The sequence below is a fragment of the Hyperoodon ampullatus genome (assembly GCF_949752795.1).
Source record: "Hyperoodon ampullatus genome assembly, chromosome: 19".
Classification (NCBI taxonomy): domain Eukaryota; kingdom Metazoa; phylum Chordata; class Mammalia; order Artiodactyla; family Ziphiidae; genus Hyperoodon; species Hyperoodon ampullatus.
The window spans coordinates 26,093,383-26,163,617 of record NC_136932.1 but is presented as its reverse complement, the minus strand read 5'-3'; the positions used below and the strand labels follow the sequence as shown (position 1 = coordinate 26,163,617).

General features: G+C 47.0%; 3 protein-coding genes, 1 long non-coding RNA gene and 2 pseudogenes across 7 annotated transcripts in view; 5 read left to right on the top strand and 1 right to left on the bottom strand.

The window, feature by feature from the left end:
- LOC307067895 (RAD52 motif-containing protein 1-like) overlaps positions 1-3,801 on the top strand; it is a gene marked incomplete at both ends in the record, with an annotated part of 10,583 nt that extends 6,782 nt beyond the window's left edge. The window contains 3 exons of the mRNA XM_079725524.1: positions 408-506; positions 2,174-2,244; positions 3,700-3,801. Coding sequence (XP_079581650.1) covers positions 408-506; positions 2,174-2,244; positions 3,700-3,801 — 272 coding nt within the window. The remainder of the gene's footprint in view (positions 1-407; positions 507-2,173; positions 2,245-3,699) is intronic.
- An 8,765-nt stretch (positions 3,802-12,566) lies between these two features.
- Positions 12,567-22,641, top strand: LOC307068019. Its single transcript, XR_013811428.1, has 4 exons — positions 12,567-12,640; positions 15,683-15,779; positions 20,323-20,432; positions 22,457-22,641. It is a non-coding gene; the product is annotated as an uncharacterized lncRNA (long non-coding RNA).
- Positions 22,642-35,611: 12,970 nt separating this feature from the next.
- On the bottom strand, positions 35,612-39,213 carry LOC307067894 (uncharacterized protein SPEM3-like; annotated as a pseudogene). Its single transcript has 5 exons — positions 39,210-39,213; positions 38,873-38,929; positions 38,445-38,754; positions 36,951-38,009; positions 35,612-36,734 (listed from the first exon to the last, which is right to left on the bottom strand). The product of its transcript is annotated as an uncharacterized protein SPEM3-like (transcript).
- Positions 39,214-40,417: 1,204 nt separating this feature from the next.
- LOC307068407 (acetylcholine receptor subunit beta-like) lies at positions 40,418-48,374 on the top strand (the record flags this gene model as incomplete). 2 transcript variants are annotated; one of them, XM_079726248.1, is made up of 11 exons in its annotated part: positions 40,418-40,475; positions 40,561-40,679; positions 41,265-41,309; positions 41,844-41,953; positions 42,058-42,166; positions 42,532-42,679; positions 43,138-43,347; positions 46,561-46,784; positions 47,273-47,454; positions 47,809-47,956; positions 48,261-48,374. In XM_079726248.1, the coding sequence occupies 11 exons, from the start codon at positions 40,418-40,420 to the stop codon at positions 48,372-48,374; spliced, it is 1,467 nt and encodes a 488-aa protein (XP_079582374.1). The 2 variants fall into 2 exon arrangements, with proteins under 2 accessions (XP_079582374.1, XP_079582375.1); XM_079726249.1 differs by lacking the exon at positions 41,265-41,309.
- Positions 48,375-49,565: 1,191 nt separating this feature from the next.
- Positions 49,566-52,953, top strand: LOC307067893 (uncharacterized protein SPEM2-like; annotated as a pseudogene). The gene is made up of 5 exons: positions 49,566-49,583; positions 49,658-49,819; positions 49,982-50,039; positions 50,173-51,437; positions 52,589-52,953. The product of its transcript is annotated as an uncharacterized protein SPEM2-like (transcript).
- Positions 52,954-53,390: 437 nt separating this feature from the next.
- On the top strand, positions 53,391-55,700 carry LOC307067892 (uncharacterized protein; the record flags this gene model as incomplete). The annotated part of the gene is given in 4 exon segments (XM_079725523.1): positions 53,391-53,675; positions 53,679-54,236; positions 54,240-55,126; positions 55,382-55,700. Coding segments are annotated over 4 exon segments (2,049 nt in total), but the record flags the coding sequence as incomplete, so codon positions are not given.
- Between the last annotated feature and the right edge of the window lie 14,535 nt (positions 55,701-70,235).

Below are 70,235 nucleotides of genomic sequence, written 5' to 3'. Positions count from 1 at the left end.
TGAGTGGGTGATGGTTGAGGAGCGGCCAGATCATCTGCACTACCACCAAATCTATCTCAGTGTATGAATCCAGCCCTTTACGCACAGGAGAGCAGGGTCTGTAGCAGTGCAGCCTCAGCTTGTCCATTTGAAATCTGTGAGTAGTATGAGATTTGTGCCACGTTCTTGGTTTGCATTTCCCATCGAGTATTTTAGGAACTTCCAGAATAGATCTGAGCAGTAAAAATGTGCCATGCCAGGGTATACCTACAACAGAGACATTCACCCGTACCCCAGTGTTGTGCCTGCCCTTAATCACTAAGATAATGATCTAAGAATCACAGATGCATTTTTAGTTTTACACACATAACCTAGAAATCAGTTATTCAGACAGGCATTTTAAATTCATCTGTTTTGGTTGGATTTAGGGTCATTATCATTCCTTATGGAAAGGAAGGTAACCCAGAAGCTTGCTATTCAGAAGGCTATGACAGATGCATTCCAGAAACTGCTGATTGTGGCTTTAGGTAAGACCTTTTTGATTGTCCTTGAAGTACTTCAGTTTCAGTGAGCAAATAAAGTTACTTGAAAAGTTAATTGGATGAAAATAATGGTTATCTAAAGCATTACATATTCTTTCATTCACCAGATGCTTTCACAGCAGCAGTCTTAAATTTGTTCTTTGTGGCATTTATGAGAAAAATGACAGCAAATATTATTGTCCCCAGTGTTTAGATGTAGAGTGACTTGCCACAGTTCATACAGAAAGTGTTTGATCCAGTTCTTCCCCAATTGCTTGCTTATCTTACGGAATAGTGTAGTGATTATAAGCCTTGGACACCTGTGTTTGAGTCCTAACTTTGTCTCTTAGATTTTGTTGTTGTTGTTGTTGTTGTTGCAATTTTAGGTTTTTCTAGCCAGAGACATTTGAAGGTATTTAATATCTCTAAGCTGCAATTTCTTTATCTGCAAATAGGATTAGTAATACAGCTTATCACCTAATGGAGGATATTGTAAGAGGAAATGAGATGATGAATGTAAAAAGCTTAGAACTATGCCTGAAACATAGTAAGCAGAGAAAATATATTGACTATTATTATTATCGTTTTTTCTTGTTGAAGAGTTTATTAGATTATGTTTTTGAAATCAGTTTAATTTCAGTTTTCATTTCTGATATATTGGGTGAATATGATTCTTATATAATAATTGGCTACGTTTTTGTGAGCCTTGAAAGTGGTCATGCTATTGAATAGTGTTGATTGTGTTCCCTATCGAGTTATACAGCAGTGAGAATGTCACAGGCTGTGCCCAAAGGAAACTTTATGATCAGTAGATTCCCGGAACAGAATTGCTCCCCTGCCTCACAGCCCTGCAGGCTTAGAGAAAATCCGAGCTAAGTTGTCAGAGACCTTATTTGCTTGTAAGAGTTGACCCTGGATTGGTCTTGGCCTTCCAGCCTGGGCAGTCCTTCCAGTGAAGTTTGACTTCCCTGGTCATCAGGCAGAATCTCCATCAGCTGTCAACTCTGGGTAACAACCTTTAAGAACCAAACTAAATGTCTGGGTTGTTTGTCCCTAATATGCCAAGGTATTCCTTATATGTACTCCAAACTCCTTAGACCAAAAAGCCTGGTGGCTCTAGCTTGCCTTGAGGAAAGCTGTATTGTCCAAAAGGTACATGGGCTAGTTTCTGCCAGTAGAGTGTTCAAATGCTGTCTCTCTCTGTCTCTGTCTCCAAAGCTTTGTTCATTGTATCTGGTAGAATTTTGGTCCCAAGGAGTAGGCACTTGCCTTGCTTCTAATATGAAGTATCTATTATAGTCCAGTGGTATCTCTCCAGGTTTGAACTCATTTTGACCCCCACCTAATGCCTTCCTATTTCATTGTATTGTGATTGAACATTTTTGTTTCCACAGCTTTTAATTTCTATGTCATTATTCCTTAGTTCTTATTTCTAAGATCATAAAGGTTTTTGGACCAAAGTTGATACTTCGTATATCTTTTTTCACAAATAATTATGATAAAAACTGGAGTGTCAGATGAGGGAACTTCTAGGAAAATGCTCTTATTGTCTGCTTTTAGAAATCAAAAGAATGTCTAATTACTGGGTGCTACCATTGTATTCAGGGAGTTTTAGAACAAGAAAACTTCTGAATTGATCCTTGTTAAGTTTATTTCATAAATTGGTAAAACAGCCGTGGCATATAGACTCTGTGAAGAGGTCACAGATGCTAGAACCAAAGAGGAACTACAGGATTTAATTCAAGTATGTGGAGATACAAACTCAAGGGGTACACAGCCAGTGTAGCCATAATTCAAAACAAGCAGCAGGATTTGGAAGACTTTGGCATGTCTACTCAGCTCTGTCTTCCTTAGGAAAATGTGCAACTCTGAAACTGCTTTTGAGGCAGGGAATTTCTAGGACTTTTTCAAGTCCCGAGCCTTGTCTCTGACCCATTATTTGAAGTTTGGAGAGCAGGATTGAGGGCCATCAGTGTACATCTACAGTTGTGGACACAGGAGAAGACACAGGCCCTTTAGAACTCCCCTCAAATAGAATTGCAGGGATTTGGGAACAAAGTAACTATGGCCTTAAGTGTGATTATGCTACAGTGTTTTAAAACTGTTCATGCCTTTCAAGTAAGGTATATTACCCAGATCTCAGCATCTCATATATATCTTGTGTTAAATATTTTGCCAAAGAACCTTTCTGTAAACCAATTATATGGATGCCTCGAATTAGGGATTAAGTTGTCAACGTAATTTCTAAAAGAAAACATTAATGTACTGTATATAGGATTTTTATTAAAAAGGAGCAAAAAATGTGTTTCATGTCATTGAGAGCTTATTTTGGGGCTAGTTTTCTGATTATTTAACTCACCCCAACGTTGCAAAGTTTGTTTTGAAGGGAAGAAAGTAGAGAAAGAAAAGGTGGTTATGTTCTGAAAAATGTAAAAATTTTGAAAGTTTTTCCTGTACAAAATAATTATTTTAATTCAATTGAAATCAGTCAAGGAAACTTCAGACGTATCCATGTTTGGACATTAAGAAGTCCAGCTTCCTGTGAAATGTGAGAGGAAAGGACTCCGTATTGATAGTAAAGATTTCGGAAAACTGATTATAACAACAGATCCATTCCTAAATGAGGCCAATCTTGGAATCAGTTCCATTGAGAAACCATTATGTGCCAGGCACTGGAAATAAGATGAAGCTCCTTCTCTCTTGGAGTTTAGGTGTTACAGGTGTACCAGACAATTAAAAAGGACTAAAATTAAATAGATTATAAAAAGGACTGTGAAGAAAGTAAACTGGGTGCTAGTTACAGTATTTGGAGAAAACTACTTAACATGCTGACTTTAACATGCTAAGTGTCTTCTCCATGTCTGCACACAGGGTAGACCTCTGAAAAGTGACACAGTAGTTTTTTGTAGATTAATGGTTCTGTTGAGACAAGGTGGGATGGGGGAAGTTTTCCCATGCTAATATAAAGGGCCATTCACTTGGTTTTAGACACTCTTTCCCAGGATGAATTGCTCACCTGCCCCAAACCCCTCCTACAGAAGTTCTGGAGTCATCACTGATTCAGTGGTAACCTCTGATGACAGAGTGGTGAATTGATAATGAGACGTGAATACTGAGAGTTTGGAGGAAATGGCAACATTTTAGAATAATTGTAAGGTGTGTTCCCCTCCCGCCACCCTGACTGGTGCTCATTTTGCAGGTCAGCTACTTTTCTTGTCAGCCCTGTAGCCAAAGGGAGGAAGAATGTCTCTCAGACTTCAGCTTCGAGGAGGAAGAGTTCAGATTGCCAGAACTGGACTAGCACTTTTGAATTTCCCAGAATGCCACATTCTGTGGTTTCCTCGGGAAGCTCTGCATCCTTCCCAACCCCCTCCACCCCTGGGCTGCTGGAGTTTGGGGCCACTGGGGTCTGCAGCCCAAATCCCGCCTCATTGTTTGGGGCCTGGGAGGGCAGGGCGGGGTTGGGAAGGGGGCCCGGCAGGAGGTAATTGTCGCCTTTGGAAGGGGAAGGGTGGCTTGTGCCCTGGGGACTCTGGGAAAAAGGCTCACTCTGGTGGCGTGCTTTGGATCTCCGCAGGAGCCTAATAAAGGTGGAGTAACTACAGATGTCATAAATAACGGGTGGGACGTTAGGTGGGGGAGGGACACGTGGTTGCTAACGGTGAGCCCTCGCGTTGCAGCGCTGGCATAACGGTTCAGTTCGGCTCTGAAGAAGGATGTGGCTCTGGCTTCTCGCTGGCCTGGGTCACTGTGCCTGGGAGCCGCCACATGTTATGTCCTGGCTGTGCCTCTGTGTCGCTGCTGCGCCCCACGGCTCCTCCTCACATGGCAACGACTGTGGCTTCTAGTCCAGGCAGTTCAGCCTCCGGAGTGGGCCCTGGGCCCCATCCAGGTGACCCCCTAACCCCCGCGGCTGACCGAGACTTGGTCTTCATACACCTCAGACAGCCCTCCCAAATTGCCCCATGCCCTTACACCCCTGGCAGAAGCTGGGGGCTTTAATTACTTGACGTCCTCATCTGCAGTCCAGATGTTGGCCCTGCCTCATCAGGAGTTGACTGAGACTGAGGCTCCATACCCGGACACGGATTCCGTTGTAGAGCTGCCTACAGGGCCAGATCAGTTTGCTGTTCCACATCAGTATCTGAATAACGAGCAAATCCAACATTAAAAGCTCCCAGACGTGGTTCCAGTGCTAGAGTGGGATCAGAATCAGCCCTTGGTTCTGCCTCCTCGACACAAAAGTAAGACTAAACACATAGGTCTAGATCAGGTTGAAGGTCACCAATCATTTGAAATACTTGTTCCACCTCTAGGTAGTAAGAGCTCAAAACCAATGAGCTTTATTGTTTCACCCCCAAACCTGAAGAAAGATCTAGTTCAGCATAGACGGCTTGCCAAAGTTGTTGTTGGAACTACAGGCCAATTTGAAAAAAAACACTCAGGGTCTAGAACAACAGTTGCAGGGTGATTATTTACATCCCAGTATGGATGCCTTTTATCCTGAGGAGAGCATACCTAGGGATTTTCTGGGGAGCCCAGATGAACCTCCAGAGCCCCCTGAGGAAGCTGAAATGTCTGCATCCCAGCAGGAGGCCCAAACTCGTCATCCAGAGCTCACTGAGGAGGCTGAATCTTTACCCAGCAGGAGGGCCCTGCTCAGCATCCACAGACCCCTGAGGACGTTGAATCTTTTTCACCCCAGGCAGAGGCCCAGGCTCAGCATGCAGAGCCCACTGAAGAGGTAGAACCACCTCCACTTCTGCAGGAGGCTCCATCTCAGCCTTCAGAGGCCCCTGAGGAACTAGAAACTTCAAGTCCTCAGGAGGCCCTCGCCCGGCCTTTGGAGACACTTAAGGAGGTTGTAGTTTGACCATGTGTTCATCATGGGGTAAATGCAGCTCAGCAGTCACACTTGTACAATGTCACTGTTAAATCTCTGGCTCTGGCACTTCCCATAAATCCACAGGTCACTAAAGAGGTTGAACCTTCTCCAGTCCAGCAGAAGACCCCATCTCAGCCTCCAGAGCTCATTAAGGAAGTTGTAGCTCAGTCTCCATTGTATCCCGAGGTGACAGTTCCAGCACAGAGCAGGATCATGCTGAGCATCCAACATCACCCAGTATCAACAGCAGTGGCTCTCAACCAGGGTGATTTTGCACACAGGTGACATTTGGTAGTGTCTGGAGACAGTTTTGCTTGTCAGAACTGTATATGCTACTGGCATCTAGTGGACAGAGACCAGAGATGGTACTAAACATCCAACAGTGTACAGGAGAGCCTCCCACAGCAAAGAATTATCCAGCCCAAACTGTCAATAGTGCTGCCTAGCTAGAGAAATAAAGATCACTTAACACAAGTATTTAATGAGCATTTAGTATTTTGTATCTAATGCACCACATATATAATCATGAAAGTATAAATCATAATATCTCCCACAGTGAGATTTCTTAAGTGTATGGAGGGAGTAGCGATGTTTTGTTTCATCAGATATAAATTAGAATTATTGCCAAAGGATAAATGTTCTGAAAGAATATCTATTTTTCTAATTCTTTTGCTCGTGTCTTTTTTTGTAGAAATCTTGGTTGCAATTTACTCACAGAACTGAGCTTTGGAACGTTTCAGGCCTGGCATGGAATGCAGTTTTTACACAAGTTGTAAGTGAAATAGAAGATGAATACATGTAAACAACTGTGTGTAAAAACAATCATGCAGTTATTGGTTAGCTGGGTGTAAGTAAGCCCAGTATGAATTCTGGAGAGTATGTCTTGAGAGCCATTTATTTTTTTTTCAAATGAGGAAACGAAGGTACAAAGAGGCCAAGAGACTTGTTTAACTCATATATATGAAAGGCTCTGCTTTCCATAGTACTGATCTTTGGCATGGTCAATTAAAGCCACCAAACAAAAACACTCAGATTAGCATTGTCATGGAATCCCACTGATGCCTCTCCAATGTGCGAATGGTCCAGGAACTTCCACTTTTGAATTTCACTTTGATTCCTTTTCATGTGCAAAGTTCCTAACTGCTTAAAATGTATGCAACACAGAGCTGCAGAAAACTAAGTTTAGCAGGGTGTGGTTCAGTGGGTGTGGGTACTTCCCCAACCATCATTAGCTCTTTTAAATGGTAAAGCAGAAAGAATTCCTGAACACCCACCACAGGGCTCTCCCCAGCCACCCAGAACATTATTTTTCAAAAAAGCATATATTGCTGAAGTGAATTATCTGTGGCCAATAGGAACCTTTGAGGTATGGAAAAAGACGTTGTTTGTGTTCAGCTGTAGTGTGAAAAATATAAAGAAAATACTTTGCTGTGGCCTAATTCAATATATTTTCTTTGCTGACTGCTCTTCAATAAGAAGTGTGGGTTTTACACCCCTTCAGCTCAAAACTTCTCTGATTTCTCATGACACAAGGAAATGATAGTGGGTACGTTCAATGGCCCGAAGGCGATTTTAGACTCAAGGTAAAGAGCTCTTCTACACCTGGCTTTGGAAAAGACTCTCTTACCTGCCTTGTGGTTCAGAAATCCAGTTTCACGCAGTTCACACATTGTGGGTTAATGAAGGTGTTGAGGCTGTGTCTGGAGCTGGATTAACAATTCCTGCAGATGCCTATCTTTAGCGGCCTCCTTCTTTTCCCTTGTTAGTTTGCTGACGCCTACCTTGGGGAGAGAGCACCAAGGGTCGGTTTTTCTTTTGTTAGCACACCGGAGAGCAGGCTCGTGAGGTCCCTTCACCAGGAGGTTTTAGTAGCGTCAGTACAACGTCTTAAACTCACCACTTTCCTAAACATCCTATAACACCAAGAGTTCCTTATAAGAATCAGAGTTTCACTATAGTTATGTAGGCAACACAGGAAAATACATTGTGGAAATAAATAAATAAAACACAGTTTAAAAATTAATGAATTTATTCCAAAACATTCACTGAGTGCCTTGCCCACTGTCTGTGAACACTGTACTAAGTGCTGGGGATACAAAGACGCATAGGGCAGGGACTTTGTCCCCAAGAAGCTTTCATACTGGAAGGAGAAATATGGATGTTGATGGGAAAACATATATGAGAGCCATTCTAGCATCTATGCAGCAGGGTAACAAGGTGAGGGAGGGGGGTGATGAAGTAGAAAATGGGTGGTAGGTTAGAAAAGATTTGTAATGGAAGAGGCACCAACTTGTTCCTTTGGAATTTGTGTTCCTCTTAAATGACAGGAAAAGGTAGTGAAAGAATCAGAACTATCTGGTGTTGTAAATAAATTAGTACTGTACTCCGAAAACTCATTCACAGTTACTTTCAAAAGATTGTCACAGTATAGTAAGTCTTTGTTTTGGACTAAGTCTTTCTAATAGACAAAGCTAATTTGCTTCAGGATACATTTGCCATGGTGAGATATAAACTTTATTGCATCTCTTACCAAAGGCAAGCCACCAAGGGAAGATGCCACCCTCGAGTTAAATCATTTTACTACCTCTAATGACATATTACTGGGGTGTTTATAAGTTGCTTGCATTAAATAAGTTTGGAAAAGGGCCCCAGCTGAGGTGGATTTATCATGAATTCAATGAACCTTAGGCTTCAGGGCTCCTCACTTGCATAGGTCCCTTCCAAGGTCTTGAGAGGGGTTCTAGCGATTTTTCTATTTATAACTTTTCATGTTTTTATTAGATAAGATTTCCCAAAGTAGATGAGGTTCAGGCCCCACAAAACCTTGATTCATCACCGGGTGTCAGTTAATTATAATTCTTTAGGTTTCTTGATTGAAGCCTCTATGTTATTGAGAAATATCAGGTGAAGCAGTTAGCAGAGTGGTAGTCTATTTTAAATCCGAAATCTACCTCACAGATGAACCAAGAGCTTATTAATTAATAAAGTACCACTTTTTGAATGGTGGTAGTAATCATATCTCTTTCAGATAAAATCAGGAATGAAATATACTATGGAAAACCGGCAGTGGTTGATAATCCTAAACGTTAAGTATGCTTTTTTTTTCTGACTGTAAAGTGTTTCTCCTTCATTCACCTATGCACGTCCAGACTGATGGCTTATTTTTAAAAATTCTTTTAGTCACTTCATTGGATCTAACAATACAAGCTCCATGATTTTAGAAACTGAAGGACTCTACAATGTAGAAAGGCTATATAACTTAACCAGGCAGAGCACATTCACATGCTGGCTTGTCCGTGGTCCATCAATATTGTACCAAGAACATAAGCACGAAGAGAGAATAAGAGGAAAATCAAAGCCTTATCCCTATTGAATTATTTACCCCATTGTTGAGAATATCAGTGCGGGAGGTGTGGCCACACTATGAAGGCAAATTGAGCTGCGGTCACAGAGCCGCCCTAATGCTCCCCCAGTCAGCTAGCATTGGTTTCCTTTACATAGCTATGTACACGCAAAAGCTTACCCACTTCAGGGTGTTGTCCTCACTTTTTGCTATGTACTAGAATCCTGGCAGCTTCTCAGATTTAGAAAGGCATAAACACTAAAAGCAAAAATAACTTGGGTCTGCCCTTTGGGGTGATTCAGGGTGGCTGTTTTATTTGTAATAGTTCAAAATTTTGAGATTGTCACACCTAGCAACTACTATACTTTTCTTCTCCCAACTGCATCGTATTCTTCCCACCTGTAGTATTTTCTCCCATTCTATATGTTTATTCACTTTCTTGATAGTGTCCTTTGAAGCACAAACTTTTTAGCTTTTATAAAATCCAATTCATCTATTTTTCCTTTGGTTGTTTGTGCTTCTGGTATCATATCTAAGAAACTGTTGTCTAAAGCAAGGTCATAAAGATTTACTCCTGTGTTTTCTTCTAAGAGTTTTATAGCCTTAGCTCTGACATTTGGATATTTGATCCATTTGGAGTTAATTTTCATATACGGTGTGAAGTGTAGGAGTCCAGCTTCACTATTTTGTGTGTGGATGTACAGTTGTCCCAGCATCATTTGAAAAGACTCTTCTTTCCACATTGAATTGTTTTGGCACCCTTGTTGAAAGTCAATAGACCATAAATATGAGGGTTTATTTCTGTATTGTCAATTCTGTTCCATTGATTTACATGTCTGTTCTTCTTCCAGTACCACACTGTGATTGCAGTAGCTTTGAACTGAGTTTGGAAACCAGGATGTGTGAGTCCTCCCACTTTGTTCTTTACCAACATTGTTTTGGTTATTCTGTTTCCTTGAATTGCCATAGGAATCTTAGAAACAGCTTGGCAATTTCTGGAAAGAAGTCAGCTGGGATTTTGATAGGAATTGCAATGGAACCATAGGTCGATTTGGGAAGTAGTGAAATTTTAATAAGATTATCTTCCAGTCCATGAATCCAGCATGTCTTTATATTTATTTAGATCTTCTTCAATTTCTTTCAACAGTTTTGTACTTTTCAGTGTGAATCTTGCAGTTACTTGGTAAAATTTTCCCCTAAGTATTATATTTGTTTTGATGCTGTTACACATGGAATTGTTTCCTTAATTTCATTTTTCGATTACTCATTGCTGGTGTGTAGAAATAATATTGATCTTATATCCTACAACCTTGCTGAATTCATTTATTCATGCTAACATTTATTTTCCTAGATGCCCAGGAATATGTCTTGTGGTCTTCCAGTTTCCCAGGAATACATTGGAATATTTCAAAGTCTCTGTGGACATCTCATTCCTCAGCTTTTCTTTGAAAGCTTTGCAGTTGGGTTGTTTTTTGCCCCAAACTGTTATCCATTGCCTCATGCCACCGCCATGTTAAAATATTTGCTTGAAAATGTTTTCCAGAAATGCCACCTGAGCAGAGGCTTTTCTCACTAGACAGCCCTCAGTCAGGTCAAAGGCAAGCCTTTCAAGTGTGAGGTCTTCCAGGGGACCCCCAGACATGTAAAACAATGACAGTTCTTTGGGAATGAGGCTTTGAAGGACCTCCCAGTCCATGCTGCTCGTTCTGGTACCAGGGATGTGGGCTGTTTTTCAAGGCTACCACTGGCATGGAGACCAAAGGTCGAGGGCAAGTTAAAGCAACACAGATCTCATTGTTCTTACAGAAATTAATTTGTTTTCCTTGAATAAATTGCTCCCCCATTTACTGCCAGCATGTTGGTTAAAATTCCAGAGTTCAGAAGAAGTTGATTCTGACCATTTTTGCCAGTTTTGTTGTTGTTGTTATTGTTGCTTCTATGCAGGGATGAATTTTCAGATGTCCTTCCTCCATCATTTTTACTGATTTTCCTGCAATTTTTTTTTTTTTTTTTTTTTTTTTTTTTGCGGTACGCGGGCCTCTCACTGTTGTGGCCTCTCCCGTTGCGGAGCACAGGCTCCGGACGCGCAGGCCCAGCGGCCATGGCTCACGGGCCCAGCCGCTCCGCGGCATATGGGATCCTCCCGGACCGGGGCACGAACCCGTATCCCCTGCATCGGCAGGCGGACTCTCAACCACTGCGCCACCAGGGAGGCCCCCTGCAATTTTTTAAAAAAATCTATAAAGTCTCAATGGCCATAGGCTAATTAAATATTTATCACGAGAGATGATTAAGGAAAAAATAAATAAAAAGAGCAATAAATAAAGAAAGAAAGAAAAAGAGAAAATATAATTCTCATAGAGGCTTTCCCAGATGGGTAGATGAAGTTTGAAAAGGTATTTCTATATTTAGTGCTGTCAAAATTAAGGTTAAAGTAACAGATGTTTTTTTAAAAAAAAACCCTTTTTTTTCATTCAGGTTAAACACAGGCTTTAGAGTCAGAACTGGGTTCAAATTCCAGCTCTGCTTCTTACGAGCTTGATGACTTAAGACAAGTCATGTAACTTCTCTGTGCCTCAGTTTCCTCATTTGTACAATTGTGTAATATATATATCACATAAGGTTACTGTGAGGATGAAATGTTAAATGCTGATCACATATGCATGGCAACCCAAAAGATATTAGTTTTTTTTTAATCTATCTATCTATCTATCTATCTATTTATTTATTTATTTATTTTTGGTAAGAAAGCGCTATATCGTAGTTTAATTGGCAACATTTTTTTATTAGTTTCTGCTTTATAACAAAGTGAATCAGTCATACATATACATCTGTTCCCACATCCCTTCCCTCATGCATCTCCCTCCCTCCCACCCTCCCCAAAGATATTAGTTTTGATAGTTATCTTTATAATATTCTGCAAAAGTACACTAATAATTCTTGAGTAGAGTTAACCTAAAGTCAGATATTCTCTTCTTTCTTCCTGTTTCTTTTCTGGTTTTTTTTCCCCCTTATTTGTTTTAAAGAACTAAGGGGGAAAAAAAGAAAGAAAGAAAGAACTATGAAGAAAATCTATTCCAACATTTTGGAATAAAATTTTGTTCCCCAAAATTAATTTGTTTATTTTATTGATATATAAACAAAATGTTATTTATTTATTCAGCAAACATTTATTAAATGCCTAGTAAATATTAGGCACTATGTCAGGCACAGGAATAATAATGACAATAAAGTGTGGTCCCTGCTCTCAAGTTGCTGACAATCTAGGAGAGTGACAAGTAAACAGTTGATTACATACACAGTAACAAAGGCTATGGCACAAGAATACACACGGGACTATGTGATGGGAGTATGGCTTTCACCAGTTCCTCTTGGATTTATCTCTTCTTTGGCTCCAGAACCAAGGAATTAGCCTTATTTTTGTCTTTAGCTGGGTAGTTTAAATCATGAAATTTTTCAAAATTTGTAGAGATGAAAGAAAAACACCTTGAATTATGGAGGACACTAGAAATAGTACTTTTTTACAGAGCAAGGGCTTCCTACCAGCATAGTCACTTCGAGGGTTTTTAACGTGAAAAGTACTTTGGCATATGTTTTCTTTGCTAGCCACTTTTTTTCTATTTTATTGTTTGTTTGTTTGTTTCTCTTCTCCACTTTATCATCTAGAGACCTGGGTAGTTCCCAGTGAAAGAGTGTTTTACAGATTCTAAGGGTGATTTATAGGTAAAGACAGAAAATGATTTTTTTTAACCTTCAAGTTCCATACCAAAAAAAATGAACATAAACTTTCATGGAAGTAATTGAAAATGCAGACAATTTTAATTCCATTCCATTTTTCAGAGTTCTCAATCGTAATCCTTTGCCAACAGTTGAAGATTCTTGTCTTTTTAAAGTGCCAGCATTAAACTATTTGTAAGTATTGTAACAGTTTCATGGCTCATGAGATAATTTCTGCTCCTTTTTACTTTCGTCAAAAATTGAGTACTTTGGCTAAACAGTCATAGTTTAGGTTTTAACTGGGTTATTGAAGATAAGAGTTATTGGCAAAGAAAAGGATTAAGAAAGAATATATATGGGTAAGAGAGCCAGCAGAGGATGAGAACAGTGTTGAAGAACACATATAGATATGGAACATGAAGATGCATATAGGAATAGTATTTATGCAAGAAAGCAAAAAGGAATAAGGGGTACATTATTTTTTTAAAAAAGAGTGATCAAAAGAGGTAGATGCAATTGAAAATGAGAAGTGAGGATAATAGAAAATGATTGTACTGTTCAGCACCAAGGTCATTAGTTTGATGATGCAAATTTAAATTTCTTCAAAAAGAGCTCTTTGGAATGATCATCTATGGCAAGTAAGAAGCCAAAGTGGAAGTATAATCACATGTTAAGTATCTTTTTCAGTTTAGAAATTTTGTCTTTGGGTTTTATATCATGCATGTTTGGGCTTCTCCTTCAGAGACATGGGAACAGCACAAGTGTCACTTACAGCAATTGAAAGCATCCTCATGATGACCCTTGAATTGGAAACACTGTCAGTTGATTTTTCTTACATTGATTTTCACTCAATTGTATTTTTAGGTTTGTTTGATTATCTTCTTAAGTCAGGTTTATTTATGTATAATTTTCATTTAACAAAATTCAGTCTTTTTATATATACAGTGTGATGTGTTTTGACAAACGTATAGTTCTGTAGCCACCACCACATTTGAGGTAAAGAAAACTTCTGCACTACCAAAAGACCCCTCATGTCCCTCTGTAGTCAATCCATCCTCCTGTCACTACCAGCCCCTGACAACCACCAATCTGATTTTTTGTCCGTATAATGTTGCCTTTTCCAGAATATTTGATAAGTGAAATCATGTGGTATGTAGCTTTTTGTTTTTGGCTTCTTTCACTTAGCCAGTCTCTTTGGAGATTCATCTGTTTTGTTGCACCTGTCAGTAGCTCATTCCTTTTGAGCGCTGAGCAGTATTCTAGTTGTGTGGATACACAGTTTGTTTACGCATTCATCGTTTGATGAACATTTGAGTTTCTTCTAGTTTTTTGGCTATTATGAACAAAGCCTCTGAAAACCCTCACATGTGTGTGTGAACATATGTCTTGTGTGAGCATATGTTTTCATTTCTTTGGGGTAAAATACCTCAGGGTGGGATTGCTTCATCATATGCTAAGTGCCTAGTGAACTTTTTAAGAAACTGCTGAACTGTTTTCTAAAGTGCCTGTGCCATGTTGCTTTCCCACAAGCAGTCTATGAGAGTTGCAGATGCTCTACATCTTCACCTGATCCTTATATTTGTTTTTAAAAAAATTTTAGCCTTTCTAGTAGGTGTGTAGTTGAATCTCGTGGTTTTTGCCACATTTTGCATTTCTGTAATATCTGAGGATGTTGAGTGTCTATTCATGTGCCAATATCTTTTTAAATGAAGTGTCTGTTCAAATCCATTTTTTAATTGGATATTTATATTGAGAATTAAGAGTGCTTTATATAAAAAGCAATGGAAAAAGTCCTTGCTCTCAGATATGTGTTTAGTAAATACCTTCTCCCAGATTGTGACTTATCTTCATTATATTAAAGTGTCTCTGAAAACTAGAAGTTTTAAATTTTTTTTCATGAACTCTAATTTAGCAATTTTTCTTAATTTTTCATATTTATTTAATTTATTTATTTGGTTGTGCTGGGTCTTAGTTGTGGCACATGGGCCCCTTAGTTGCGGCTCATGGGCTTCTTAGATCTGGCATGCGAACTCATAGTTGAGGCATGCATGTGGGACCCAGTTCCCTGACCAGGGATCGAACCCGGGCCCCCAGCATTGGGAACTCGGAGTCTTAACCACCAGGGAAGTCCCTTAGCAATTTTTCTTAGATGGTTTCTGCTTTTTTGTGTCTTAATCTAAGAAATCTTTCTCTGAGACCCCACTGTCTAACCCGAAATCACAAAGATTTTCTCCTACGTTTTCTTCCAGACGTTGTATAGCTACATTTAGGTCTATGATTCATTTTGAGTTAATTTTCATATATGTTGTGAGGGAAGGGTCAAGTTTTATTTTTTTGCAGTATAAAAAACTATTTCTGTAGGACCCTATTGTGACAGTTTATTACACAACTTACTGCACCTTAAATTGTGCCATCCCCCCTCCAATATGGCAAGCTATTAGAAACTGTCTGTTACGCCAAGGCTGGTTGAGGGGATTGCGTGAGATTAGTATGCGGAAACGGCCCTGCATTTAGCAGTCTGTTCCAACCATCTTTGTCAAGTCACCTGACAAATGACTGTCTTCAACGTGCCGTCACGCATTGGTCACTGCTCTAGCCTCATCTTCCTCAGCGTCCCACAGCATCTGCCACAATTGCGATCCCTCTCTTGTCAGGTAGATGCCCTCCTCTCTGGATATTAAAAATTATTTCCCTGTGTAATGACGATACTGTTAATACACAGTATTGAAGAAATTAAATTCCTACACAATAATATTACCTAATAAAGTGTTGCTATTCAAATTTCCCCCATTGTCTCTCTTATATAATATCATTTCTTTTAACAGCTTTTTGAGATATTATTGACATGCAATAATCTGTGTTCACACACACACATACATACACACCATGAAGACATCACGAAAATCAAAATGTCCATCACCTCAGAAAGTTTCTTAATGTCTCTTTGTAATTCTTCCTTCCCATCGTTCCTTGCACTTCCCAATCGCCATGCAACCATTGACCTGCTTTCTGTTTGCATTTTCTAGAATTTTATATAAATGGAATCATACAGTGTATACTTTTTTCTAACTGGCTTCTAACTCAGCATGATTATTTTAATCTTCATCCGTATTGTTGTATATATCAGTAATTCATTTCTGTTTATTGATGAATAGCATTCCTTTATATGGATGTACCACCATTTATCTATTGACCATTGATGGACATTTGAGTTGTTTCAGTCTTTGTCTATTACAGATAAAGTTGCTATGAATATTTGTGTACAAGTCTTGTATGGATGTTTACTTCCATTTCTCCTGGGTAAATGCCTGCCTGTAGAATGGCTGCATCATTGGTAAGTGTATGTTTAAGTTTTAAAAAAATACCTATTTTCCATAGTGGTTTGATCATTTTACATCTCTACCAGCAGTGTATGAGAGCTGCATTTTCTTCACGTTGTGGCCAACATTTGCTATGCTCAGTATTTTTAATTTTAGATAGTTTAATAGGTGTGTAGTTGTATCTCACTGTAGCATCCCTAATGATTAATCATGTCAAACATCTTTTCATATGCTTATTTTCCATCTGTATATCTTTGAATCTTTTATCTATATTTTTCTGGAGTTTTGAGAGTTCTTTATATATTCTGGAAATTAGTCCTTTATCCAATAGGTAAGTTGCTAGGTATTTTCTCCCATTCTGTGACTCATCTTTTCGTTCTCTCAGGAGTGTCTTTTGCAGGGCAGAAATTCTTAATTTCGATGGTGTCTAATTTATCTAATTTTTTCTTTTATGCATTATGCTTTTGGTGTTGTATCTAAGAAATCTTGCCAAACTCAAGGTCATAAAATTTTTCACCTGTTTTGTTCTAGACGTTTTATAGTTTTATGTTTTACATTTAGATCTTTGAACCAATTTGAGTTCATTTCTGTATATGGTTTAGATGGAAGTTCATTTTTTTTTCTTTTTGCACCTGGATATTCAGTTGTTCCAGCATCATTTGTTGAAAAGACTATCATTTCTCCACTGAAATGCCTTTGAACCTGAAAGTCAGTTCTCCACATCTCTCTACTTCAGAATTTTGTATTCTGTTCCTTTGGTCTTTTTGTCTATCTTTACACTACTATCACAATGTCTTGAAGGTGTAGCTTCATAATCCTTGAAATCAGTTACTGTTAGTTCTTCAACTTTGTTCTTTCTCAAAGTTGTTTTAGTTATTCTAAATTTTATTTCCATATGAATGTTAGAATTAGCTTGTCAATGTCTATAGAAAAGCCTACTGGGGTTTTGATGTATAAATCGATTTGGGGAGAATTGATGTCTCAACAATATTGAATCTTCTGATCCATGAATACTTTATATCTCTCCATTTATTTAGATCTTTCTTAATTTCCGCCGGCAATATTTTACAGTTTTCAGTGTGCAAGTCTTTTGTCAGATTTATTCTAAGTATTTTATATGTTTGATTCTTTTATAAGTAGCATTTTAAAACTTTGATCTCTGATTGTTTGTTGAGACAAATTCATCTTTTTGTATGTTGATCTTGTACCCTGCAAACTTGATAAACTCATTTATTAGTTCCAGTAGCATTTTCGTAGCTTCTATCAGGTTTTCTACATAATCATGTTATCTGCAAATAAAGATAGTTTTACTTCTTCCTTTCCATTCTGAATATCTCTTTTCTTTTTGTTGCCCTATTGCACTGGCTAGAACCTTCAGTGCAATGTCAAATAGAAGCAATGAGAGCAGATATCCTTGCCTTGTTCCTGATCCTGGTGAGAAAGTACTTTGTCCTTCACCATTAAGTATGATGTTAGGTTTTTTGCAGAAGTCATTTATCAAGTTGAGGAAGTCTCCTTCCATTCCTAGTCCACTGAGGGCTGTTTTTTTCTTTAATCAGGAATGTGTGTTAGACGTTTTCATTCTTTTCCTGCATCTATTGCAATGATTATATGATTTTTCCCTTCTTTTCTTAATTTGTTTATTTATTTTTGGTTGAATTGGGTCTTCATTGTTGTATGTATCCAGTATTCTTAATCTTTTATGTAGATCCATATTCCAATCTGGTGTCATTTTCCTTCTGCTTAAAAATACTTATTTTAACATTTCTTATTGTGAAAGTCTACTAGCAATGAATTCTTTCCGCTTCTGTATGTCTGAGATAGTCTTTATTTTGCTTTTGTTTTGACAGATCTGGGTATAAAATTCTAGCTTGATAGAATTCAATTCCCTACTTTAAAGATGTTATTCCACTGAGTTCTCGTTTACGATTTTTCAAGCAAGAATTCTGCTGTCATTGTTATCTTTGTTCCTCTGTATGTAGTGTATAATTTTTTCCTCTGGCTCCTTTTAAATTCTTTTATTTATTGCTGGTTTTGTGCAATTCGATTTTTTTTTGTGCCTTGGTGTAGTTTTGTCCACGTTTCTTCTGCTTAAAGTTCATTGATCTTCTTGACTTTGTGGGTTTATAGTGTTTATCAATTTGGAAAAATTTTGGCTATTATTTCTTCAAATTTTTATATTTCTCCTCTCCTTCATGGACTCTAAGTACACATGTATTAGGCCACTTGAAGTTGTTGCACAAGTCACTGAGACTCTATTCATTTTGTTGTTGTTTTGTTACTCCTTTTGTTTCATTTTGGATAGTTTCTGTTGCTATGCCTTAATGTTCACTGACCTTCTGCCGTGTCTAATTAGCCTTTAACCTCCTGCAATATCTTTTTCATTTAGACATTGTTTTTAATCTCTAGGCGCTCAATTTAGGTCTGTTTTACATTTTCCATTCCTGTACTTAACATTTTCAGTGTTTAGTCTGGGTTTTTTAAGATATGAAATACAGTTATAATAACTTTTCTTCATGTATAATAACTTTTTAAAAGTTCTTTTCTGCCAATTCTAACATCTGTATAGATTATGAGTTATTGTTGATTGATTGCCTTTTCTCCTCAATATGGGTCATATTTTCCTACTTCTTTGCATGCTTGCATGCAATTTTTCATATGATCCCAGATATTGTGAGTTTTAGTTTATTGTATGCTATGTATATTTATATTCCTGTAAAATGCCTGGGCTTTGTTTTGGGTGAAATTAGGTTACTCAAAACAATTTTATTCTTTTAGGTCTAGCTTTTAAGGTTCGTTGGGTAGGAGTCCAAGTAGCCTTTAGTCCGGAGCTCATTATTGGCAACTACTGAGACAAGTCCTTTCTGAGTATCATGAGGTTTTCCAGTCTGACTTGTAGGAACAGGTACTATTCCTACAACCCTGTGTGATATCCAGTTGTTCTTCTTATTAATCCTTTCATGTGGTTCTTTTCCTGGCATCAAGTTATTCCTCACACAAATGTACTGACCAATACTTTGTTGAATTCTCAAGAGATCCCTCTGCATATCTCCAGAGTTCTTTGTCTGTGCACTTCTTTTCTCTCTGATACTCTGCTTTGTGAACTCTAGTTACCTTGGTTTTCCCAGACTCTTATCTCCATTTCGTCTGTCAGGGAGCCCACTAGTCTCTGTCTGGACTTCTCTTCCCTGTACCATGATGTGGATACTCTCTCAGAGAAGTAAGGGCAATTATAGGGATCACTTCATTTATTTCCCATCTCCTCGGGAATCACTGAAATTTATTGCCTGAGGTTCAGTTTCTTGAAAACTGTTGTTTTATATGTTCCATCTGATTTTTTCCTTGTTTCAGGTGGGAGGTTAAGTTGGCCCTTGTACTTCATCTTGGCCAGAAGCCAATAACATTCTTTAAGTCTGTTTTGTTTTGATACAGGATCCAATTAAAGATTAGGCATTGCATGTCATGTCTGTGTTTCCGTTAACCTAGAATTTTTCCCTACTATCTTTTTTTGGTCTTTTATGACATTGGCTTTTTTGAAGAGTCTAAGCCAGTTGTCTTGTAAATTGCCCCACAATCTGTATTTGTCTGTTTCCTCATTAGATTCGAAGTAAACATTTTGGGGAAGAATACTATATAGGTGATGTATTCTTCATACTTCATCACTTCAGGTGGCCCAGTGCTAAGTTTGATCACTTGATTAAGGTGGTCTATTCCATATCTCTGCATTGTAAAGTTATTTTTCCCCTTGGTAATTGATAAATAATATGTGGGGTGATCCTTGGGATCAGTGAAGATCCTACTTTCAAACAACTCTTCACCCAACTGTGCATCAATGATAATCCTTGTCTGAATCGATTATTACATTGATAGTTGCAAAATAACACTTTCCTAATTCTATCCTTCCTTTTGCATTTATTAGCTGACATTATTCTATAAAGAAGAGCTCCCCCAATTTTCATTTGGAGTATCATTATGAACTCATGTGCTTTTTTTTCAATTAACTATATTATACCTTATTATAATGATAATGTTATTCTTTGGAATGTTCCTTTTGTCCAGATTTGGTCAATGCGATCTCTGTTATTGTTTAGCCACATGATGCTTTTTTATTACTAGAATAATTTCTAATATATTACTACTCACAAATAGGAACTGAGAAAGTGACTCCAGAATGTGCAGTCTTATTCATACTCTTCTTAGAAGTCTGCCTTCTTCCTGTGTACTCTCAACCCAAAGTGAGGCTTTCGGGTTGGAAGCAGATACTTCTGGATTAAACTACAGATCAATGTCACCCAATTCTAATCCCTATTCCCTTTTTTCTAGGCATATCATACCTACTGCCATCCTAATCCTTCTGTTGGGCACCTCTCTCCTCCTCTATATTTATTTACAACAGTCAAGGGCAGCAATTGGCCAACCGGCCCCTATCCAGTTCTATAGTCCATATGCCCCAAGAACTCCTTTTTGCACTGGTCTGTGGTGGCCTTGGCCTACCTCTTCTACCTACTCAGGTAACTCTTTTACCACGAATTTAATTACCTGTGTTTCCATTTATAGGATCTTACCCAGCCGTATGGCCTGCTGCCTCTGCCAATTTATTGAGGTTGTCTGTGAGACAGTCAAGCTGCGTTGTGACAGTGAACGCCTGAGGGACGTCACACGTTGTGGTGAGTCTCAATTGCGGGATAATACATTTTTAATTTTTAACTTAATTTTTTATTTTTAATCAAGGATGATACATTTTAAAACTAATGATGTAATTACATTATTTTAATACATTCATTCAGAGCTCCAGCTCCCTAAATTTCTAAGAATTACCCCCTTGCTAAAAATCAGATTCTTGGTTACATTATTAAGCTAAGAAGAGCTCAGTTACATTATTAGCTTCATAATGTAACTGATCTGCATATATAAAGGAACAAGAGAAAGGAATGGAAGGGGGAAGGGAATTCACATTAATGGCCACATAGCCTATGCTGCCCTCTCTGCAAATGAGAACTTATTCACATAGTACATCACAGTTTGTAAACTGATTTTATATACATTAGGTCTCAAGTACCCTTTGTCTTATAAGACAGGTGTAAATATATTTTTGTTTATTTTGTTTGTTTCTGCAATTTTATAAAGAGTACAAGTGATGCTGTTTTATGTCCTATCTGGAGCCTGAGAGTTTCTGGTTCCATAACCAGAAGCTGCTACCAAGCCCTTCTAATGCATGGGAGAGCTAGTTATTTCTTTGACTGTCCAGCTCTGAACTTGCTCTGAATCGCAAGTCTTTCTATCCACAAAACACTCAGGGGCTTTCAACTATTTTTCTATATATTAGATTTATGGGCACTAACTTGATGACTTCCAAAATGTGCTTTCATGCCCAGGTAGCTTGAATACAGGTCTCTTTGAGTGATCTAGAGCACATCATAAATAATAACACTTTGCCACTTATATAAAGACAATATTGCTGATTTTTCAACACAGTTTTTTTCTTTTTTCCCTTTGGCCACAAAGCTGGTGGGATCTTAGTTCCCCCACCAGGGATTGAACCCGGGCCACAGCAGGGAAAGTGCCGGGTCCTAACCAGTAGACCACCTGGGAACTCCCCCAAACATTTTTTTTACTAATTATATTACTCCCTTCTCCCCCAGAAGTGGGCAGAAAAGGCATTTTTAATCTCCTTTTACAGGTGAGGAGAAACAAGATCAGAGGTGGTAAGTGCTATGACCCTAGGGCCCCGATCTCCTGTCCCCAGTTTGGGGCTCTCTGCTAGCCTCTGCTCCTCCTTTCTCATGACCCTTCCCTCCTCCTTTGACCCTCACCAAAAATACTTTTAATCCTTTTGGGAGACAAGCCCAGCTACACAATGGTACACATTACCTTCACACAGTCAGAAGATTTGGATGGTTCCCCAAGTAGAGCTGGAAATATTAGAAGTAAAATGAATTGAAAGCAAAGTAGCCATCTGACAGAAGTTGCTTTTTCCCGTCTACATTTTAGGGCCTCAAGTAGTATTCCGTTGATTTGTTGAACATTCCACATGGGCATACAATCTGGCAAATCTCTTAACTTATACCCAAGATCCCTGCCCAAATTTGAGCAAAGAGCCAGGGCGGACATAGTGTTTTTTTCTGTATAGAGCCTTCTGTTATGGGGACTGGGATATATAGAAGCAGGGACTAAGCAAAGGACTCAGTGGGTAGTTGGAGAAGGACATGTCCAGATGACGACCTGTTAGCGGCGGTTGTTGTCGTGGAGATCTGTGATAGCAGCAAGAACACAAGCACACCGAAGAGGTGGAGAGAGGAAGCCTCACACTCCTGTGCCTCTGAGGCAGGACAGGATGGTGTATATGAATGTGAGGAGTCACAGTAGATCTGCAGGGAGTCCAGCTGATTAGGGGAATATTTGTCTTCCAGCCTTGGCTTTTCTTGAGTACTGGCCCCTGGGAACCAGTGGAGTAATCCTGAATATAGTTACTATATTTCACGCTACAGAATTTTCTGAGTAGATAGCCCCTTTTTCAAGAGAGATCCTTTTCACATTTTGTTGTTGCCAGTCATAGGCTTAAGTGTGGGTTTCTTTTTCTCCTAAGTGGCACTCAAACTTTGACTGATTCCTAATTTCTTTGGCTGTGGACTGGCAAAAGGCTGTCCAATCAGTCTTCAATGATCAAAGACAGTCCCTTCTCTTTTGACAGATGAAGAAACATCTATAGAGAATGCAGGAGGATCGTTGATGAGGGTGTTACAAGCCCAGAAGAAGAACAAGAGCACCGAGCTGACTATTGAGTCAGAGAGGATGTCCTCACCTAACAGTGCTGTCAGCTTGTCAGGCTTCATGAATGAGCAGCTGGACTTTAGTAATACAAGTGATATTATCAGTACACTAAATTATATACTGCCTTATATCTCAGAGGGAAATCTAGGAGATGTGGAATCAACATTATTACCATTCATTCAACTTCTTTTTTCAAATACACAAGATGGAGATATGCCACTGGGCCTTTTGAAAAACAATACAAGGAGCCCTTCTGTTAAACCTGTACCCAACAATTCAACTAATAAAAACAAATTGAGGGAACTCCATTTTGTGGAAAATTTGTTAGATGCAGAAACTCAAGAAAAAATTGATGAGGTTAAAAAGGAAGAAAAACCTGCCACGCGTACGCGTTCCAACCTTTTAAGTGCCATGTTTACACGCTACATCTTTCAAAAGAAATTAGAAACTGCCCAACCACAGAAAGACAGCCTAGCAAAGATTGAGAGTACAGAGGAAAAGCTGCTGAGAGTGGACAAGGTCCTCAAGGGGCATACAGAAAATGCACCTCAAAGCAGTGGGAGATGAGAGCGTCAGGAGGAAACAGAATGCCCAGCCATCTGTGGCGAACACTGCCAAAGAATGAAAGCTCAGGAGGCCATCCCCAAGAAAGCTGAAACAGCTTCTCGTGGTGCAGAGGCCCAGGAAGCTGGTGGGAAAGTCCTCCAATGCAGAGTCTTCATTCATAAAGGAACACAAGGCCGCAGGCTCCTCTTCCCTCAAACCGTACTTCAAGGGCAGGCCTTGTACCTCCATCCCGCCAAAATCCCCATCTGAGGTTAAAAGCAAATCAAAAGACTTATCCAACGCTATTCATGTTTTCGAAGATGCAAAGGCAAGAGTTAGAAATATTAAGGACTTTGAATTAATCTCACATTCTGGAAAAAAAATACATCTTCCATAAAATTAGGTCTCATCGGGTCCACAGAAAACCCAAAGTTAAAAGGAGTCGAGGGGCTTCCCTGGTGGCACAGTGGTTGGGAGTCCGCCTGCCGATGCAAGAGACACGGCTTCATGTCCTGGTCCGGGAAGAGCCCACATGCCGTGGAGCGGCTGGGCCCGTGAGCCATGGCCGCTGAGCCTGCGCGTCCGGAGCCTGTGCTCCGCAACGGGAGAGGCCACAACAGCGAGAGGCCTGTGTACCGCAAAAAAAAAAAATAAAATATAATAAAAAGGGAGTCGAAAGTTCAGAAAGAAAACTTCACTTGATAGAATGATGCTTGCAAGCCCTCCGTTCTCTGTCGTTAGGAGTCTCATAAATTCCCCTCCATGAGAGGCTGTTTCATCTTCAGGAGAAGTGACTTCTCAGGAAAATCCTTTTCCAGAATTATTTTCTCTTTCAGACCCTTCTGCAGAAAACACTACTTCAGAAAACAATACTGCACAAAATGTTTCTGAAGCAATTATTTCTACAGGAAACGCTACTCTGCCAGGAGGAACCGGCCCTGGAAACACTACCCATAGGAACGTCTCCACTGCACATTCTACTGTTGCTGCAGACAACAGTATGCCAGCTGTTCAACACACCAACAAAACACAATGGGAGCACCACAACATGGTCACTGAATTATCCTCTAAGCCCACAGTCTTCACTTTCCCAGGGCTCACATCCCCGGGTGATCAAGTTGAAACTCAGCTAAACCAGCAGCTCTGGTCCCTCATCCCCAACAATGACGTGCAAAGGCTCATTTCTCATGTTATCCAGACTTTGAAAATAGACTGCTCGGACACCCACGTGCAGCTGGCCTGTGCTAACCTCATCTCTAGAACAGGCCTCCTGATGAAGCTTCTCAGCAAGCAGCAAGAAGTAAAAGTGTCCAAAGCGGAATGGGATATGGACCAGTGGGAAGCTGACAACTATATCAGTGACAGCGCAGAAGCCCAGAGTGAGCAGAAAGAGCAGGAGTCAAGTGAGGTGAGGATAACCCCTGACACATGGGATTTGGACTTTTACTCAGTTTAGGACATGCCATTAACGTGCCCAAGCGGGAATACCACGGGCTCCTAGTCAGTATCTTATCTTCAGCCATGAAACGGGCTAAGACAGTGATCTCCAACTTTGCTCATTGAGAGAGTGTGTCACTATTCCTAGGGTAGACGCAAAAAGGACATAACACAAGATAAATAAATTGTAGATAAATTGTAGAAGAAAATGCTAATGATAAGACTAATAACATTAAATTTGGCTTGTTCTTATACAAGCTACTCACCTGAAAGGATTGGGGTTCATAGTAGTTTAAGAATAGTTAGCTATCATTTAGAATAGGATTAAGAATCATAAGTTTTCATCCCTTCTATCTCCTTGTTTTTAAAAATTGTTATATATATTTTTAGCTCCCAAAAGAAGTTCCATATTATGACTATAGCAACAAACTCATCTTGGCAGTATCTGTACCTGCAGTAGTGACGGTTTGTGTTACAATTCTCTGTCTCATTGAGGTAAGGACAATAATTAATTCAGATTCAGAACCCAGAAACTGAGAAACAAATCCACCTTTCCACCTGCTACTACTTGATTCTTCCCTTTAGCCATGAGGACTGACATACACTTTGTTCTTTTAATGAAAAGTATATTCCCAGGATGTTTTTTTGTGTGTTTTTTTTTTTTTTTTTTGGCTGCGTTGGGTCTTCATTGCGGTGCATGGGCTTCTTACTGAGGTGGCGTCTCTTGTTGTGGAGTACGGGCTGTAGATGCACGGGCTCAGGAGTTGTGGCACACTGACTTAGTTGCTCCGCAGCATGTGGGACCTCCCCAGACCAGGGATCGAACCTGTGTGCCCTGTGCTGGCAGGCGGATCCTTAACCATTGCACCACCAGGGAAGTCCCCACAGGATTTTTAAAAGCAACTTCACTCCCAGGAGATCTCTATGGAATTGGATCCATGATAACAAGCTATTGGACTATTTTGACAAGTGAAGTTTATAAGAAGGCCAGAGTTGACATGATAGTAAATTTTCTTCAACTCAAAAAAGTATGCTGCTTTGATGTACTCACCAGTCACTCTCATTCTACTGTTGATTTCTTTCCTTCTTGGCTGAAGTGATGAGAGATATAGGATCTCCATAGTCAAGGAGCTATCAAGTCACCCTGGAAGGGCTAAAAGGACATGCCTAAAAGACAAAAGTGTGATCTCGTCAATTCCTCAGGTTTACTTAGCAGTTTTCTTCTCCGGTGTATTAGGAATTGTGTAGATAGGTTCCATTAAAACACTGCAAGTAAAATCTTGCAGCAGGCTACCCTAAAATATTTATAGTAGCCTATTCCTGGAGCTAGCCTGTTTACCTTTTGTTCAGTTACATAGTGGTTTATTCCTTTTCCCAGCAGGCAGTTGCTAACATGAAAAGAGTGATTTTAATAGGCTGACAGTCTTGATTCTACCCTACCACTCCACATTACTTTAGTTATCTTTTCTCCTGTAATGGCAGCCCTCCATTCCAGCCAAAGCAGCTCCTCACTATACGCTAGTTAGACCATACCCATTCCTACTTTTGTCTGTGCCTTTGTCCATCTAAAATTCCTTTATTTTGCTTTGCCTGTGGAACTCCTATGAATCTCTGAAAAGCCAACTCAAGTTCAGATATCTTTCTCTGTAAAGCCTTCCCTGAATACTCCAGCCCTCCTGATCCTAGTCCTGTGAGGTTTGTCACCATTTCTTAGGGGCCATAGCAAAGCACTCCCCTCCCCTCAGAACTCACGAAAGTGGTAAGCAGTTTTTTGAAAGGCAGCCCCCCAAGAGAGAACCACCAAGGTTAGCACATCATGGAGCTGAGCGGAGTTGTGTAAGGACCAATGGCTTCCTGGCCTATCACACTTGAATAAAACCTGACATGATGTACTAACTTTTAAAGAGAAATGTGTCTATCTGCAGGAGGGTTGGTCACTAGTGAAAGCATAGAAAAGGTGAGGAGAGACCAGCATGGGCAGTGCCCATCCTCACATTGCCCAAGAGTAGAGATGGCACCTTAGGCAGCATAACTGAAGAGTCAGGCCCACTAGCCAGGCTGCCTGTTGAGGAGATGGATGGATCCAGTTACCTCAGGCCTTCCCATTAAATTCTGGATTCAGCTGATTCCTTTTCTAATTCTGTTCTCACCAAGTAGCCTTCGATTCTGTGATTGTGCTTTAGTGTGCCACGGAGGCCTGTCCCCACAGAAGGTAATTCTCTGATTGTGTAGACACAGATGCCCTGTGTGTAGAACAGATGTATTTCTCATTGTCAAGTAATAATTTGGCATTCTGATGTTTGATCAATCCTGTGATATTGATAAAGTGAGACTGCCACAACAGGAAGACGTGAGTTCTCTCTTGGTGAGGAAAAGTATGATTTCTGAGCCTAGGAGGCTGGGGACTAGCTTGCTAGTCATTGGCCATTGCCCAGACTGTACCCTCTACATCTCAGGTAGCATAGGGCCTTTGGCATTTTTAGAATTTCTGTAAAGTCCCCTTTTTATTGTTTTTAACTTCTTGCATTTGTTTTGTTTTGTTTTGTTTTGTTTCAGCCTGTGTGGTCTTAGTTCCCCAAGTAGGGATTGGACCTGTACCCTCGGCAGTGAAAGCGAGGAGTCCTAACCGTTATTTCCTCTCCCCACATATACGATAAGCTTTTGGAGGACAGGGGCCATGCAGTGTTCTTCGTATGGTAGACAATAATGGTGTTCAACGGAAGAGAGATGAGGCATTATGTCAATTCCACAGTGAGGAATAATTCAACCGAATATTTATTTGAAGTAGGATAGAGTCCAGCAATAGACCCCTGTGTTCTTAAGACTTTTGAAATGTCATGTTTTAATATTGCAATCAGCGGAAGAAAATGAATAAATGGTGATAGAATAGCTGCCTAACTATTTGGGGGGTAAATAGCAGATCCCCATGTTTCATCTTAAATAAACATATATCCATAAATGTGAAAAAAGACCACATAAAGGTATTAGAAGAAAATAAAAGCAATATTTCTATAATCTTCTGGTGGGAAAGAGCCTTCAGAGCCTGATGCCACAAGCAGAGCCTTTGATATATTCCACCATCTTGTCTGTGACACCAGCTTAGCACTGATTCATGCCAAGCGTAAGATGAAGAGTTTTCCATATATTGTCTGATTTAAAGCCCACAGTCCTGTGAGGATGATATTACTATCCCTCCTTCATAGATGAAGGAGATCAGTGTAAGGCCCCAGCGGCCAAACCAAAAGCAGAAGGCAGTTTCACCCGACTGCAAAGCTGGTGCTCCCTACTCCACTCTTTTGTCTTGTCTCCTTAGAGACAAAAACACTGGAAATATTCGAAACACTGAAATTCAATGAAAGCCTGTATTTCTTTACCATAAAGAGTTTTTGTTTGTTTGTTTCGAAGTGGTGGGGTATGGCCATGCTGTGCAGCTTGCAGGATCTTAGTTCCTTGACAAGGGATTGAACCTTGGGCCACAGCAGTGAAAGAGCCACGCCCTAACCACTGGACCACCAGGGAACTCCCAAGAGTTTTGTAAGTCAACAAGAAGAAGACAAACAGTCCAGGGGAAAAGGGGGCAAGGGCTGTGAAGAGTAGGAGGTGTGTTGACAGTCTGCCACCCTATCTGCCTGTCGTCTCCTCATGGCTCATGTGGGGTGGGTTTTGTTAACCAGTCCTTTGTCACCTCGTGACGTAAAAATCATCTCTAATATTTTCTTCAAGTACTTTTATAATCTGTCCAGAATTTGTTGTATTTGTTTGTTCATGTGGTTGAGGTAGGGGATCTAACTTTTTCCCCCTACATGAAGATCTGATTCTTTTCAAATCTTTCACTGAATGGTTTATTCTTTCTTCCCTGGTCTAATATGCTATCTTCATCTGGATGCTGTTCTGTGATCCAGTTATCTTGTCCTGTACCAGTACTAATATCACACTGCTTAATTCCAGTTGCTCTATAACATATTTTATATATGGTAGGGCAAGGTCCTACTCTTTGACCTTCTTTTGCATATATTTCATAACTATTCTTACATATATTCTCTACCAAATGTCAGCTGGCCAGGTTTTATTTAAAAATTATTTTGGCTATAAATGGATTGCATTGAATTTTTAGTTTCATTTGAAGAGAATTGACCTCTTTACAACATTCTAGGAGGATGGTATCTCATGCCATGTAAGTACTTCTTAATATCCTTCAAAAAAGTTTTAATATTTTCATCACATAGGTCTTACAAATTTGTGGTTAAATTTATTCCTAGGTACTTTATGCATTTTTACTGATATAGTAAATGGGATGTTTCTTCTGTTTTTTAGTTAGTTAGTTGTGTTATATGGGAAAGCTATTGAGGCTAATATGTTGATCTCTTGATTTTGTATGGAGCCATCTTACTCATGTTACTTCCAATAAAATTTCAGTTGATTCTTTTGGTCTTTTTAGGTCCCTTGTTTCATATGCAGATGTGTTTGTCTCTTCTTTCCAATACTTCGTTTTTCTTATCGTACTGATTAAGACCTCCTCCACAATGCTCAATAGTAGCAGTAATGATTGGGCATCCTACTCTTGTTCTTGACTTTAAAACAATGCTTAGGTTTCTGCCAGATACTTTTATTTTCTTTTCCTACTTCTAAGAGTTTTTATTAGGAATTATCTGTTGAACGTTATCTAAAACAGTCAATAAAATATATCGCCAGCTGCATGCAAGACACTAAGTTAGGTACTGTGGAAGAGTCAAAGGATTATTAAACAGGGTAGAATTCCTTTCCTTGAAAGAGTTATCATCTTACTGGATAGATAAGATTTAAAGTAAAAAGGAATGAATAAGGATTTGGAAATAGTTGTAATGGATAATCATGATCATGCTTTCTTTCAAAACAGATTTCTTCCATAGAATTGCAAAAGAGGAAGATAGAAAAAGAAGCCGAAGGTAAATATTGGTCTTTGAAAGCAGAATTTTACAACTAGAGGAGAACTTAGAACTCATCTATTTCAATTTCCTCACCAAAGGCAGGAAGAACGCTTAATTACCCTAATGGTTTACCCTAGTTTATTTATCAGCAGAATTAGCTCCCCAGTCCAAGCTGAGTTAGAACAGGACTGGCACACATTCATCTGCTTTCACTAGTCCTTTAAGGAAAGAGGGTGGACGGGGAGAGGTTTTGGTTGTACCTGTTCCTGCTGGGCTGATGCCTGGCTCCCAGGCATCAGGCCAGGCCAGAGGCCTTCTAGGAGGCTCTGGGGTAGGGAGGGCCACATGGTTGGGGATTTAGGGGCTGGCCTCACTCAAAGCTGACGAAAGGGAGAACACATGAGTCCCTTCTGGAAAGTGGCAAGAAAACTTCCCTTCTCATCCTACTGTTTTTCAGGCCCCTACTCTCTATTCCCTTTATCCAAACCTCATAGAATTTTAACCGGGAGAAACTTTAGACAGTAGTTTGTCTCCTCCTTTTGTAATAAGGAACTGGAGAAAGAGAAAGGGAAAATATCTTGCCCCATGGTCATACTGCTAGTGATTACCAAGAAGAAGATGGTCCCTTTCCACTGAGGACTTCTCCACTGATCACACACTGTGCTTGGGCTGTGAGCTACGTTTTATGTCACAGTTGAGTAGACACATACTATATGGACATAAGTAGTTTCTGAAACAAACTTATTGCTCACTCTGATTTTTTTCCATTCTATTTGTATTCGGAAAGAGTATTTTGTGCTTCCCTGCTGGTCATGGCCTTTAAACGGATTCCACAATTCACTGACACCTGAGTGACAGCCTGCAGAGTGAAAGTCAGAGAGCTATAGATGACTTTGCTCGTTGGGTTCAGGTGTTTACTTGGTGTGATTCAACTTATAGGATAGAGCAGCCAGGAAAATAAAATCACCTTCTCCCCACACCCACACCCCCAGCAAATGCTGCATGTGCGACTAAGTCCGAAGCCGACTGGTGTGAAGCGCGTCTAAGGGAGTAACAAGTTTCTGCCCAGTGCCGTTGTGCAGTGTTTTCACTGCACGAGGGCAGTTGGCCAAGGGCAAAGAAAGGTGAACGGGGCTGAAAATCCTGCCTATGCTCCATGCTAAGCCACGTACAAATGTCTCCCCGGAGACACATGGGGTGCATTTTGGACAGACACAGAGAACTTCTGGAAGGCCAGCATGCATGCAATGATTTTCATGATCCCGGGTCTGTGGTGATTTTGCTCATTGTGATTATGGACTGAGGTCCCCATTTAGTCCTAATGAAAGCAGAGATAACACATTGTGAGAGAGATGAAAAGTGACATGTAACACTAACTGTGTGTGTTTTCCTCCAAGGGGCTTTTTTTGATTTCTGCTGCGTAAGAGAAGCTCAGGGGAAAGTGAGAGTCAGGTAGATGTGAGGAGGATAAAGTACTGTGGCCAGAGAAAGCAGGGGAGATGAAGAATTAATATTTCCCTTTCTGTGTTCTAGGAGGGCTTTTTCGGGAGAAGGCGGCCACTTTGGCTTAGGGATATGTATAGGCCTCTCAGCGCCACAGGCAAGGAATACATGGCCCAAAAGCTACACGACAGGGAGTCTTCTGATGAGGATGAGATATTTCTGCATCCCAGCAGGAAGCCCAAACTCGTCATCCAGAGCTCACTGAGGAGGCTGAATCTTTACCCAGCAGGAGGGCCCTACTCAGCATCCACAGACCCCTGAGGACGTTGAATCTTTTTCACCCCAGGCAGAGGCCCAGGCTCAGCATGCAGAGCCCACTGAAGAGGTAGAACCACCTCCACTTCCGCAGGAGGCTCCATCTCAGCCTTCAGAGGCCCCTGAGGAACTAGAAACTTCAAGTCCTCAGGAGGCCCTCGCCCGGCCTTTGGAGACACTTAAAGAGGTTGTAGTTCGGCTAGAAGCACATCATGGGGTAAATGAAGCTCAGCAGTCAAACTTGTACAATGGCACTGTTAAATCTCTGGATCTGGCACTTACCATAACTGCACAGGTCACTAAAGAGGTTGAACCTTCTCCAGTCCAGGAGGAGACCCCATCTCAGCCTCCAGAGCGCCCTGAGGAGATTGAACCTTCTCTACTCCATCAAGAGGCCCCAACTCAGGCTCCAGAGAGCCCCGAGGAGGTTGTACCTTCTCCAGTCCAGCAGGAGGCCCCGTCTCAGCCTCCAGAGCACCCTGAGGAGATTGATCCTTCTCTACTCCATCAAGAGGCCCCAACTGAGTCTCCAGCTTTCCCTACTGAGTATGTACTTCAAATTCCAGTGACTGATGAGGTAGCATCTCTACCTGGCGTTCAGCGTCACGCTCATTCAAACTTGCCCAGTGTTAACACTTCAACCTCTGGATTTGGAATTTACCATCAATCCAGAGGCCACTACGGAAGCTGAGTTTCCTACAGCTCAGCAGGAGGCCCTGGCTCCACCTCTTGAGCATCCTGAGGAGACAGGATCTTCTCCAACCCAACAAGAGACCACAGTTAGGCCTCCAGAGCCTCCTGGAGAGGATGAGCAGTAGCAGCCAGCTCAGCCTTCTGAGCCTCCTGGGGAAGTTGAACCTTCTCCAACCCAGCAGGAGCCCACAGGTCAGCCTCCAGAGCCTCTTGTGGAAGCTGAGCCTTCTCCAAGTGAACAGGAACAACTGACTCAGCCTTCTGTGCCTACAGAGCCTCCTGAGAAGGTGAAAGCAGCAACCCAGCAGGAGACCCCAGCTCAGCTTTCAGAGTCTTTTGGAGAAGCTGAAACTTCTGCAACCCAGGAGGAAGCCTCAGCTCAGTCTCTAGAGCCTCCTAATCAGGCAGAATCTTCTCCAACCCAGCAGGAGATCCCAGCTCTGTCTCCTCCGGAGATAGGACCTTCTGCAACCCTGCAGGAGCAACCAGCTCAGCCTCCAGAGCCTTCTTCAGGGGAGGTGGAACCTTCTCCAACTCAACAGGAACAGCCAGCTCAACCTCCATAGCATCATGAAATGACAGTTTCACCTCCAAGTCACCCTCATGCTCAGCATTCAAAGTTATCCAGTGTCGCTGTCAAACCTGCAGATGTGGAGCTTACCATCACAAAAGAACCCACTCCAGAGGTGGGACCTTCTCCAAATCAGCACAAGCCTTCAGTTCAGCCCTCAGTGCCCCTTACTAATGCAGAATTTTCTACAACCCAGCATGAGGCCCCCACGCTGCCTTCACAGCCACCTGAGGAGTTTGAACTTTTGCCAGTTCAACAGGAGGCTCCAGCCCAATCTCCAGAAGCTGGTACACATAATAAACCTTCAGTACAAGAGGAGACCCCAGCTCAGTATCCAGAGCATCCCGGAGAAGAAGTTATTCCTGCCACAAGCCAGCAGAAGGCTCCAGATCAGCATCCACAGGCTCCTGAGGTTGTACCTTCTCCATCTCAGCAGGAAGACACAGCTCAGCATCCAGAGTGTCCTGGTGAGGTTGAATCTGCTCCAACTCAGTCTCCAGAGCTCTCTAATGTGACTGTAGTTTTCTCTCCAGAGCGTCATGTGACAACAGTTTCTCCTCTAGGTCAGGATCAAGCTCAGCTTCTGCAGCGGCCCAATGTCACTGTTAAACCTGTGGATCTTGCACTTATCGTAACTTCAGCTTTCACTAACTGGGTTGAATCTTCTCCACCCCAACAAGAAACCTCAGCTCAGTCTACAATGTCCCCTGAGCAGTTGGTACCTTTGTCAGTTCAGCAAGAGGTTTCAGATCAGCATGCAACCCCCTGTGAAAATGTTGAACCTTCTCCGGTCCAGCAGGGAGCCCCAACTCAACCTCAAGGGCTTCCTGAGGCAACTGAACCTTCTCCAAGCCAGCAGGAGAGCTCAGCTCAGCATCCAAAGCCCACTGAGTGGGTTGCACCTTCTTCAGTCCAGCATCAGCACCCAAGTCAGCCTCCAGGGGCCTCTACGGATGGTGCAGCTGAATCTTCAGCGCATAATGAAGTGACATTCTCACCTCTAGGTCCAGGTGGAGTTGAACATCCAGTGTTGCCTAACATCACAGTTCAACCCGTGGATCTGGTGGTTCTCTTAACTCTAGAGCCCACTAAAGAGGTTGAACATCCTCCAGTGCAGCAGGAGGACCCTACGCAGACTCCAGATCCCCCTGGAGGGGTAGAGCTTTCTTTAGTCCAGGAGGAGGCACCAGCTCAGTCTCCAGTTCCCCAGGGGGGCTCAGCTCCATCTCCTGAGCCCCCTAAGGAAGTGATACCTTCTCCCACACAGAAGGAGTTTCATGCTCAGTCATCAGAGCTCCTTGCAAAGGTGGAACCATTTCCAGTCCCTCAAGGGACCTTTCCTCAGCTTCTACAGCCCCCTGAGAATATGGAATCTTCTCCAGTCCAACAGGAGTTCCCAGACCTAGCTCTGGAACCCCTTAAAGAGACAGAACCTTCTCCAGCCCAGCAGGAGTCCCCATCTCAGTCTACAGAGCCACCTAAGGAGGTTGTAGCACAAACTCCAGTGCATTATGGGATGACAGTTCCAACACTAGGACAGGATCAAGCTCAGCATTCAAACTTGCCCAGTGTCACAGTTAAACCTTTGGACCAGGGGCTTCCCACAGCTCCAGAACCTACAACGTAGGCTGAACATTCCGCAGCCCTGCAGCAGACTGCAGTTCCTCCAACTTACCCTGAGGTGACATTTCCAAATCCAGAGCAAGTTCAGGCTCAGCATCCAACCTTGAGTGAGGCCACAGTTCAACCTTTGGACCTGGAAGTTACGTTAACTCTGGAATCCAGTATGGAGGTTGAACCTTCTCCAACCATGCAGCAGACCCAAGCTCAGCCTCCAGAGCTCACTAAGGAAGTTGTAACTCAATCTCCATTGTATCCCGAGGTGACAGTTCCAGCACCAGATCAGGATCATACTGAGCATCCAACATCACCAAGTATCACAGTTAAACCTTTGGACCTGGAGCTTACCACAACTCCAGAACCTACTAAAGAGTCTGAACATTCTACAGCCTGGCAGAATACTACAGCTCCCCCTCCAAAACACCCTGAGGTGACACTTGCACAACCAAACCTGACTCAAGTCACAGTTCCACCTGTGGACCTGGGAGTTAACATATCTCAGCAACCAAAGCCATCTGAGACAGTTCTTTTTCCTTTGACTCAGTATTCAGTATCCACAGGTCTTCCTGGTGTAAAATATACCCCAGAAAAGAAACAGCCAGAACAGAATGCCACCACAAACATCAGCATATGTGAGCTCTGTACCTGCAAAAATGAGACGCTGTCGTGTGTTGGTCTCAGCCCAAAGCAGAAGCTCCACAGAGTGCCTGAGCCAGAGCCTAACGCCTACAACGGCACCTTCACCATCGTGTAAGAATCGCCTTTCCTCATTTGTTCTCTGCATCCTGCCTGACATGGCAGCCTTTCTTCAGGTCTTCCTGGGTCCTCCTTATGTCCCCAATCCACATTGACTGACTTTCTGTTTCCACCTTTTGTTTGTCTATGATTCCTTATCTTCATCCTCCTTCTTACTATTTTTCCCTCTCCTCCAGTCTTTTAATTGCCCTTATTTTTCCCCCATTGTTTAATTCCCTAACATCTACTCTTCTCCCATCTTTACTCCATCCTCTTTATAGCAACATGTCCCTCTCCCCATCTCATTGGTGGTAATACAACAAAGTGGTTAACAGTAGAGATTCCGGAGCCAGACTACCTGGGTTTGAACCCAGGTCAGTCATTTATTAGCTTTATGACACAATTTCCTATCTGTAAAATGGGGATTATGGTAGTTATCATCTCATCTCATAGGATGACTCTTATGACTCCTCAACAAAATTGGATGCCAGGGAAATTCTGTTCCCTGAGAAAGAGAATTTTTAACTTTTTAACTTAATTTTTAACAGAATTAATTTTCCTTAATTTTAAATAATTTACATTCTAATAGGCATTTGGCTAGTGGCTACTGTAATTGACAATGCAGCTCTAGGGCCTTGGGGATAATGGATTTAGATAGACAGCGATGGAGGGAAAGCAGGGATAGTTTAGGTCCTCATCAGGCCCTGTGGGATGGGGCTGGGGTGGATGTCCTCAAAAATCCACAGAACACTTCTCTTGTCTCTTTATTCCTCATGCATATCTGTCCCCTCTTTTTCTAGGTTTCTCATCACACACTGTTATCCCCACTCCTTGATGGTCTCCGGTGAGTTGTTGGATGTCTCTCAGTGAAGGCACCTGGGAGACAGAGCTTCGCACTTGTCCCTGCCTGCTGTTTCTGGCGGGCGTCAAAGACCACACGCCCTAGCCGGGTGCCTGAACCAGGACAGTAGGGCTTCCAGCTGGTTTTGGGAGGCGTAGACATCTGGTGATAGTTCTGGCAAGCTGGAGGAACTGTATCAATGGGGTGGTACATCCAGTCTTGGCTGCCTGTTCGCTGCGAGGAGGTTAGCAGGTCATTGTAGGCCCCCTGAGCCTTGGCAGAGCAGAAGTTGTGACTGGGTGGGACAGAAGTCCATGGTATGTGCTGCCCTGCATCCTCCTTTTGAGGAACTGTCTCAGATATGAATGACTTTTGGGTCTGATGTGGGCCCAAAACTTGGACAGAGTCAGTTCCCAGAAGGTTCTTGTGGAGGCCAGGGTTTGGGATAAGGCCAGAGTTGTTATGGAGGCCTGGTCTCTTGGATAAGCCAGAGTCTTGAGTAAGGGCTGGACCCTTATGGGGGCCAGGATCTCAATTAATTCCTGAGTACTTGTGGAAGTTAGGGTCATGGGTATATTCTGAGCTCCTGTAAATTCCAGCATCTTGGGTTAGGCCACATCACCTTTTGACTTCAGTGGCTTGGGTAAGGCCTGGATTCTTATGGAGGTCAGAATCTTGAGTAAGGCCTTGGCTTCTGCAGACACCAGAATCTTGGGTCAGACCTGGATTCTTGTAGTCTCCTGAGTCTTGGGTAAGCCTTGAGCCCTTATGGAGGCAAGGGGTTTGCACAAGGCCTGGGTTCTTATGGAGCCCAGATTCCTGGCAAAGGACTGAGCTCTTGTTGATTGCAGAGTCTTGGGCAAGGTATGGACTCTTCTGTGGCCCAGAGTCTTGGGTAAAGTCTGGACTCCCAGAGACTCCTGAATCTTGGGCATTGCCTGTACTCTTGTCACATCCAGAATCTTGAGAAGGGTGTGGGTTATTATGGAAGCGAGTTTTTTGAGAAAGCCCTCGACTTTTATAGAGTACAGTCTCTTGGTTTCACTCTAGATTCCTATAGACTCCAGAATCATGCATAAAGCCTGAGCTCCTATTAATGTAAGAAGTTTGGAGAAATGATGTGTTCTTGCAGAGACCAGAGGGTTGGGTGAGATATGGGCTTTTAAAGAAACGTCCATGTAGAGTAGAACCTAAGATCTTCTGGGAGCCAGAATCTTGGGTAATGACTGGATTCTTCTGAAGTTCAGAGTCTTGGGAAAGGCTTTGATTCTTGCAGAGGTAAGGGTCTTGGGTAAGGGCTGGAAGCTTGTGGAGGCCTGGATCTTGAGCAAGGCCTTGGTTCTTGGGGAGGCCTTCATCTCGGGTAAGGCCTGGGTTCTTGTGGAGGACTGGATTTGGGGTAAGTCCTGGGTTTCTGGAAACTCTATAGTCTTTTGAACGGCCTGGGGTCCTTTGGAGGATAGAGCCCTGGTTGAGGACTAGACTCTCATGAAGTTCAGGGGGTTGGGGCTAGTTTTGGGTTTGGGAAGTAGTGGAAAACTGGGGAGGGATGGGGCCCTGGGGAGAGAGGACAGACTGAGGAGACTTGGAGTTTGGGGGAAAGGTGGGGGGTTGTATTAAGGTGGAGGGCTTCTGGTGGTTGCTGTGTTGATGAAGGACAAAGGATCTGGGAGAAACAAGAGGCAGATAAAGAGTGCATGGGGGAGGCATGGTGCATGGTGAGCTCTGGGCACTGGTCACGGAATGGAAGCAAGGTTGAGAAGGTGCAGCATCCTTGGAGTACACCAGGAATTTGGGGTAGACTGGAGTCTGGGGATCCATGTTTCTCTTCTCAGACCTGCAAGGATGGAAGCTACAGTAAGGGAAGGTCTTGGACGGTACAAATTTGTCTTTGGCACCATTTGAGATCTTCCATTCCATATTCCCCAACTCCACGTAACCCAGTATGGATCCTGTGGAGGGCTTGGCACTGTCCCCACTACATTGCTTCAGCGTTTGCTCAGCTGTACCAGAGCTCACCAGACCATGCCCCTCTTGGGGCCTGGAGAGGGTACCCAAGTCATTTCTGGAGTACCCAGAGTTCTGAGGGGGACACACATGGAATAAGTTCTGCTTTACGCTGCGGGCATCGTAGACCACATGGCCGGAGGAGAGGCCTTGGCTGAAGGCAGACAAGGTAGAGGGAATAGAATCTAGGATGGGGGTAGGGGTGGTGGAAGGGACTGGAGTGGTCGTCAGGGCCATGACCAGTGCTGGGACAGAGGTTGTGGCAGAGGTCGGGACAGGGGCTGGTGTAGGGGCTAGGGCAGGAGTAGTAGCAGGGGTAGAAGTTGGGGGAGGGACCAGAGTGTTGGCATGGGTATAGGTCAGATGAGCATGGGTCAGGGTGCAGAGAGAAGTGTGGCCCAGGGACTGGGCTGAGGCATGTGAGGGGGCCTGGGCTTGGGCCTGGGCTGGGGTATGGGCTGAGGTGTGCTCAGGGCCATGGACCTGGGCAGGGCTGTGCTCAGGGGTGAGGGCTGGGGAGCGGGTCTTGGCTTGGGGGGTAGTGTGCTCAGGGGGGTGGAATGTGGAGCAAGTCTGGGCCTGAGGTGGGGCTTGCACAGAGGGGTGGTTGTAGGAGAAGGTCTGGGCCTTGGCAGGAGAATGTGCAGGGAGCTGAACTGGGGGGCAGGTCTGGGCCCTGGCTGGGGCCTGGGCTGGGTCATAGTCTGGGGTCTTAGTCTTGCTCTCTTGGGGCAGGCGGAGTGGAACAACGTCCTCCTTGCTTCTCGTGCAGAGCTTGGAAGATGTCTCTTACCTGGAGTTAAAGGTGGCTTGGGACTTTAAGGCTGTGAACGGAGGGGCCTCCCCAGCTCCCACTACCCCCTCCTTCCACAGTCCCCGTGGAGCCTCCGTGGAAGCCCGAGCCCGTCCACACTGAGGCGGCATCCAGCAGCACTTAGAAGCCGTCTCATCATCTGTTTCTGGTATCCAGGAGTCAAGGTGTTTTGGGTGCCCGAGCAGGAAGCTTGGGCAATGGCGGAAGTGAGGAGAAACTCTTGAGCACATGTTCTTGGGATCCACTGAGCAGTGCATGCGATGGCTGTCTACACAGCTGGCTTGCTTGTCTGTGGGGAAAGGCGAGATGGGACAGGGCCTGGGTTCCTGAGGGGCTGAGAATCAAGGCAGGGATAGAAGAAAGGGGACAGGGCCACATCCCCTGTGCACATGCTGGCGCCCACTCACCTTTGGGGAAATATGGTTGAAACCTGCCTGCAAGAATCACTTCAGTTGCATCCAGAGCTGAGGGAAGCAGGGGACGGGGGAGGCCAGGATCAGGGTGAGCCCTGAAATCCAACCCTTGTCCGGCCACACCCCAGCAGCCCTACTACCTCAGCCCCTTCAAGACCCCAGGGCTCCCCCAACCCCACTGCCCAGATCCTGCCCTGACCAGTCACCACGTTGATCCCCACGTTGAGCAAGATGAAGCTGACCAGGATCAGAAGAATTGAGTCTCCTAGGTCTTGGCATTTCCTGGGGGTGGTGCCAGAACACGGCTGGGCTCAGTAATGGGTTTGCTCACCCATGGCCGGACATCCCAGGACTGCCTGGGTCCCCTGGCCTCCATATGTATACTGGGAACCAGACTGGGTCATAATAGGGCAGGTGGTGGGGTCACCATGAGGGAGGGGGATGAAAAGCAGGGCCCAGGGTGGCATTCGCTGGTTACCAGGGTCAGGTAAGCTGAGCCTGGACAGTCAAACAGGGCCCGGAGGCCGGCACACCTCCTGTCGAGCGGATTACTTCCTTCTGAATCTCAGCTCTAGGACATAGACCACGACTCTCAGCCCTTCCCTCTAGGATGGAACTAGAGCCTATATAGGCATGTTATTGCTCTAGATTAAGAGTTCTCGACCCACGCTCCCACCTTCTCTATTGATACCTGTTAAGCAGGAGCTCTGGAAAGGAGCCAGCTGTGATTCACAAAGAACTAAGTTCTGGATGGATCAAGAACCACTTCTTGTTTTCCCTAGACAATTTTCCAAAAATCTTATTCTTCCTATAGAATGCTAACCTTATTTTTTTACATGCAGTTTCTAGCTCCTGCAACTCAGCTGGGGTCCTGCCAGGGAACAGAGGCTGAGGAAAGGCAGAGGAGTTTTGCAAGGAATCCCTGGCTCATAGAAGGGCAGCTAGGATGGGAAAGGGGCCAGAGCCATGGCATGGCTGGACCTGTGCCTGGGTTGGGGGGGACATGAACACTTAGCTACCTCAGCAGGAATTCCTTCCAGGTCCCCTTTAAAGCTGAAGTCTTTAGGGTAATGGGTCTAGAATAAAAAAAGACAAATGGGACATAGCTTTGAGCCCCCTCAAATGAGGAGATACCAATTCAGCAATAAGTCCCACCCTCCTCCCCTACAGGTCAGGCCAAGGAGGGTGAGGGCCTCTTGGTCTCTAGACCACATACACCCCTCCAGCTTCTAACTGAATAGAACTTGCTTTACCTCAGCTGGCTGTTAGGTACCCAAAAAGGCTCTGCTCCCGGGGGACCAGTCTCCACTCCATGCTTTCTCAATTAAAGACGATTTATACAATTGAAGTGTTGTCTGCCATCTGTGGGTAGCAGGCTTTGGCAGTTGTTCAGGGAGGGATGAAGTCCCAGGGGCGGGGCGGGTAGGCTAGCGGCTGCCCCCCAATAACAGGTGCACATTCCTGGGCGCCTCGTCACTTCCCCTGCGCTGCTGTCCTGGCGGCTCACCCAAGGGGACTCACTGAGCGACGCTGCGGGCTATGACCCCAGGGGCGCTGGTGCTGCTGCTGGGGGCGTTGGGGGCGCCTTTCGCCCCGGGTAAGTCTGGGCCTCAAAGGGACAGTGACAGGGCCAGAGGTCGTGGCCGGGCACCAGGGCTTCACTCAGTTCTCTCCTCCTCCAGGCGCCCGCGGCTCGGAGGCAGACAGCCGAGTCCGCGAGAAACTTTTCTCGGGCTATGATAGCTCGGTGAGGTCGGCGCGGGAGGTGGGAGACCGCATCCTAGCGCAATTAATCAGCCTGGTGAGGGCGCACGCGGGGAGTTGAGGTCTGGCCCACGAGCCGGCTGGGGTGCGTGGCTTTAGGCAGGGCGGTACCAAGAGACCACTGGGGACGGGGTCCGGGGCGAGGCCAGGCTGGGTGACTGACGGGCCGTTAGTAGAGATTGGGTCGAAATCGGACCAATGGACAAGCTGTGGGCGTGGCTGCTGGACGGGCCAGGATTGAGCCGGGCAGGATGATGAACGGGCCTGTGGGCGGATCTCAAAGTGGAGCTGGGGCCGATGGACAGGCCAGAGAGCGGACCTTGAGGCGGGGTCACAGGCTGGGGCGGACCTTGGTGCCGGACAGGGTCAATAAACAACAGCGGGCAGAGATTCACTCCGGCTGGGGCTGGGACAGATAAATGAACGGGCTAGCTGTATGGCCAGCAGGAAGTTTATGAGATAGAGGCGGAGCTTAAGCCAACGCAGTTTATAGGAGGTGGGGCTTGAACCCAAGAGGGTGCGACTCAGAAAAAGAGGGGAGTTTCCAGGGAGAGTTTACCCACCGAGCCCCTCATTTCTCTACACTGCCATCATATCTACCCTTTAAACTTTTCCCTTCTAGAACGAGAAGGATGAGGAGATGAGCACAAAGGTCTCCTTAGACCTGGTACGGAGACCCCCGCAGGGTGGAAAGGGCGGGCGTCCCGCTGCCTTTACAATTTCCTCGAATGTCCCGCCCAGTAAGATTTTTTTTTTTTTGCATCACGACCTCAGAAAACACATTTATAACTGAAACAGAAGCTTCAGGAAACAATACCTGTCTTTACTATGGGAGCTGTATTCCATGCATTTTTCATTCTAAAAATTTTTTAACACTGGTTTGGGGCCACTCATTTGATTCCGGACCTATGAAAAGGGTCGTTAACTGCAGTTTGAAAACCACTGTTTTAGAGGCTAGCGTACAACCCCCTCGTTTTTACAGAAAAAAGAAATTGGGGCCCGATGAGAGAGAAGGGGAAATTAGTTGATAGGGTCCCAAAGAGTGCAGCTGGAGTCTTAAACAGAGCCCCGGCCTCCGGAACCACAGACCATGCCTGCGCGGCTCTCCTCCCTTGCATTCCCTGCCTGGGCTTCCTTCCCACATCCCAAGACTTCTTCCAGCCCCCAGCCCCAGACGGCCCCTCAGCCTCTGCTTCCCTAGGAGTGGACTGACGACAGGCTGAGCTGGGACCCTGAGGAGCACGAGGGCATCGCTTCACTCCGCATCACTGCCGAATCCGTGTGGCTACCAGACGTGGTGCTCCTAAACAAGTAAGGATGTTCCCAAAGTCTGGGAGGTGGGGCAGGGCCTCTGGAGGGGCGCGGCCTCCAGAGGGAGGGGCCTGATCCCAGATGAGAAGATTCTTTCCCTGCAGCAACGACGGAAATGTTGACGTTGCTCTGGACATCAGCATCGTGGTGTCCTCCGACGGCTCCGTGCGCTGGCAGCCCCCGGGCACCTATCGCAGCAGCTGCAGCATCCAGGTGTCCGGGCCCCACCTGGGAAGCTCAAGGCGCTCCTAGAAACCCTCACTCGGATATCCCTCCTCCATTATCCCCATGACCCTCACGTCTCTCTTACCCTTCTGATTTTCCGTTGAGTTTCATCTTCTCCGTCCACTTTCATTGACTTCCAGTCTTCCTCAGTGACCGCCCCCCTCCATTGTCCATGACCTCCCCGCATAACCTTCTTATTCCTCTGTGACTCCACTTCTCTGGGATCTTCCCCTGGTGGTCCCTATCTCCCTAGTGCCCCATATCCTCTGACCCCTGTCTGCCCTGTGACCTCCCCAACTCCCCCAGCCCTGACCAGCTCTCTGGCAGCTCTAGTGACTCTCCACTCCATCCCGGTCACCTACTTCCCCTTTGACTGGCAGAACTGCACCATGGTGTTCAGTTCCTATAGCTATGACAGCTCAGAAGTCAGTCTGCAGACCGGCTTGGGTCCCGATGGGCAGGAGCGTCAGGAAGTGCACATTCATGAAGGCACCTTTATTGGTGAGTGGGCATGGCTCCCATGTCCATGGGCTTTATGATTTCCAGTTTCTAACAGGCTGATAAATATACTCCATCAGTGAGTCCCTGTGGGTTCAGCAAGATAGATGTAACTGTCTATATTTTATGGTTATGGAAATTGAGACTTGCTCAGATTTATTAGAGATGGGCTGTCCAGCCCAGGGACCGTAGCTAGCCCCTTATTACATCAGTCCCCCCTGCTCTAGGATGTGGCAGAGAAAGCCATATCTGGGAATTCCCTGGCGGTCCAGTGGTTAGGACTCCACACTTTCACTGCTGAGGGCCCGGGTTCAATCCCTCGTTGGGGAACTAGGATCCCACAAGCAGCGCAGTGGTGCAGTGAGGCAAAAAAAAAAAAAAAATGAAAGCCGTATCTGGCACCAACAAAGACAGGTTCCACATCTGTGTCACCTTCTCTTCTCCCTCCCCCGCCCCCCACGAGAATGGTCAATGGGAGATTATTCACAAGCCTTCTCAGCTAATCCAGCCTCCAGTGGATCCTAGGGGAGGGGGGGAAAGACGGCGTGAAGAAGTCACCTTCTACCTCATCATTCGCCAGAAGCCTCTCTTTTACGTGGTCAACGTCATTGCCCCACGCATCCTCATCACTCTTCTGGCCATCTTCGTCTTCTACCTGCCACCAGTTGCAGGTAAGAGGGGAAGGGGCCCAGCAGTCCTTCTTACCAATTGCTCAGGTTCTTCCTCTTCGCCTATAATACAGGGAAGGTTTTCGTGCCAACTGAAGCCTTCATGAACTGTGCTTCAGCAATCTGACCCAGGTTTTCCTTTCAGGAAGAGCCTTTGCCTCTGCATCCAGATTTCCCCTCCAACCTCAAGCTCTACCTCCCCTCTGCTGCTCACTTCTCTGCACCCAGTAACTTCTGAACTCTTCCCTTCAGAGTCCTAGGATCTCATCCTTGGAACTGCCACTCCTCTGACCAACAAACTCCCAGGCTTAGCTAACGCTTCCTTTCCCTTTCCCCATTCCTGGCATCCTCCCTCCCCCACTTGTCAAATGCCGCCTACTAGTCCCTTAACCTCCTATCTCCCTTGGAAATAATAGCCAACATTTCTCTGGGAGACAGCACAATATGCTAACAGAGTAACCTTGGGCAAATTCCTTAATCTCTTAGTGTCCTGATCTGGAAATAAGACAGTCGTTGTCTCTCCCCCATAGGACTATTTTGAGGATTAACTGAGTTAATAGAACTATGCCTGGTACTCTGTAAGCTTTGTGTAAGTGTAGGTATAGTCTTTTCTAATTTTGAGTACTTGCTATAAGATAATACAAACAATGTGTTACATATATTAACTCAGTTCTAAGCTTCAAAACTCTGTGAGGTAAGTACTGAATTGCCTTCCCATTTCACAGAGGCTAAGTGAGTTGAAGTCATTCACCTGACATTACACAGAGAGAGGCAGTGTTGCTATTCCAACCCTGCTTAGTACTAGTCTGATTCAGAGACTGATATCCTAAACACTCATATTCAAAACATGCTTTCCTGGGAGTTCCCTGGTAGCCTAGTGGTTAGGATTCTGGGCTTTTACTGCTGTGGCCTGAAAAACAAAACAAAACAAACAAAAAACACATGCTTTCCTTCTCTGTGTAATCAAGCCCTCTCTCAGTCTAGGGAAGGAGAGTGATGCATCTCTAGAACACACTTCCACATGTAACTTCTCCTTCTTCCTGGAGCAATGCGAATCTTGGGACCCAATATTACAGGACTAAAGTAGAACAGACCATAATAGTTATTTATTTCAATACCTTCCATGAAGTTTTCAGTGCCTGTTGTATGCCACAGTAATAAGCAGCCACCTGGTATATTCTTATATACTAGGTTTCATTTTCAGATCCTTCGATTTGCTATATAGTTCCTGCTACAGGGGTTGGTCCATTCATTCATTTAACAATATTTGTTAAACATCTGTAATGTGCAAGGCACTGGGAATGCATCAGTGAATAAAACAGACAAAATCCCTGCTCTTGTGGAGTTTATATTCTAGTGGGGGAGACAGTCAGTAAACAAAATAAATAAACCCATTGGATAGTATATTATTATTTTTTTAATTAATTAATTAATTAATTAATTTAGGCTACGTGGGTCTTTGTTGCTGCGCGGGGGCTTTCTCTAGTTGTGGTGAACAGGGGCTACTTTCGTTGCAGTGCACGGGCTTCTCATTGCGGTGGCTCCTCTTGTTGTGGAACACGGAATCTAGGCGCACGGGCTTCAGTAGTTGTGGCACCTGGGCTCAGTATTTGCAGCTCACGGGCTCTAGAGCACAGGCTCAGTAGTTGTGGTGCACGGGCTTATTTGCTCTGCGGTATGTGGGATCTTCCCGGACCAGGACTCAAACCCGCGTCTCCTGCATTGGCAGGCGGATTCCTAAACCACTGTGCCACCAGGGTAGTCCTAGATAGTATATTAGGAGAGGTCAATTCCTAAGAAGGAAAAACAGGAAAAGGGTTTGGGGAGGATGAGAATGGGGGTAGGGGTTGCAATTTATTTATTTATTTAAACAATTTTATTGAAATATAGTTGATTTACAATGTTGTGTTTCATTTCTGCTGTACAGCAAAGTGACTCATTTATAGATATATTTTTTTTTCATATTCTTTTCCGCTATGGTTTATCACAGGGGTTGCAATTTAAAAATAGGATGGTCAGGGGCTTCCCTGGTGGTGCAGTGGTTGAGAATCTGCCTGCCAATGCAGGGGACACGGGTTCGAGCCCTGGTCTGGGAAGATCCCACATGCCGCGGAGCAACTAGCCCCGTGAGCCACAATTACTGAGCCTGCGCGTCTGGAGCCTGTGCTCCGCAACAAGAGAGGCCGCGATAGTGAGAGGCCCGCGCACCGCGATGAGGAGTGGACCCCACTTGCTGCAACTAGAGAAAGCCCTCGCACAGAAACGAAGACCCAACACAGCCATAAATAAATAAGTAAAAGTTAAAAAAAAAAATAGGATGGTCAGTGAATGCCTCACTAAAAAGGGAATGTTTGATCAATATTTGAACAAAGACTTGAAGGAAGTGAGAGAATGACCCTGGTAGATATCTGGGGGAAGAAATTACCAGGAGGAGTTAACAGTGAATGCAAAGGCTCTGAGGTGGGCGTGTGCCTTGCATATTCAAGAAATAACCAATGAAGTAATAACTGAAAGAAGTAAGCAAGAGAGAAAACAGTATGAGATGTAGTCAGAGAGCAAATGGGAAGGCCTTGTAGACTTCAGTAAGGACTTTTATGCTAAAGGCTATGGGAAACCACTGGAGTGATATGATCTAATTTACATTTTAATGGGATCAATCCGGCTGCTCTGTTGAGAACAGTCAGCAGGGGGGCAAAGGATGAAACAAAGAGGAGGCCTTTATAATAACTCAGATCTGAGGTAATGGTGGCTTGTACCAGGATGGTAGTGGTAGGTGGGATAAGTCATCAGTTTCAGGATATATTTTGAAGGTACAGCCAATAGGGTTTGGTATGGATTGCATATGGGATGAGAGAGAGGAGAGCTGAGAATGATTCCGAGGGATTTGGCCTGAGCCACAGGAAAGATCGAGTTGTCATTTATGAACTGAGGAAGACTGTGGGGGGAGTCGGTGGTGAGGGAATTAAGTTTTGGACATGTTAAGTTCGAGATGTCTATTGGACACCCAAATGGAGAGGTTAAGTAGGCAGGTGGATACAAGTGTGGAATTTAGGGGAATCAGTCCAGGTTGGAGGTATAAATGTAGGAGTTATTTGCATGCAGTTGGCCCTTCCAAAAGCCTGTCCTTGAGTGGGCTGGAAACACGTCATTGATCATGCCAGGGAGATTGCTTTCTGGCAAAGCCTAATCCTTCCGCCTACCCCTCTGTCCCCCAAGGAGAGAAGATGGGGCTCTCGATCTTTACCCTGCTGACCCTTACTGTGTTCCTGCTGCTGCTGGCAGACAAAGTGCCTGAGACCTCCCTGTCTGTCCCCGTCATTATCAAATACCCCATGTTCACCATGGTCCTTGTCACCTTCTCAGTCATCCTTAGCATCGTAGTCCTCAACCTGCACCATCGCTCACCCCACACCCACCAAATGCCCCTTTGGGTCCGTCAGGTAAGAAGATCTCTCCAACCTGTGTTAACTCTCAATCCTAGTATTTGGCTTTTTGTCCAGGTATCGCTCCTCCCTCCCACCAACTTTCAACCTTCCCTTTCACAGACCTGAGGGAGAACTACAACTCCTGGTAGAGTGTCAAAGTGCCAAGGTCTTTGGGTGTTGAAATGTTGCCCAATTAATTTTATCTTCCCATCATTAACATTGCGTAGATCCCAGACTCTCTTCATCAATACTGCCCATCGTGGGTCCCAAGGAAGCATTCTCAGGGTTAGGTACTATCAGGGTGGAAGCCCTCAGAACTTTTCTTTCCAGTCAGGATGCCTCCTAACCCACTTAAGAACTCTTGGGCTGTGTAGTTGCATTTCATCTGTGGGACGCATGCACGCATGCGCAGGAATGGGCACGTGCCGTGGGGGTGGTTGGCGGCTTCCCTTCTGGTCTGAAAGCATAAGAGCCCCCTCCAAGACGCCTCTTCTACTCTGCAGATCTTTATCCACAAACTCCCTCCGTATCTGGGTCTGAAGAGACCCAAACCTGAGAGAGACCAGATACCAGAGCCACCTCCTATACCTCTCAGGGATTCTCCAGGAAGTGGCTGGGGTCGGGGAACAGATGAATATTTCATCCACAAGCCATCACAAGATTTTCTCTTCCCCAAACCCAACAGGTAGTATTTACTCCCCATCGCCCACGTAGAAGGGAGAGGGAGAACTACAGTTCCCAGAAGACTGTGCGGAGGCAGGCGTCCTAAGCTCCCGGAGGATGTCGTGGTTGAGCATCATGGGAGTTGTAGTACCCCTTCTGTTGCCCACTTTGCGGGGAGATGGGAACTAAAGCGTAAGGGAATAGGAGGAATTGCGGAAGGCTAGAGAGGTCGCCGCTGTCGGAGAGAACCTAAAGGGCTCTCTCACGTTTTGAAACCTGGATGGGCGTTGGAGGAGGGAATTGGGGCGGGGCCTAGAGCACCCGCACAGGCCGTCTTTGCGCTACGGTCGTGGCCAAACAGACTCGCCTCTTCCAGGTCCCAGCCTGAACCGTCTGCCCCGGACCTGCGGCCATTTATCGATGGTCCAAGCCGGGCTGTGGGCCTGCCTCCCGAGCTACGGGAGGTCGTTTCCTCAATCAGCTACACCGCTCAACAGCTGCGGAAACAGGAGGACCACGACGCGGTGACTCCAAAGAGGGTGGCCTAAGGCAAGGCCTGGGTGGCCTTGGCTCCACCTGCAAACTTAGGCTCCGCCCCCAGCACTCGATTTTATTTCTGATTGGAAGTTTGCCTCACTTGGTCCCGCCCCCTGGCTTCCGACTTGTTCTTTACTCACGTCCGTCGCCCGCAGTTTCGCTCTCTGCTATTCTGCGGGCCCGACCTTGTCTCAAAGCCGTGGTTGGAGGACCTGGGTGCGGTACAGGGCCTTTGGGCCGCCTTCCCTGGGGGTCTGGAGCTCAGGAACAGTTTCCTCTTCCTACCCCCAGCTGAAGGAGGACAGGCAGTTTGTGGCCATGGTGGTGGACCGCCTCTTTCTGTGGACCCTCGTCATCTTTCTGGACGCCACGTACCACTTGCCCCCTCCCGACCCCTTTCCTTGAGGACGAGAGGGCCGAGACCGAGGTCCTCGGCCACTTGAATTGAGAGTTTGATAGTACTCTCAAGTCCTATCCCTTTCTGCATCTTAACTGCTTCACTAGGAGTCCAATCCTCTCCTCGTTTCGTTTCTAGGGAGGAAGCCCAAGTGGGACTGGGCAGCTGGGGGTCTTGGGCCCACCTGAAATGCACTATCCGCTTATTTACTCTTTGGCTTCTTGAAGAAGCTCCATTGGATATTCACATCTAGGTTGGCAATGAATGGAACAAAGAACAAGAACTAGATTGTAAGCCTTCTGAGGGCAGGAACTATGGCTGTTCACTGTAATATCCCCAGCACCTAGCACAGATCCTAACCTATACAGCCGGTACCTCTGATTGAATGAATAGGGAAATTATTTTTTCTGTAAGGAAATACACTAAGTAATAGTGCTTATGTTTGCATGTTGGGACTAGTGGTCGTTTTTTCTTTGTTTTGACCTTTCTGTAGTTTATTGTATTTTGTAATATGTATTATCTTTAGGATAAAAAAAGGTTCTTTCTAAAAGGATGCATTTGTAATGAGGATAAAAAAGCACACTGTAAAAACCTCAAGTTCCAGCTTTGGTGCTCAAACTTTGGACAAGCTACTAAACTGCTCTGTGCCTCAGTTTCTCCATCTGTAAAATGAAGCGAATAATAGTAACTGCTCCCTAGTCTGAGGATCATATGAGAAGATGAGAACAAAAGCATTATACAGTATACATCAGAGGTTACAAACTGGTGTGTTTTGTGTGGCCCATGTTGTTGGCCAGCAGAGTTTAAAATTTGAATTGGTTTGCTACTTTTAAAATGTGGATATTTCACAGAGAAATTTGGATTTCTGGCTTCTCTTGAAACTTTTAAACAACTACAGGCTAGTTCTAAGAAGCCCAACAGGCTACATAAGCTGCCCTAATGTCTCGAACAATGAAATGGAGGAAATCCTATATGCATGATCCAGTCACTATGAAGACTGTCTCTCATCTGTAGCAACCATGCTTGCAAATCAAGTTAAGCAAGGCCCCATGGAGACAGAAGGAGAGACTGAACTCTGGGGACTAGGCTCCATGTAGTGGGAGCCGAGGGCAGAGACGGCCATATAAAGGGCCAGCTGATTGGATGAAAGATTGGCCACCTCTGCATTGTGACTCCCTGCAACCTGCCTCATTATGACCATGCTCCCTCACCTGTTGGTGGGTGTCCCCAGGTCCTGGCATGAGTTCACTGTGGGTCAGGGCTGGTGGGCGGGGGGCATCCCACGGTCCAGGTGGCCCTAGGATGCCCCCCCACCATGGAAAACCGGCTCTGGTATGACGACTTGGGGTGCTGCCATCAATACCAAGAAAGTACCCAGAATGCGGAGGACTAACTACTCCTGCTGCTGGGCCTTGTCATTCTTGTCAGCATTGGGATCAGCATGGCAACTATGGTCAGCGATGGTTGGGGACCACCAGTAGGGGTGAAGAGGGCAGAGGGTGGGAACCAGCTGCAGACTGCACCTCCGTCTGCAGCAACGGTCTTGGCTGGGAATGGGGGTGAGGGTAGAGAGCCTGGCCTTCATTTTCACCCACCCCACCCCACCCCACCCCAGATATGGCATAGGCTCCAGAATGCCTTAGACAAGGCCATGTATTGGATTAATCAGAAAAGTAAGTATAGAAGACAGGTAGGGGGCACCCCACCCCCGCCATTCCCAGGGCCCTAGAAACCAAGGTCCCCAGGTTCCCAACCCTGAACTCTTCTGACAGTTGCCCTGCCCTCATGGACTCTCGCTTCCCACAGATGAAATCTCACAGGCTTGTGAAAGTTCCCCCAAACATCCTCCAGCCAAGCCCCAAGACATCCACGTCCACTGCACCCTGGACCCTGTGGAAGTGAGAATGGCCCGGCCCACTTGCTACTCCTCGTCCTCCTACCATCATCTCCTCAACTGTAGCTGCAGCTGCAGCCGCCGCCCCTGCACCCACCAGCGGAGGCCGAAGATCCGCAGACAATTCCCCTACAGCCGCTCAGGCTTCCGTAGGCCGCATCGCAGCCACGGGATGTCACAGCTGCGGCCGATGCCCTCCTTTGATTAGGAGGACCCGGACTTCTACCTGGAGGAGGAGGACGACCTTTCCTTCCCACAACCCAAGTACCCGTGGGGGTGCTGGGGAGGGCTCTACCAGCAGATGGGTCTGCCCTCCAACGTGGGCCTCTGGGCCCGCCAGGGTGGGATCCTGGCCAGCCTGCCACCACCCTGTCTCTACCTGTCGCCCGAGCTGCACCGCATGCCCAAGCATGTGGAGGCCAAGTCTGAGCTAAGGCTGCAGTCCTTCGGGGCCCCCTGCTCACCATCCCGCATCTAGGGCCACGTGGACACTGACCAGTGGACCTCGTCTCCACCACTTCCCTGATGGCTGCCCCCTAATCCTCATGGGTCCCTGGGGGGCACAGCACTTACCCCACAAGGGGCCATCTCCCGTATGTCTCCTGGGATCAGCGGCGGCGTGGTCTGGAGGGCTCTGAGCCTCCATCCGCCCTGGTGCCTCGGGGCTGCCGGCCCGAAGCCTGGCAGCGCAACTCCCCCCCGGCCCACGGACGGAGCCTCCCCAGCTGTGCTCACAGCCAGCCCAATCGCAGCCCGCGCCCCTCCACGGGACACTTGAACTACTCCCTGGATCCCAACGAGATGCGGCGCCGCCGGCCGAATGGGCAGAGATGCTGCCTGTAAGGCGCCCTCTGGCCACTTCCGTCTCCCTCACGGTGCTGGCCGAGGCCTCTACCAGCGGGCCCCGGCTCCCAGGTCAGCGCTGCTCCTCCGCCCCTCCCAGACCCTGCCCGACGTCCAGGCTACCGAGCACCCTCCACCCCCGCCCACCTTCATGCCACTCAGCCAGAACCCGGGGGGCAATGCCAACTACCAGGTGTATGACAGACTGGAGCTGAAGTGGCAAGTGCAGGAAGCCAAGCGCGGGCCAACTCGCTGCTACCTTCCACCTCGGCCTCGAGGCCCTTCCTTCACGGAAGCCAGACTGGGAAAATGAACTGGCCAGCAGCTAATGGGGGTGGGTGGGGAGCGGCAGGGCATGGAGAGAGGAATAAAGAGTGCCAGGGTCCAGGAAACATTGGCAGTCTGTGGCTTGGAAGTGCCACTCCTTCTGCCAGCTTGGGTCCCTGCCCTTGGCTTCCTGCAATAAGAAGCCAGTGTCCCCTTCTTGGCCTGAGGGTCCCCTTGGTTTAGTGGCCACAGTCCTGCCAGCAGGCCCCTCCTGGTCCGATACCATGCACTAAGTAGATCTGCAGCTGCAGACTCCAAACCACTGGTCTCTGGGCACCTCCTCTGTGTCTCAGCTGTCCCTGTCCCCAAAGAGCCTCATACAAGAAGCTGCTTCCAAACTGGGAGGTTCCACATCTGGGCAGGTCCAGCTCCACACCCAGTGAAGGGCATGAAGAAGGCTGAGGCTCTGGACTCCAGCCAGGCCTTCCGCAGGGCTCTGAGGCCAAGGTCTTCCTAGTCTCAGGAGGGGCCAAGAGATGGAATGTGTCATTTGAACAAGTGAGTCAGCGGGCGGTGAGCGAATGACTGACTGCTCGAGGGGAGGTGTGCCGGCCTCCGGGCCCTGTTTGACTGTCCAGGCTCAGCTTACCTGACCCTGGTAACCAGGGAATGCCACGCTGGGCCCTCCTTTTCGTCCCCCTCCTTCACTGTGACACCACCACCTGCCCCATTATGACCCAGTCTGGCTCCCAGTATATATATGGAGTCCAGGGGACCCAGGCAGTCCTGAGACACCAGGCCATGGCTGAGCAAACCCATTACCTACCCCAGCCGTGCTCTGGCACCACCCCCAGGAAATGGCAGGACCTACGAGACTCAATTCTTCTGATCCTGGTCAGCTTCATCTTGCTCAATGTGTGAATCAACGTGGTTACTCTGGTGAGGGCAGGATCTGGGCAGTGGGGTTGGGGGAGCCCTGGGGTCTTGAAGGGGCTGAAATGGGAGGGCTGCTGTGGTGTGGCCAGACAAGGGTTGGATTTCAGGGCTCACCCTGATCCCGGCCTCCCCCCTCCCTTGTTTCCCTCAGCTCTGGATGCATCTGAAGAGATTCTTGCGGGCAGGTTTCAACCGTATTTTCCCCAAAGGTAAGTGGGCGCCAGTGTGGGCTCAGGGGATGTGGGCCTGTCCGCTTTCTTCTATCCCTGCCTTGATTCTCAGCCCCTCAGGAACCCAGGCCCTATCCTATCTCGCCTATCCCTGCAGACAAGCAAGCCAGCTGTGTAGGCAGCCATCGCATGTGCATGCGCTGCTCCGTGGGTCCCAAGAACATACGCTCAAGAGCTTCTCCCCGCTTCCGCCATCACCCGAGCTTCCTGCTCAGGCACCCAAACCACCTTGACTCCTGGATACCAGAAACAGATGATGAGACGGCTTCTAAGTGCTGCTGGATGCCGCCTCAGTGTGGATGGGTTTGGGCTTCCACGGAGGCTCCACGGGGACTGTGGAAGGAGGGGGTAGTGGGAGCTGGGGACGCCCCTCCGGTCACAGCCTTAAAGTCCCAAGCCACCTTTAACTCCAGGTAAGAGACATCTTCCAAGATCCGCACGAGAAGCAAGGAGGACGTGGTTCCACTCCGCCTGCCCCAAGAGAGCAAGACTAAGACCCCAGGCTATGACCCAGCCCAGGCCCCAGCCAGGGCCCAGACCTGCCCCCCAGTTCAGCTCCCTGCACATTCTCCTGCCAAGGCCCAGACCTTCTCCTACAACCACCCCTCTGTGCACGCCCCACCTCAGGCCGGACTTGATCCACATTCCACCTCCCTGAGCACACTACCCCCCAGGCCCAGACCCCCTCACCAGCCCTCATCCCTGAGCACAGCCCTGCCCAAGTCCATGGCCCTGAGCACACCTCAGCCCATACCCCAGCCCAGGCCCAAGCCCAGGCCCCCTCACATGCCTCAGCCCAGTCCCTGGGCCACACTTCTCTCTGCACCCTGACCCATGCTCATCTGACCTATACCCATGCCAACACTCTGGTCCCTCCCCCAACTTCTGCCCCTGCTACTACTCCTGCCCTAGCCCCTACACCAGCCCCTGTCCCGATCTCTGCCACAACCTCCGTCCCAGCACTGGTCATGGCCCTGACGACCACTCCAGTCCCTTCCACCACCCATACCCCCATCCTAGATTCTATTCCCTCTACCTTGTCTGCCTTCAGCCAAGGCCTCTCCTCCGGCCATGTGGTCTACGATGCCCGCAGCGTAAAGCAGAACTTATTCCATGTGTGTCCCACTCAGAACTCTGGGTAGTCCAGAAATGACTTGGGTACCCTCTCCAGGCCCCAAGAGGGGCATGGTCTGGTGAGCTCTGGTACAGCTGAGCAAACACTGAAGCAATGTAGTGGGGACAGTGCCAAGCCCTCCACAGGATCCATACTGGGTTACGTGGAGTTGGGGAATATGGAATGGAAGATCTCAAATGATGCCAAAGACAAATTTGTACAATCCAAGACCTTCCCTTACTGTAGCTTCCACCCTTGCCAGTCTGAGAAGAGAAACATGGATCCCCAGACTCCAGTCTACCCCAAATTCCTAGTGTACTCCAAGGATGATGCACCTTCTCAACCTTGCTTCTATTCTCTGACCAGTGCCCAGAGCTCACCATGCACCATGCCTCCCCCATGCCCTCTTTCTCTGCCTCTTGTTTCTCCCAGATCCTTTGTCCTTCATCAACACAGCAACCACCAGAAGCCCTCCACCTTAATACAAACCCCCACCTTTCCCCCAACCTCCAAGTCTCCTCAGTCTGTCCTCTCTCCCCAGGGCCCCATCCCTCCCCAGTTTTCCACTACTTCCCAAACCCAAAACTAGCCCCAACCCCCTGAACTTCATGAGAGTCTAGGTCTCAACCAAGGCTCTGTCCTCCAAAGGACCCCAGGCCTTACCGGAGACACAGGCCTCCCCAAGAACCCAGGCCTTGTTCAAGATCCAGTCCTCCAGGATCTTCGAGGCCTTACCGAACATCCTTACCTCTGCAAGAATCCAAGCCTTTCCCAAGACTCTGACCTTCACAAGAATCCAGTCATTACGCAAGATTCTGGCTCCCAGAAGATCTTAGGTTCTACTCTACATGGACGTTTCTTTAAAAGGCCATACATCACCCAACCCTCTGACCTCCACAAGAACACATCATTTCTCCAAAGTTCTTACATTCAGAGGAGCTCAGCCTTTATGCATGATTCTGGAGTCTATAGGAATCTAGAACAAAACCAAGAGCCTGTACTCTATAAAAGTCGAGGGCTTTCTCAAAAAACTCGCTTCCATAATAACCCACACCCTTCTCAAGATTCTGGATGTGACAAGAGTACAGGTAATGCCCAAGATTCAGGAGTCTCTGGGAGTCCAGACTTTACCCAAGATTCTGGGCCACAGAAGAGTCCATACCTTGCCCAAGACTCTGCAATCAACAAGAGCTCAGTCCTTTGCCAGGAATCTGGGCTCCATAAGAGCCCAGCCCTTGTGCAAACCCCTCGCCTCCATAAGGGCTCAAGCCTTACACAAGACTCAGGAGACTACAAGAATCCAAGTCTGACCCAAGATTCTGGAATCTGCAGGAGCCAAGGCCTTACTCAAGATTCTGACCTCCATAAGAATCCAGGCCTTACCCAAGCCACTGAAGTCAAAAGGAGATGTGGCCTTACCCAAGATGCTGGAATTTACAGGAGCTCAGATCATACCCGTGACCCTAAGTTCCACAAGTACTCAGGAATTAATTGAGATACTGGCCCCCATAAGGGTCCAGCCCTTACTCAAGACTCTGGCTTATCCAAGAGACCAGGCCTCCATAACAACTCTGGCCTTATCCCAAACCCTGGCCTTCACAAGAACCCTCTAGGAACTGACTCTGTCCCAGTTTGGGGCCCACAACAGACCCAAAAGTCATTTATATCTGAGGCAGTTCCTCGAAAGGAGGATGCAGGGCAGCACATACCATGGACTTCTGTCCCACCCAGTCACAACTCCTGCTCTGCCAAGGCTCAGGGGGCCTACAATGACCTGCTAACCTCCTCGCAGCAAACAGGCAGCCAAGACTGGGTGTACCACCCCATTGATACAGTTCCTCCAGCCTGCCAGAACTATCGCCAGATGTCTATGCCTCCAGAAACCAGCTGGAAGCCCTACTGTCCTGGTTCAGGCATCCGGCTAGGGTGTGTGGTCTTTGACGCTCCCCGGAGACAGCGGGCAGGGACAAGTGCGAAGCTCTGTCTCCCAGGCGCCTTCACTGAGAGACATCCAACTGCCAGAGTCCAGCTCCAGCGTGTCCAGGGATAACCGAGGGATGGATAGCATCGGCGAAGGAAATAAATCTATTACACTTCTTAAAGTATCGGCATTGCATGTTTCTCTCTCTTCTTTGTTGTTTACAATCACAGGTTTATATATTGTAGTTGATTACTTTACCAGGTACGTGACCAAACAATCTTAGCACAATCAAACCTCAAAATGTTCTATAAAGATTTTTTTTAAAAAATGTCCCCTAGTTTCTAGATGTCCTATTAAAATATTTCAACCTTTTACAATGGTTCCACGAAAATATTTACAATGTACCCTGCATGCCCTTTCTCGTTATTTCCTTCAACTGAGACAGTGTTTTCTCCCTATCCTAGCAACCAATTCTGCTCTAAGCATTTGCTTTTCTATAATTAATCTTCGTTTATAATAGAACCATAAATTTCCTATATCATCAGGAACTTCGGCCCATGGCCATAACTCCATACTAGAGGGTGTTTTTCATGAAAACATCCCCTTAGTTCCAGGCTCTTATTTCTTTACCCATTTCCCCGGGGCTTTAGTGAGTACTTCCCATTCTGTGGTAGTTTCAGGAGGGGGAGTCCTAGAGAAATTTTTCTTTCACGTGCAGCAACATCCCCCCAAAATTGCCCCTATATTTAAATTTATTATCATAAAACATAACAACAGAGCTGTAGTCCACCTTCCTGGCACGGCGCTGCCTTGCAGTTTCGCCTTCCGTTGCTTCATGACTTTGTCATGGTGCAATGGCTCCAGGATGGTTTCCAACATCCAACAACTCACCGGAGACCATCAAGGAGTGGGGATATCAGTGTGTGATGAGAAACTTAGAAAAAGTGGGGACATGAGGAATAAAGAGACAAGAGAAGTGTTCTGTGGTTTTTTGAGGACATCCACCCCAGCCCCATCCCACAGGGCCTGATGAGGACCTGAACTATCCCTGCTTTCCCTCCATCGCTGTCTAGCTAAATCCATTATCCCCAAGGCCCTAGAGCTGCACTGTCAATTACAGTAGCCACTAGCCAAATGCCTATTAGAATGTAAATTAGTTAAAATTAAGGAAAATTAATTCTATTAAAAATTAAGTTAAAAAGTTAAAAATTCTCTTCCTCAGGGAACAGAATTTCCCTGACATCCAATTCTGTTCCCTGGCGGTCCAGTTGTTGGGACTTGGTGCTTTCACTGCTGTGGCTGGTTTTCAATCCCTGGTCAGGGAACTCAGACCCTGCAAGCTTCATGGATTGGCCAGAAAAAAAATTCTGTTCCTCACTGCCATGATCTTCTATGTGCTCAGTAGCCACATGGGGCTAGCGGCTACTGTATTGGACGGCACAGATTTAGAACATTTCCATCATCATGGAAAATGCTATTGGAGAGCAGTGCTTTAGAGTTTAGAGCAATTTTCCTTTCCCTGTCACCCACCCCCAGCATCTTAAAGCTCCCCCAGAGGGCAGAGAACTTAGTTCTTTTTAGGGTGGCTCAGAAGCCACCCTCTGGGGAGGAGGTACATGTAGGGATGGATGCCCAATGCCTGATTTCCCCAGACTGTGAGAAAGAGCCCAGGCTTCAGTTTTCCTCATCTGGTCTCTTGAGTCATGACCACATGTATGGAAACTTGCCCCCACATGCTGGGCTGTGTTTGGGGCTCTTGGTTACTGAGGGAGAAGACCTCTCTTTGTCAGTGAGTAGGAAACCTTGTGTTTTAGGCTCCCCAAATTGAGGCCTGGATTCTGAGGGTCCCCTCCTTCATAGGCCTCTAATTTTTTCGAGGTGTCTGCACTTAATTTTCTTGCCCATGGACTTAGGCCTAGTTCACTGTGGAGACAGAACCCTGGGAAAAAGGAATGTAAGAATTCCTGGTCCAGTATGCATTGGTCTAATCTGTGAGCGTGTCTCTGGTGTCCTATCTTTCTGTCCTATTATTCTGGCTCCTAGTTTCATCCTGGACTTAAGCTGTGTCCATGATAGCACTGTTTGCTGAAAGCCATTTCCTTCCCCTGATAATTTTTCATTGCCCTGCCCTAGCCCAGCTGGGGTTTCCTCTGGACTTGATTTTCAGTCCTGATAACTCTTCTGTATACACACATAAGCTGCGAGATTCCAAAGTGTTTTCCCTGCCACCACTTGTGTGTCTGAGGTGGGCAACACTAATATGTCCCTTCCCTGAGTCAGATGTCCATCCCTGGGTCACTACATGCACACTATCGGTGTGTTCTTGTCTAACGTTACCACCACCGATTCCAAGGAGATACGTCCCAGCTGGAGAGCCCATTTCCAACACCTCTCTGGCTCAGCTCCGACCTTGGGCAAGTCATGTGCAACCTTTCTAGGCTTGCAGTCTCATCTCTATCTGAAGTTATAATTGCACGCAAGAACCCTTCTAGATTCAAATGACCAGGGCGCCTCTACTCCCAAGTGAGATGTAGAGTCCCCTATTTCTCCGCATGCCCTAGTGTATGCCCCTCATTATTGTTTGCTATTCAGATCCATCCTATTAGGCCTCTGTTCTAACCCCAAGGAGTGTTTGTGCGGTTGACCTGACCTTGTAAAGACACAGAATAGTTTATCTCTATAGAAACTACAACTTCCATCAGGCACTACTTCAAGGGAACGGGAAAGGATGTGGGTGCGTGGCCCCAACGCCCTGGTAGCTTTGAAGACAAACTACAACTCACAGGATAGCCGCGAGATCTCCGCAGAGCGAAAGGAGTGACTGAACTCTGACTGGAGGCCGGGCTGGTCCGGAACCACCCCGACAGTCTCCCAAAAGAGGCGTGGTTATAATTTAGGGGCGTGGCCTTGCCGGCAGCAGGAAGAAGTTACCTGTTGAATCTTCCTATCCATTCTCTTCCCAGCCTTTGTAGCTAACCTTAAGAGGGAAGCCGCAAACCACTAGCCTCTTCAGAAAAAGAGGTAAGGGGACGTAGACAAGGGGCAGCGAAGGAGGCTATTGCATTCCTTAGGAGGGGCCAAACAGCTACTTTCTACATGCTGAGTCAGGTGAACCGTTGACACTTGCACAGACAAACCTGACTCAAGTCACAATTCAACCTATGGGTGTGGAGCTTACCGTTACTGCAGGATCCAATATGGAGACTCTACCTTCTCCAATCATGCAGGAGACCCCAACCCAGCCTCAAGAGGCACCTCAGGACGTTGTAGTTCAATCTCCATTCCAGCAGGAGGTGACAGTTCCAACTCCAAGTAAACATCAAAGTCAGTATTCAACATCATCCAGCGTCACAGTTCATCATGTGGACCTAGAGCAAACCACAACTCCAGAACCCACTGTGGAGGCTGGACATTCTACATCCCTACAGCAGACTACAGCTCCCCCTCCAAAACACCCTGAGGTGACACTTGCACAACCAAACCTGACACAATCACAGTTCCCCCTGTGGACCTTGGAGTTAACATATCTCAGCAACCAAGGCCATCTGAGACAGTTCTTTTACCTTCAACTCAGTATTCATTATCCACAGGTATTCCTGGTGTAAAATATACCCCAGAAAAGAAGCAGCCATAACAGAATGCCACCACAAACATCAGCATATGTGAGTCTGTACCTGCAAAAATGAGACGTTGTAGTGTGTTGGTCTCAGCCCAAAGCAGAAGCTCCACAGAGTGCCTAAGCCAGAACCTAACGCCTACAACGGCACCTTCACCGTTATGTAGGAATTGCCTTTCCTCATTTGTTCTCTTCATCCTTCCTGAACTGGCAGCCTTTCTTCAAGTCTTCCTGGGTCCTCCTTATCTCCCCGATCCACATTGACTTACTTTCTATTTCCACCTTTTGTTTGTCAATGATTCCTTATCTTCATTCTCCTTCTTACTATTTCTCCTCTCCTCCAGTCTTTTACTTTTAATTGCCCTTATTTTTTCCTTCTCCATTTTTTACCCCATTACTTAATTCCTTAACATCTACTCTTCTCCCATGAAAAGCGAATGGAAAGCCAGGAGTAGGAACTTGGGTGGTTTGGACCAGGAAAGGCTCTGCCTTGGGCGGCAGTGACGGGAGGGAGGCAGGGTGGTCGCGAGGTGGCGCTGTGGCTCCACGTAAAGGGAAGATTCGGGCACCCGTGGGTCACTGCGCGTCCAGGGCAGCCTCGGGGAGGCGGGGTACGGCGGTCTTGGTGGGCTTGGCACCATCTTCCTACAGCCACCAAATAATGACGGTGATAAAGATAATAAATATGCAGATAACCCGAAGCAGTCTCTTCTAGGACACACGGCATCAATAATCAGAAACTGTGCGCGAGGAACAATTGAGAGCGCGGAACTGTCCACCAGGGATCAGTGCGCGCGCATTCCGCATAATTTGCGGACCCCGGTGGAACCTGCCTCGCCCACCTGGAGCCGAGCTCGGCGCTAACCTGTAGCCTCTGGGCGGCTCCTGCGCCCCGTGGGCGACCTCCTGCTACCCGCAGGCCAAAGGAGCCACAGTTTCCACGCCTGCCGTGGGGCGCTCAGTCCGCAGCCTGTCTGCACCTTTCCTCTGACTGGACCTGAGATCTTTGGGGGACTACTTCGCTGGATTTCACATGCACATATGGACACACGAATCACATATGAGCTCAGGCTCAGACACGTGTACCATGCTTTTGCACACACAGTACATGCACACCCGCTCATATAAAGGAGGAATGTCTACACGTGACACATGCACACACTATACACATGCACTCGTGTACTCACTTTTGTGTGCAACAGTCCTCCTCAAGCACACGCGCACACATGCACCCAAGTGCGCGATGTCACTCACTGCCACAGACTCGTATTCCACAGACCCACAATATGCAACCACTCTTCGTTTGTACAAACATATTTGCACACTCACATCACACACATCCAGCAAAGACCTCCAAGCGCGGAGCGGTGCGTAAACACCCAGTGAATTGCACCTTAAAGAAAACACACTCGAGAACTTTTTGTGACTGCGACATCTCGGGCTTGTCTGCTAAACTCTTCCTCCCTTCTACTTTCCTCTAAGCAAACAGGCCTTCTCCTTCCCTTCCGCTCCAAATCCTCGGAGGCCTCAGTTTCCTTCTTTCGGATCTGCACTACTGAAGGGATGCTAATTTCCAAACAGCCCGGCAACCCTGTTCTCCCACCCTGGAGTCTCCTTCCGTGCGGGGAGAGAGGGCCATTCAGACTCCAGAATCAAGCAGCCTGATCAACTCCAATCCCACCGGCTGGAGGACTGTGTGGAAGGGTCCGGGGAGGGGTAAGGTCGCGCCCTGGGGCAGCCTTGGACTGGGACCTTTCTGGCAGTGCCCCTAACTGTGTTGTCTCTGCACAGAGTAACTTCAGCTTTTAGCTATGGTCATTCCAAGGCCATGTGGCCTTCCTCCATTAAAGCACATCCGCAGGTGTCCAGAGTTTTGCCCTCTGATGGGCGTCCCAGGCTTCCCCGCAGTCTTTTATTTAGTCTATTTCAATTAGGCGACTTTGCGTGCGCCTGGAGCTCTAAAACTTCAGCTAGGGCTGGGGAGAAGCGGCTAAGTGGAGGTCACATAACAAATGTGGCAGAGCCAGGGCTGGAGCTGGCACGACCCTAGCGCGCCCTGCCGCTGGCGGCCCCGAAAGACGCGGGCATCTGTATCCGACCACTGGAATGCGCATGCAGTCCGCGTATTATGGCTTTTCAGAACCGTTTACCCTCCTCTCTACTCTCTACTGCCTGCCTTCGGGGGGACTACTTGCACCCACGCTCCTTTGTCATCCAGGATACCTACAGGCCTGAGAGCTAAATGGATCTTCGAGCCATGGGGGGCAAGCACCAAGGCGAGTGCTGGAGATGAGCACCGAAGCTGGGTGAGTGGTTTGGATCCAAGGTTCACAGCATATATAGGCTCTGGAGAAAGTTCGGCTCAGCGAGTTTATTAGCAATGCAGCTGTGGGCAAGTTTCATTTTAATCACAGAGCGTCAGTTTTCTCACCTGTAAAATGGGGTGATCTTACCTACCTTGTTTGTCTGTTGTGGGAATTCAGTGAGTTTATGCCCATAAAACCTCCAACAAATGGGGTCTATTCTTATCTGGGGACCACCCCAGAGGAAACCCGAGAGTCTGCAGGCTCGATCCGGGAAAGGTTCGTTCGAACCCCTGGCCTCAAGCCCTCGTCCCAGGCAGACTAAGCGCTCCCAAGCCAGAGCCCCAGCGGTGTTATTTGCCTGACTTCTACCTCCTAGCTCTCTGTGGGTGACTTTGTCCCTCTCTAGGCCTCAGTTTCCCTGTCCGTGCTGTGGGAAGAGGCACGCTCCCAGGGTCTGGAAGTATCAGCCAGACTGGACGAGCAAGCTGGGGCTTCTCTGCAGCGCTGGGGGTCGGAATCAGGGTTCATGGTCCAGGGAAATGCCCCCTTCCCTTTGCCACTTTCCGAAGAGGACTGAGAGCAAGGAGGGAGGACAGACGATTTCCGGTGGAACCGTGGCCAGGGCAGCGGGTAGAGTCATTAGGAGGGCAGGGGCAGGGTTTTGCCGTGGGCGACCGGGATCCGTTGTTTGACCACCCCCGCCGGCATCTGGGTGCTGCTCAGGGGCCGCTGCGGAGCTGCGTCCCGCTCAGGTCCTCTCTTTCCCGGGGCCCCGGGCCACCACCCTCCACCCACCTATCTCTCTCCTCTCTGGGGCAGTGCCTTGGTCTCTGTCCAACCCTGTCCGGGACTCTAGGCCGTGGAGGGCCGCCTTCGGAGCCGGCCGCGTGCGGCAGGACTTCGCACCTTTGGCCTTCATCACCCCGTCTTTCCCGTTTCCCTTCTTCCCAGCTTTGGAGGAGGCATCTTTCCTCCGGTTTCACTCTGGTCTCTGGCTAGCGGCAAAAGGCAAGGGGCATTTCCCCGACAGGAGCCCCCCCTAAGGGGGACCGAAACGAGGGAATTTTCTAAACGACAGGTCCCAAGTCTGGCCTCCTGGGGGCGGACTCGCGGAGAAGATTCCCTCTTTCCCTGGGACGTCCCCCTAGTCTTAGCTGGGCGGTGTTTATCTTGGCTCCGCTCTTTTGGGGAGCGGGTGTGTTTCCATTTGCACTTCCCAGAAGTTACCGCGGCGACTGATGCTCTTCAGGAAATGGAATTGATCTCTTTGTGACGTAAGAGGGTTGGGATAGCCACGAGTGAGAGGGTTTCCAAGGTCGGGGTGGGGAGAAGGGCTTGCGCACAGGGCCTGAGTTGCTCCCAGCGCGGGGAGACCCCGAGGGCTGGGCAGCCTTGTCTGCTGTCTGGAGCAACGGAGAGGAAGTGGGTGGATGCTGAACCGCGCCCACCGCCAGGCAGAAGAAACTCTGAGAAGCCCCGAGGGAGTTTTCACTCCAGGAGAAATATCAAGCGCTTCCAATTACTCCTTCCACATATAATCTCATTCTGCTGTATATTTTCCTCATGTACATGTTCTTTACCCCTCACTTTCTTCCTCCCTAATTCTGCAGGTCTGGACAAGGCCTGGAAATCTGCATTTCTAACAAAATTCCTCCTTTCCCCATTTGATTAAGCTGATAAGCAGGGTTTACCTTATAAGTGATTACCGTTATAAGTTATCCTAAAGTCATATCACAGATATGCTATAAAGCCTGGGCAATGCTATATGTACAAGTTTGTCTCTCCACAGAGGATGGGACTATAATGTAAAAAGGATGAAGACAGTCTCAGTACATACTTTATAGTCACCCCTGTACAAACACGTTTTGCTTTCTGCAGGTGGTGCAAACCTTACATGAGGGAAGACTGAAAAGATTTTAAGAGATTTTTCAAAGTTTCAAACTGCCAGTGCTAGTTCATTATTCACCAGAGGAAATCCACAAAAAGGTACCATTCTGCTGGCCTGGGTGTTGTTCCCCATTTTCTATCACCCTCTTCGTCTCTTTTCCACCTTCTCTTTAGCTTTCTTCCTACTTAAACATTTCTTACTGGTCGAAAGCACAAGGATGCCCAGAAGAAAAACTACAAATACATTCTGCTTGATTAAAATAAAGTACACTCAGCATCCCAGGTGAAGTATCTTCTGCCTCTGCATAGCCAAATGGACTTGGTCGTAGCAAAAGATACCTGCCCCCTTTTGTTTTTCCTCCCATGGCCTGGTGGATGTGCAGGTTGCCTTCCTCCTATTTAGTTCCTGGAGATCACTGGCTCTGGGGCAGGAATTGGGCTGCTGAAGGCTTCTTTCTCTGGGCCAGTTTCTCTTTTGGATCATGCAGCTTCCGGCCCCTCCACAAACACATCATTTGCAGAGTGCTTCTAGATTTGCTTGACCCCCTAGAAATCCATCTGTTGTGTTACTCTCACTGATCCTGGTCCTCAGAGTGGCTGTGTCTCTCCTTTCTCTGTCACCTTTGGCAGTGATCTGATGCCCCATTGTGTGTTCCCCATCACTGGGGTGTGTACCTCACCAGACTCAACTTGGGAGTCTTAACACTGTTTACTGGAGAGTGAAATGGAGGCACAGGCAATTAAAGAGAGGGAGGTCTCCATCTTATGCCAGTGCTACCTGGGACTCTTTGATAGGAGAGTGGCCTCTGCTTCCTGGTCCCCCTTCTCTGAAGGATCCCCTCAGAGAAGGCAGGGGATGGTCCAGGAAGGGGAAGGGATGGGCTCTGGGGACACTTTGGGCCTCGGAGGTTAAACTTGGAGCTTTGGGAAAATTTCAGCAGGCCAAGATTCAACTGTGCACTTAAATTCTGTAGAGATGGAGCATGTCCAGCTTCCCCTTTCCCCTCTTCACAAACCTATAATCCTTTTTCCACCAACATACCTCTCATGAACACATACTGTGTGCCAGGAACTCTGGTGGGTGGTGTGGGGATCCTGATGGAACCAACAGATCTCTTCAAGAGCATCTTGGAGGAAATGCCATTAATTACAGTACCAGGGAGGAAGAGCTCAGCTCATGAAGTGGTCCAAATTAAATGGTATGAAACTGGGCAGGCTTTGTGCACAAGAGATAAAGCAGTGTTGAAGACAGTAGCCATGTATCCTCAGGCCTGAAACACAGTCTTTCAACTAGTTTATGAATCTGGAAGTGGCTCCCACTTTCCTGCTCTGTGAAGAGTACTAAGTTTAACTTCTGCCTGTCTCCATTCCATTCAACATGGGCATGTGAACTTTTCCGTCATTGATCCCATCCCTAAACCAAAGGGCCAAGAAAGGCCGGCAGAAAGGGGACCTGGATTTCTGGCAGACAGTTTCCCCAAAGGAGCCCTTAGCAGACTTGGCTGCATTCAGGGAGTTCCTTTGAGGGCAATGAAACAGAAGTTCACCATGTGCTTATTAGAGGTTACAGCCTGCTAAACAATGATGGGGCACGTTACCCAGAAACATCTAGCTATTTCCTTTGCCAGCCACAAGCATGTAAGTTGAAAGGTCTGAGGGAGGAGATCATTTCGTCTTCCTTCTCCCTCCTTCTTCTCTCTCCTCCCTTCATTCCCTCCTTCCCCATCTCTCTCTTTCTTGACAGGTGTCAGAGGCCGAAGTTGGGGGGAAAGGTTTGTTCAAGCCCCCCATTTTAACAAAATGAGGAAGAGAGAAACTCTACACCAGATAACTAATCAGAGACGTTGTTTTTGCTTTGGTAGTTACTCTAAGGAAAAAACTGTTTGGGGGACAGGGATGAAGGGGTGGGGATTGAATCCGAGCAAATTTTAAAATGCAGCCTGGCACAGCTGCAGTGCGAGCATTCGTTAGGTAAACGGTGGTTTACCTATCCCGCGGAATGGTCCAGAGAAGTGAGCACGTGAGGACAGCGCCTAATGCCGGCGGCCTCCAGGCTAGCGGCGGAGCGCGAGGTGTTTCAGTGGCTTGACTAGGGGCAGAGCGCGGGTCCCCCACTCCCTGGGGATCCACGGCACCTTGCTTGCTGGGGCCCAGGGTCCACCCCACCCTCCCAGCGTGGCGGCAGTGCCATCTGCGAGCTCCCAGCGCCGATCTCACGCACCCATTTTTCCAACCACCACCCCTCCTCAAAGTGAAGAGGTGGACGCCTGGCATGCGCGTCCTGCTTCTTCCGCCCGGGCTCTCCTGTCTCCTCCACTTTTGCGCCCGACGTCCCAGGACAGTGGAGCAGGACACGACCCTGGGAGGGCGCAGCCTGTGCGCCTCGAGCGTGCTCAGGGCTCGGCGAGGATGCTTAGCTGACTGCAATGGCCGGGATGCAGACCCCAGCTCAAATCCCTGAGAAGAATATCCTCCTCCCCTTCCTTCTGTCTCCCTTCTCCTGCCCGGCTCTGCCCAGCTCAGCCCCGCTCCTCTCCAGCTCGGACACGGGTACTAAGCGATCCTTCGCGCGCCACTTTGAGAGGAACTTTGGCCGGCTCCCTGCGCCAGCCATAGAGGGATGTTAACGAGGGGGCGTGACCCTGCGCTAAGAGCCGGCAGGCTCCTGCGCTGCGATTGGCTGAGGCGAGGCGGAAGGATGGCGTAATGCAAATGAAGGGGCGGGCCCTTGCCACGCGGGCCCCACCTCCTCCCCTTGGGGTTAGTGTGCTTGTGTTTAGCTCCGCGGAGAGTCAAACTGGATTCCATAGGGAAAGCCTGCAAATCACTTCTATTTTAGCAAAGAGAAAACAGAATCTCCGTTCAATAGGGTCCACCTCTCTCTCTCCCTCACCTCTCCTTTCCTCTCTGTCTTTCCCTACCCCGCCCCCCTTTCCCCACCCCACTCTCCCTCTCTGGTTTATCTGTCTGGGGCAACCAGCGTCCTCCTCATCTATACGCACTGAAAGGAAAGAAACATCTTTGGTTGGGAGAGAAGGAGGAAAAACAAAAACAAAAAAAGGGAGAGAGAGGAAAAACTTGCCTGGTAGTGGAAAATGACACTTGAAGTAGCAAAGCCGGCAGCGCGAGTTGAGTCTATTGTTTCTTAAATTGCCATCAGGGTTGTTTTTTTTTTCTTCCTGCTTCTTCAAGTGAACGGTACCTCTACAAGAGGAAACTCCAGCCCCTCCTGTCTTCCACTGGCCTGTGATCATTACAAAAAGAAAAAGAAAAAGAAAAGCACCCAAACCAAAAATTAACCAACCAAACAATCCCCAACAGCCAAGCATACATCTCTGTTTTTTAAATTTTGGTCTTTTTATTGGATTTTCCCTTCCTTTTTTTTTTTCCTTCGGGTTATCGCTCAGTTTTGACCGAAGGTTTACATTTTTAAAAATTTGCTTTCCAGCCCCCCCTTGATCTTCTAGCGCGAATTCAACGACTCAAAAAAAAAATCTCTGGCTGGCGTTTTTCTTTCCTTTTTTTTTTTTTCAAATTTTCAAGGGGGAGGAGATTTCCCACAAGAAAAGGTTGTTTTCATGTTTGGGATTCAGGAAAGCATCCAACGGAGTGGAAGCAGCATGAAGGAAGAGCTGCTGGGCAGCGACAGGAACGCAGTGCGGACGTGGATGAAGGGCGCCGGGTGCTGGACGCCAACATAGCGGCGCAGAGGTGAGTACCGCTCGGGGACCGCGGCCGGGGAGGCAAGCGGCGAGCAGCAGAGCCCGGAGGTGGTAGCGGAAGCCTCCGCCCCGGGGACGGGCCGCGCTCGTGCGTCTGCCGATCGGCTCTGCTCGTCTCCGGGGCTCCGCGCTCCCCGGCCGCTCTGTCTTGGTTGCCTGCGGCCGCAGAGCCAGGAGCTGCCTGCGAGGAGCCCGCGCTTTACCGGCACTTTTCCCTGCCTGGTCTGTGACTGTTTTCATTTTGTTTTAAGCCTGAAGAGGCATCTCACCACTATGATGTTGGATATCTGTGTTTTTGTGTGATTGCTGTTTCTTTTCAGGCCACCTGTCTTTTCTTTTCTTTTTTTTTTTTTTTTTTTTTTTTGCGGTACGCGGGCCTCTCACTGTTGTGCCCTCTCCCGTTGCGGAGCACAGTCTCCGGACGCGCAGGCTCAGCGGCCATGGCTCACGGACCCAGCCGCTCCGCGGCATGTGGGATCTTCCCGGACCGGGGCACGAACCCGCGTCCCCTGCAGCGGCAGGCTGACTCCCAACCACTGCGCCACCAGGGAAGCCCCTGTCTTTTCTTTCTTTCCTTCCTTTTCCTTTCCTTTCCTATTTTTTCTGTTCTTTTTCTTTCTTTTTTTTTCTTTCTTTCTTTCTTTTCCTTGCCTTTTCTTCTCTATTTCTTTCTTCCTCCTTCCTCTCTCTTCGTTCTTCTTTTCCTTCCTCCTTTCTTTCTTTCTTTCCTTTTCCCCCCTCTTTAAAATCTTTCCTTCTCCTTCCTTTCCTCCCTTACTTCCCCCTTCTTTTCTTCCTCCTTTTCCTTCCTTCCTTTCTTCCTCCTTTCTTTACTTCCTTTCTTTCCCCCTTTCTTCTCCTTCCCTCTTCCTTCTTTCCTTCCTCTTCTTTCTTCACTCTTTCTTTCTCTTTCCTCTTTTTCCTTCTCTTAACTCCTTTTTCTCCCCTTTTCTCTTTCCATGTCCCCCTAGAATCATCTCTTATTTCTCCTCTCTGGTTCTCCCTCCCTCTCCCTTTAGCTTTCAGTTTTTCTTGGTCCACCCGAAGAACAGCAACTCCTAACTTTAATTCTGATGTCTCCTAAAAGTCTTCCCCACCGTCTAGGACCATGGCCCCTTCTAGCCCCTCTGCCACTCTCAGCTCCTGGATGCTAGGCTGTATGGCCTAGAGGCACTGCTTTTGGAGATGGACCTGGGGGAACTTTCCTGGGCGCCCTCAGTACCCTTTCTGGGGACTCCTGGTCCCAAGTGAGATATATGGTCGCCCCCCCTCTTTTTTTAGGTCACCTGCTGGGCTTGGGGGAATGGGAGATCTAGTGGCTCCGTGCTCCCTCCGGCCCAGAGAGGGCGGAAGGGGAAGAATGAAGATGACTAATTACATCACCCTCATCTTCTCCGGGCTGGGGACAAGTGTCCACAACACTGTTCCCATCCCCGATGATAATAAAGATGGGGGTGGTTGGTAGTGAGAGTGAGTTGGGTAACTGGGCTAGAAACGAAAGGGTGTGTGTGTGTGTGTGTGCGCGCGCGCGCGTGTGTGTGTGTGCGCTCCCTTGTGTTGGCCAGGGCGGGCTGTCAGTGGCCGCCCTGCGCCCCCGGCGCCCCAGGCTCCAGCCCCCGGGAGGGCGCGCTCAACCGTCAGCCCTTATCCATAGGATTTCTGGAAAGGGTGTGAGGATTTCTGCGGAACAGCGAACCTTTGTCAGGACAGGTCTTTTTTTAAAATCCCCAATTCCCTTTCCCACAGCGACCACTCCTGACTGCTCTGAGTTCCACCCGCAGATGCTTTTTCTCCACATGCTTTATTTGGGCGGGGGGGCGGGACAGACGGCTCCCCGAGGCCGGGCACCCGCGGCTGGGCAGGGGCGGCAGGGGGCGCATGAGGTTTCCCGGAGGATGGCTGCTGCAGCGAGGAGCTGAGCTTGTTCCCCATCCATTCGCACCTGAGCACGGGAGATTCAAGGGGGTGTCGAGAACCAACTCCCATGCCCACCCTCCCCCTAAGTTGTAAACGACCGGCTTTGTTCCACGATCGCGCGTCCCCTCATCCACCGTTATTTTTCTTCCTCCCCACGCAGCGCGCGTCAGGTCGGAGTAAACGCGTACAGCGTTTTGTCTCTTGCTCAAAACCCAAACAAAACTTTCACACCTCTTCGTCGGGCTCGGGGGGCGCGCACGTCCTCGGCGGGGAGGAATGGCCAGGCGACAGCACGCATGTCCCGTCGCCGGCTGGGCCCGGGGCGCCTGAGGGGGTGTGTAGGGGGCCCACGGGGCGTTTTGGGGGCAGAGGAGGCGGGTATTTGAGGGTTCGCGCGTGTGTAAGGGGTGACAAGGGGTCGCGGGTGTTGTCCCGCTGAGCCGTCTAACTGCGTCTTTGGCCGCAGCGGGGTGGGTCTGGCCCGGGCTCACTTTCAGAAGCAGCCACCTTCCAATCTGCAGAAATCCAACTTCTTCCGCTTCGTCCTGGCCCTCTACGACAGACAGGGCCAGCCCGCGGACATCGAGGGGGCAGCCTTTGCGGGGTTCGTGGAGAAGGAAAAAGTAAGTGGGCGCAGCGCCGCTGCCCCTCGCCCCCGGCCGGGGAGCAGGCCCAGGCGCCTCGGGAGGCGCGCTCCCCCGCGAAGGCGAAGCATCCGTAACACGCCCCGCTCGCGGTCCCCCAAGCCGCTTCCCGTTCCGGGCGAACGCGGGCTCCTCGTTCCTGAGGTTCTGCTCCAGAAAAGTTCGTGCTGAGTCCCGAAAGATGGAGAGAGGCGAGGCCGGCTTCGCACTCCAGAGTCAAGGGCGCCGGGACGAATCCGCCCTCGACCGCGCGACCACGCGCAGCTCCTGCCTCTGCTGGCGCGGGCTCGAGCTCCCAGGCCCTAGGAACGGGATCGCCCGTGCGCGCCCCACGGAATTTTTTTGGAAAGTTGGGGCAGTAAGGGGCTCCGGGCGGCAGAGGGATCCCAGTTGGCCGCAATTTCTGCTGCTCCCGGGCCTGTCTGGCTCCCAGGCCAGGGGTCCCCGCTTGGGGAAAGTTGCCTCGAAGTCGGTCCACTAGCTCACGCCGACCTCCCTCCTGCGCCTCTAGTGTCTTTGCTTCCTGCTGCGACCCAGGACGCCAGCAGCTAAAAGACCAATAACGGGATTCA